The following is a 72,089-nucleotide window of genomic DNA, read 5'->3' as shown; positions in this document are numbered from 1 at the left end:
CTCTGCAAGCCAGAAGGGACTGGCAGGACATATTTCAAGTGATGAAGGAGAAAAACCTACAACCAAGATTACTCTACCCAGCAATGATCTCATTCCGATTTGATGGAGAAATTAAAACCTTTACAGACAAGCAAAAGCTGAGAGAGTTCAGCACCACCAAACCAGCTTTACAACAACTGCTAAAGGAACTTCTCTAGGCAAGAAACACAAAAGAAGGAAAAGATCTACAATAACAAACCCAAACAATTAAGAAAATGGGAATAGGAACATACATATCGATACTTACCTTAAATGTAAATGGATTACATGCTCCAACCAAAAGACATAGACTGGCTGAATGAATACAAAAACAAGACCCGTATATATGCTGTCTACAAGAGACCCACCTCAGACCTAGGGACACATAAACTTAAAGTGATGGAATAGAAAGAGATATTCCATGCAAATGGAAATCAAAAGAAAGTTGCAGTAGCAATTCTCATATCAGACAACATAGACTTTAAAATAAAGAAAATTACAAGAGACAAAGAAGGACACTACATAATGATCAAGGGATCGATCCAAGAAGAAGATATAACAATTGTAAATATCTATGCACACAACATAGGAGCACCTCAATACATAAGGCAAATATTAACAGCCATAAAAGGGGAAATCAACAGTAACACAATCATATTAGGAGACATTAACATCCACTTTCACCAATGGACAGATCATCCAAAATGAAAATAAATAAGGAAACACAAGCTTTAAATGATACATTAAACAAGATGGACTTAATTGATATTTATAGGACATTCCATCCAAAAACAACAGAATACACATTTTTCTCAAGTGCTCATGGAACAATCTCCAGGATAGATCATATCTTGGGTCACAAATCTAACCTTGGTAAATTTAAGAAAATTGAAATCGTATCAAGTATCTTTTCCGACCACAACACTATGAGACTAGATATCAATTACAGGAAAAAAATCTGTAAAAAATACAAAAAAGTGGAGGCTAAACAATACACCACTTAATTGCGAAGTGATCACTGAAGAAATCAAAGAGGAAATAAAAAAATACCTAGAAACAAATGACAATGGAGACACAACGACCCAAAACCTATGGGATGCAGCAAAAGCAGTTCTAAGAGGGAAGTTTATAGCAATACAATCCTACCTTAAGAAACAGGAAACATCTCAAATAAACAACCTAACCTTGCACCTAAAGCAATTAGAGAAAGAAGAACAAAAAAAACCCAAAGTTAGCAGAAGGAAAGAAATCATAAAGATTAGATCAGAAATAAATAAAAAAGTAATGAAGGAAACTATAGCAAAGATCAATAAAACTAAAAGCTGGTTCTTTGAGAAGATAAACAAAATAGATAAACCATTAGCCAGACTCATCAAGAAAAAAAGGGAGAAGACTCAAATCAATAGAATTAGAAATGAAAAAGGAGAGGTAACAACTGACACTGCAGAAATAAAAGAGATCATGAGAGATTACTACAAGCAACTCTATGCCAATAAAATGGACAACCTGGAAGAAATGGACAAATTCTTAGAAATGTACAACCTGCCAAGACTGAATCAGGAAGAAATAGAAAATATGAACAGAGCAATCACAAGCACTGAAATTGAAACTGTGATTAAAAATCTTCCAACAAAAAAAATAAATAAAAAAAAAAAAAAAAAAATCTTCCAACAAAGAAAAGCCCAGGACCAGATGGCTTCACAGGTGAATTCTATCAAACATTTAGAGAAGAGCTAACACCTTTCCTTCTCAAACTCTTCCAAAATATAGCAGAGGGAGGAACACTCCCAAACTCATTCTACGAGGCCACCATCACCTTGATACCAAAACCAGACAAGGATGTCACAAAGAAAGAAAACTACAGGCCAATATCACTGATGAACATAGATGCAAAAATCCTCAACAAAATACTAGCACACAGAATCCAACAGCACATTAAAAGGATCATACACCATGATCAAGTGGGGTTTATTCCAGGAATGCAAGGATTCTTCAATATATGCAAATCTATCAATGTGATAAACCATATTAACAAATTGAAGGAGAAAAACCATATGATCATCTCAATAGATGCAGAGAAAGCTTTTGACAAAATTCAACACCCATTTATGATAAAAACCCTGCAGAAAGTAGGCATAGAGGGAACTTTCCTCAACATAATAAAGGCCATATATGACAAGCCCACAGCAAACATCATCCTCAATGGTGAAAAACTGAAAGCATTTCCACTAAGATCAGGAACAAGACAAGGTTGCCCACTCTCACCACTCTTACTCAACATAGTTTTGGAAGTTTTAGCCACAGCAATCAGAGAAGAAAAGGAAATAAAAGGAATCCAAATCGGAAAAGAAGAAGTAAAGCTGTCACTGTTTGCAGATGACATGATCCTATACATAGAGAATCCTAAAGATGCTACCAGAAAACTACTAGAGCTAATCAATGAATTTGGCAAAGTGTCAGGATACAAAATTAATGCACAGAAATCTCTGGCATTCCTATATACTAATGATGAAAAATCTGAAAGTGAAATCAAGAAAACACTCCCATTTACCACTGCAACAAAAAGAATAAAATATCTAGGAATAAACCTACCTAAGGAGACAAAAGACCTGTATGCAGAAAATTATAAGACACTGATGAAAGAAATTAAAGATGATACAAATAGATGGAGAGATATACCATGTTCTTGGATTGGAAGAATCAACATTGTGAAAATGACTCTACTACCCAAAGCAATCTATAGATTCAATGCAATCCCTATCAAACTACCACTGACATTTTTCACAGAACTAGAACAAAAAATTTTGCAATTTGTATGGAAACACAAAAGACCCCGAATAGCCAAAGCAATCTTGAGAATGAAAAAAGGAACTGGAGGAATCAGGCTCCCTGACTTCAGACTATACTACAAAGCTACAGTTATCAAGACGGTATGGTACTGGCACAAAAACAGAAAGATAGATCAATGGAACAGGATAGAAAGCCCAGAGATAAACCCACGCACATATGGACACCTTATCTTTGATAAAGGTGGCAGGAATGTACAGTGGAGAAAGGACAGCCTCTTCAATAAGTGGTGCTGGGAAAACTGGACAGGTACATGTAAAAGTATGAGATTAGATCACTCCCTAACACCATACACAAAAATAAGTCAAAATGGATTAAAGACCTAAATGTAAGGCCAGAAACTATCAAACTCTTAGAGGAAAACATAGGCAGAACACTCTATGACATAAATCACAGCAAGATCCTTTCTGACCCACCTCCTAGAGTAATGGAAATAAAAACAAAAATAAACAAATGGGACCTAATGAAACTTCAAAGCTTTTGCACAGCAAAGGAAACCATAAACAAGACCAAAAGACAACCCTCAGAATAGGAGAAAATATTTGCAAATGAAGCAACCGACAAAGGATTAATCTCCAAAATTTACAAGCAGCTCATGCAGCTCAATAACAAAAAAACCAACCCAATCCAAAAATGGGCAGAAGACCTAAATAGACATTTCTCCAAAGAAGATATACAGACTGCCAACAAACACATGAAAGAATGCTCAACATCATTAATCATTAGAGAAATGCAAATCAAAACTACAATGAGATATCATCTTACACCAGTCAGAATGGCCATCATCAAAAAATCTAGAAACAATAAATGCTGGAGAGGGTGTGGAGAAAAGGGAACACTCTTGCACTGCTGGTGGGAATGTGAATTGGTTCAGCCACTATGGAGAACAGTATGGAGGTTCCTTAAAAATCTACAAATAGAACTACCATATGACCCAGCAATCCCACTACTGGGCATATACCCTGAGAAAACCAAAATTCAAAGAGAGTCATGTACCAAAATGTTCATTGCAGCTCTATTTACAATAGCCCAGAGATGGGCTAACAACCTAAGTGCCCATCATCGGATGAATGGATAAAGAAGATGTGGCACATATATACAATGAAATATTACTCAGCCATAAAAAGAAATGAAATTGAGCTATTTGTAATGAGGTGGATAGACCTAGAGTCTGTCATACAGAGTGAAGTAAGTCAGAAAGAAAAAGACAAATACCGTATGCTAACACATATATATGGAATTTAAGAAAAAAAAATGTCATGAAGAACCTAGGGGTAAGGCAGAAATAAAGACGCAGACCTCCTAGAGAACGGACTTGAGGTTATGGGGAGGGGGAAGGGTGAGCTGTGACAGGGCGAGAGAGTCATGGACATATACACACTAACAAACGTAGTAAGGTAGATAGCTAGTGGGAAGCAGCCGCATGGCACAGGGATATTGGCTCGGTGCTTTGTGACAGCCTGGAGGGGTGGGATAGGGAGGGTGGGAGGGAGGGAGACACAAGAGGGAAGACATATGGGAACATATGTTTATGTATGACTGATTCACTTTGTTATAAAGCAGAAACTAACACACCATTGTAAAGCAATTATATCCCAATAAAGATGTTAAAAATAAATAAATAAATAAATTTTAATTCCTTTAAGGCCAAATGCTGATGCTTGTTGTAACCTGTTAGGTTGATACAACATTTTTGGAGAGCAATATGAATTCCAATATGTATAAAAAGTGAAAGTTGTGTTGTATTCTATAAACCATTTAATTCCATTGCTGAAAATTTATCCTGAAGTAATTATCTAAAATATGAAAATAAATTTCTCTTGAATGTATGCATTAGAGCATTATTCATAATAGGAGAAAACTGGAAATAACCTGAATATGTAGCCATGGAGAATTAGGTATTGTAATATATCTACTTAGTGAAATATTCTGAGGCCGCTAATGCTACCAATGTTGATGTGATGCTCTAGGAAGGGCACAATATTACATAGAATTTCTGCCAAAAATGTACAAGTTTAAAAGTGTTGTATCAACATAACAAGTCCACAATAATCCTAACAGCATCGTAGGAAACAATCAGATAAACTAAATTAAGGGATATTCTTCAAAACAACTGTCCTTTACTTTTGAGTGTCAGTGTCTCAAAAGACAAGCTGAGGAACTGTTTCAGATTAAGCTGAAGAGACATGACAACTAATGCAATGCATGATCCTAGATTGGAAAAAAAAATTTATAAAACTAATTATTCGAACAATTGGCAAAATTTGAATATTGATTCGATGATTAAATTTTAGATAAAAGTGTTGAATATTACATTTCCTGATTTAATTGTGTTATGGCTCTGTAAGAAAATATTTTCATACTTAGGAGGAACATGTTGAAGTATTTAGAGCTCATTATGTCTGCAACTTGCTCTCAAATGGCTCAGAAATAATGAAAGATTGAGAGACAAGGCAACATGTTAACGATGGTTTAGTTTAGAAGGGTTTGTGGAAGTTACTATTGCAACTATTCTGTAAGTTTGATAATTTTTCAAAATAAAATGTTTAAAAAGTATTATCTAGTCTACAAACTGTCCAAAATATTCTCAATAAGAGATCACGTGAAAAATACAGTTCAAAACTGTATGTGACCTATAATTGTAAGAGCATAAAATGTTGGCATATTGATGTTTTAGGGTAGTAGGGAAGATTTTCCTTTTTTTAAAAAAAATTTCTTTAATGATGTTTGTTATATTGTGTTTAAAATGAAACCATTATATAAGATTAAATGCATTTAAAAAATCACCAAGGGGCTAAAAAACAAAAACAAAAGAAAAGAAAAAAATCACCAAGGGGAAGAACAGTCTAAAAACAATAAGAATAATAGAATAATTTTTAAAATTCCAGTTCTACTCCAGGGTTCCTTAAACATGTTTTGTTTGTTTGTTTGTTTGTTCTTTTTTTTTTTGGCCACGCGGTTTGCAGGATCTTAGTTCCCCAACCAGGGATCCAACCCAGGCCCCTGGCAGTGAAAGTGTAGAGTCCTAACCACTGGAACGCCAGGGAATTCCCTCCTTACATTTTGAAAAACGAAAGTTTAATTTATAGATCCAAACCAGTTTAAGCTGTTGTCCCATCCCCTAACATGAAAGGTTTTGCTAAAGTCCAGCTCCAAGTTAAAGAGCAAATAAATAACAAATTCCTCTCTTGGTATGGGTGTGATTTCTTTTTTTTTTCTTTTGATGGAGCTGAACACAAGGCTTTTAAGTAACATTATCTTCTATCAGATATCTGGTTTAATCTCCCAAAATAAGAACATAGTTCCAAGTTTCTTTATGAGTACTTTAAATACTTTTACCCCCTAGGCAGTTTCAGAAAATAGCATGAATTTCCTATATGTAACATTACCTTTTTTCGGCTCTTTGAAAAAAAAGTTTTATTGTGGTACAGTTGACATACAATGTAGCATTCCTTTTTTTTTTTTTGGCTGCGTTGGGTCTTTGTTGCTGCACGCGGGCTTTCTCTAGTTGCAGTGAGCGGGGGCTACTTCCTTGCGTTGCGCAGTCTTCTCATTGCGGTGGCTTCTCTAGTTGCAGAGCACGGGCTCTAGGCGCACAGGCTTCTGTAGTTGTGGCTCGCGGGCTCTAGAGCGCAGGCTCAGTAGTTGTGGCGCACGGGCTTACTTGCTCCTCAGCATGTGGGATCTTCCCGGACCAGGGCTCGAACCCGTGTCCCCTGCATTGGCAGGTGGATTCTCAACCCCTGCGCCACCAGGGAAGCCCAACATTCCTTTTTAAGACAAAAAAATAAACAAAAGTTAATAAGTTAAAATATTTAAATATTTTCACTTAAATATTTTCAGTCAAGTATCGCTCTGCTCTTCAAGTATTAATTACATTTAGCTAATCCTTTTTGTAACTAACAAAACAATAATTTCCCCTTAGTTTTAAAATTTCAACAATGACTGCTGACATTTTCCTATATATTGCCCAAATCTCTTTCAGAATGTAAAAATTAAGCTCTAATAAAGGGATAGGATCGTGTTTACTTATCTTGCCATCTTATTTTACTGTAAAATAAAATAGGTATTTAACTCTCATGTGAACCTATTCTCTTACCTTTCAGGGAGGAAAAGCATATAAGCCTATATGGAAAAACTTTTAAGCAAGGTCAGATTTTTTTTTTTAAGGTTCTGTTTCCATAAATTGCCTGGCAATTAAACTAACAGTTTGTTTCATAAATCTGCCCAGCATAGTAATTTTTTTTCATTTTCCAGAAGTCACTTTTTATAAGCTAAGTACATCCAGTCTGCTAATACGCATATCTAGATCAAACCCTTTTCCCCTTCTTAAAACCTGATAATCTCAGGCACTGATATGATAAAAGTATAGACCCGTTTCTTAACTTTCCATTTCAGAGCTGTGAATGCTGTTGGTCAGTTTGTACTAAATGCATCCACAGACCTGACAAAAGCTCTCCCCAAATAGTAAGTCTTTAATAGTGATTTGTCATTTTTTAAAAAGATATAAATGGCTCTCTTGCGAGTATTATTACCATTATTTTATTATTTATTTTTAACAAAACAATAATCACGGTTTTCCATTAGCTACTTGAAACACATAAGGTGATATCTGAGAATTTTTAGTACATCCCATGTTTCTGAGCAATGTCCTGAATGAGGATTGGTATCTCTCAAACTCTGAACTTAAAATAAGAGTTTAGAGGCAGGTGAATCAAAAATTTCTAATTCACAGGTCTCCAAAGATGCTGTTGGAGTAGAAAGGCACATGGCAAGTCCTGGGGAAGGTAGCCAACCAGACCATTCCTGTAGATTGGTGTTTCCTCCGAGAATCATCACAATCTGAGGACACAGAGAAAATCCAGTCCACAGGGGTAGTTTTCTTTTAGCCAAGCTCATAGAGCGTAAGTAAAACAAACTAAAAATTTAGTGCCAGTTAAGATGGACTCTGAGCAATATAACTAGTCTAGACATTCATGTATCCATATCAGCCCTACATATATACAAATCAATACCAGACGATATGTTCATCATATGGTCGCTTGGTAAACCTGGAACCAAACAAGGAGAATTAGTTCTGGTGTCCTCAAGAAACCATTCCCAATGAGGGCCAAATGGACCAGAGATCCATATTTTTGCACCAGGGCACTCTGTCCCCAGAACAAAACTAGGTGGTCAAATATTGTCATTCTGAATTCCTCTTTTATAGATGGTAAGCAGACCAGCTCCCACCCATTAACATATTTCTTTAGACAAGTTCAATATAAGCACTTACTCATGTATGTAACAATGAAAATCCAATCATGCTTCCCTGAAGTTCCACCCAAATCTCTGAATTTTGGGTGTTTACAATCTTGTGGGTTATTTCTAAAAGCTACTGATCTCATCCCACTACATTTAAATTTTTTTCTAATTTCAATTTTAAAAGGTAAATTACATTTATTTATAGTATCTTATTGTTGACCCAGCATACTCCTTATATGAATTTTTCACATACTCTTTGCAGATTATTTCTCAGTATTTCAGACAATTATCTTTCTTATTAGGCAGTGCAATTACAATCTAGTCAATATTATATAGTGTTAAGAGCCCTGAAGACAGAACTGTGTTCTTGGGAAAGTTATTTAACCTCAGTTTCCTTATCTATCTCAGAATGTTGTTTTGAAGATAAAATGAGGTATTATCAATGCACATAAACTGCTTAACATGATACCTGGTATATAGTAATTTTCCTATTACATTGTTAGTCTTAAGGCTAGAATTCTGTGAAGTTTTAAAAATTTTGGTTTTTCCCAAATATTTGTTGGCATTCTACCTACAAATCATCAAGGACCTAACATTTTGCTAGTGGAGGCAACCAATGATTAATTAAATAATATTTAATATAATACTGGGTTTAGAGCTAGAGTTATAAAGTGGCCTGAAGAAAAATAAAGCAGCGTAAGGAGATAAAGAGTAATGAGCATGGTAATTTAGATAGGGTGGTCAAGGAAGCCTTCCCTCAGGAGATGGCATTGGAACAGAGATCTGAATGAAACAAGGGAAGAAACGAAGTGACTGTCTCAATCGTCGGGTGAATGAGTGCTTGTTCTGGCTTGTTAGCTGCACCCTTTCTGTTCTTAGTCACACTTCTTTATATGGGTAGTGAACTATTTATATATCTATGACTTAGGATGCCAAACAGAACAATCCAGAAAGGAAGTGCCTGGGCTTCCCATGTCCTTTAAATATCCTTCAAATATTACACATTTCCCATTACTAACTTAGTACTTCTTGAATTGTCAGTTTTGTAAATGAACTTAGTATTAGAAGTCCTTCAAAGAGATACAGGCATTTTGGAAGACCCTATCAGAGGAAAGCAGCTCTGGTATGGAAGAAAGAATCTTGGAGTCAAGAGAACTGGGTTTGAATTCCAGCTCACCCATTGGCTGTGTGGACTTGCCTGTGTCCCCTAGTTTACTGAGTCTGTTTCTTTATCTATAAGATGGGGGTGATAATTTTTAATTCACATATTTGTTATAAAGGTCAAATGAATTAATTGATGTGAAAAATATGTGATATGTTATAAGAAATCAATAGTTGACTCTGAAAGCTTGGAATATCCTTAAAGATAATGGGCGGGGTTGGTTCTCTGCACAGAAGAATTCTTAAGCATATTACACTATACAAAAAGTAGAAATAATAAATTTATGTTAATATAATATTACATCATGGTAATTATAGTTACATTGAGTGCTTACTATATTCTAAGAACTATTCTAAATAAGTTACATGGATTAACTCATTTCTCACACTAACCATGCAAGATATGTACTGTTATTGTGCCTGTCTAACTGATGACAAAATGAAGCACAAAGAGACTAAATAATCTGCATGTGGTCACAGTAAAGGGGAGAATTGGGATTATGAACCAAGAAAATTTGACATTGGAGCTCATGCTCTCACATACTAAACTATATAATTGTAATTTAAAGGATTATTTATCCTGTTTGAAGCCATCATTTTAGGTCTTTCCTAAAGTAACATCACTGTAGAAAGTGACAATAACAATTTAAAAAATAGAGTATAAAGTATAACCAAGTTTAAAAAGAGAGTGAAAAAGGTTTTAAAAAAAGTGTTAACTAGAGGTTGGTTTAGATTATATCTAAAGTTAATACCCAAAATGAAAATATTAAGGATCATTTACTTTATTATGCGATTTCAGTCTCAAAACCTATTCATTTTAAGAAAAAACAGTTGCTTAGTACTAATCCAAGTCTAAGGAAGGCAACTAATTTAAACAGAATGTCTAAAATTCCAAGGCCTGTTTTTTTTTTTAAATCCTAGACAGTGTAGTAGTAATATTTTTATAGCAGATGTGATCAGTTTGAACCACAGTTGAACAATGCCCAGCAAAACAATGATTTTGATTATCTAGAAAACCTAAATAAAATTCCAATGACAAAATACATGATAAAAATGATGTGCTGTTTTTATTATGATGTGTTCTATTAAATTATTTAAAGTCTCTTTACCATGAGTTAGATCTATAAAGACTAGTGATATACCAGCTTCAGGATTATATTAGGTAGAGAAAAGATCATGACTATTTACAGATGCTAAATGATAACCAATCATTCCAGGCATTTATTTATTTATTTATTTTCCAGGATTTTAAATAATAGTTACCATGATACTATGCTGGGCCATTAATTATGTATTAACTAGATAACTCCAACAAGTAGAATAGTGTTTCAATACCATATCCCATTTCAAATATCTTTTTTATTACTCTTCCTTTAAGTACAAGCACAAATATGGTAGTAATGTAACAAATGTACTTTTTTGTGCATTAATAGATTAATAAAGAATAAAATATTTCGCCCATGAGCCATGGCCGCTGAGCCTGCGCGTCCAGAGCCTGTGCTCCACTACGGGAGAGGCTACAGCAGTCAGAGGCCTGCGTACCGCAAAAAAAAAAAAAAAAAAAAAAAGAATAAAATATTTCAGATTGGCAAAAGCAAAACAACCATATACACACATAGATAAAAACCTAATCACCAAGTCTTTGACATGGTAGAGTCTAATGGTAACATTAGGAAAAGACACATGAATGTGTCATAAAACACATGCAACAAAGCTCATAGAAAATGGAGAGAAATTAAGCTCCAAAGAGGAGTATATATATATATACTTCTACTATACATGTATAGTAGAAGTACTAGGATGATTGACAAAAGTGAGGTGTGTTTTGATCAAGAGAAAAGTTAAAATAATGGAAGCTATTATTAAAAGGAAGTTTTAAGAACATCACTGGTATTCAGTCCCACTGAAATCTCTTTAAATCTCTTTTGTTCTATTATCTAGCAGCATTGGGAAAATAATACATATATACTATCTCTTCAAAGAAGATAACAGGATACTACTTTTAAACAACAGAAAGTATCACTGAGGTCGACTATAATTACTTTGGATAGGTTAACTAAGAGTAGATAGTCTAAATAGAAACTCATTTATCCATTTATTTTATGTTTTCAGAATTCTTTCTACTTTAAACCTACTAGAGCTAAGTTGGTCAAAAGTTTTTATTAATCGTGTCTGACATCCAGGTAAACCAAAGCCTATGATCAGGCAATGGTTTTGAGTTATTACAGCCTCAATTATGTGTTAGCCAACTCAAGCGACCATTATGTAGTCAGTAATAGGTATGACACAGCTCTGGACATCAGCAACACTGTAAGCAGGCAGGCACAGGCAACCTGCTTATACTGATTTTTCTGGTGTTAACATTCTTAAGCAGCATGGAAAACAGTAATCGTATGTCTTCCTCATTAAAACCTTACAGTAGCACTCTACTAGATTTCTTTACCTCTGTTTTTTGTATTAATAACCATGCAGAATAACACTGTCTTGAGAAATGACAGCACAGCATCTTACAGGGAAAGGAAATATAGGATGCCACTGTAGGGATAAATTTCTAATTACCAGTGATTATTGTGAATATAACACTATTTTCCTGAACATTAAAGTCTCCATGGAGGGTAGGTACAGTTCAAAAAAAAAAATTGTCTTGAAACTTTAAAATTGCATTGGTGTACATGATAATGTAAGAAAGCACAAAAGAAAAAAATTAAACATTGTTTAAAAAAAAAAAACGGGAAGCCGCTGATCCTTAGGAAGGCACGAGGTTGACTATTCTGAAGCATTTAGGGAGTCCGATTCATTTTCAAAGCTGGTTACAATCATTAGCATAGCACACCCTTGTGAGGGAAGTGTATTATCATCTGTGGTTCATAAATGAAAAAGCTAGGGCACTGAATGATTAAGTCACTCGCCCAAGGAGAATGAGTCAACGTCGAGTCATAGTTGACCCGGCCTAACGACTCCTGACGGTCAATCCAGGGCTTAGTCAGCGGGGGCCGGAGTGGCTTCCCTGGCTGGCACCCGGACTTGGGCTAGTTCCGATCACGTTAAAGCAGAACAGTGGAAGCGAGAGGACCCAACTTGCAAATGATTTTTACTTCCACGCAAGCCTTAGCCTTGAGGTCTTAATCTCAGGAGTTGGAACAGGAAACGCTGTCGGGTGCACTCCCCCTCCCCCAACCTGTGGCAAGTGGGTACTGTGGGCAGCCCCGCCACCCCTTTTGGCAGTGATGGCCATGAGTGACCACCAGCGTTAGCGGAGCCGGGGGACCGGGGAGGGTTGCCTGCTTAAACGATTCTCCATCGCCGCCTCTTTTTGAAACTAAGAGAAAATGGTGTGCAGTCAAAAGAAAATTAAATGAACACACAGGCAACTTGTTCTAGGACCTCAACTAAGCAAACGAAGCCTTATTGTGCGTGCTGAACCTACGGTTCCCAACCTTTCGGGAAAGATGGGAGGACAGGGCGACAAAGGGTACAGCAGGCATGCCTGGCAGTAAGTGCGACAGCAGCTATCCAGGCGGAAGAGCAGAGGACTGAAAACCACCCTCCAGCACGCGTGTGTCCGCCGCGCCGAGAACCGCGCACGGTACCCATCGACCACGTGACCAGTCCTTTTTTTTTTTAAACTTCTTTGCCTAAAAGAAAAAAAAAAACGAAAACGAGAGAGAAAGACAGGAGAAAGACTCCACTTCCCAGAAGCCTCTCGTTAAACACGCCGCCGCAGTCTTGCGCAGGCGCCGCCAGGGCCAAACGGACACGTCCGTCACGTGAACAGAAGCCGGCCAATGCGGTTTGAATCTCATTTTTTTCCTCTCACCCCCCCCTTCAGGAGCGGTTGTGCGATCAGATCGATCTAAGATGGCGACTGTGGAACCGGTGAGTATTGCTTTTGGCCCCCACCCCCACAGGCCCGCACGCTCCATCTCCCTTCGGACTCGGGGACCCCGCGGGACCGCGTTCCCGGTGCGCACGCTACCCCTTGCCGCCCCCTCCCCCTCTTCGTGGGCCTGACCTCCCCGCGGACAACTGGGGGCGCCCCGGAGGTTGGCCGCGACGGCGTGTAGAGCCCACGTTCTGGTGGGGGCCCGAGAGCTCGCGGAGAGGTGTGGGGGAGGGGCGGCGCCTCAGGCGGAGCCGCGAGGGGGTTCGAGGGTGGAGGGCGACCTGGGCCCTGGGCTAGGTGTGTGGGAATTGTGTCTTCGGGATAGGAGGGCGCTGGGTCGTCTCCGAGCTGGCGCCCGGATCCGCAGGGAGGGTGGGCGGCGAACCGGCCTGGAATGAGATGGAGGGAGCCTTGGGGCAGCCTTTCCGTGTCTCCCTCCCTCGCTTTAGCCCAGGGGCTCGGGTGCGGAGCGCGCGCCGGAACTCCTTAGACTGGTGGGCCAGGGAGCCGGTGGGCGCGCGTTGCCCTAGGGTGAGTTGGGCGGGAGTGGTGCCGCGGGAGTGGTGCCGCGGCGTGCGCGGAGAAGCTTCGACCTCGCCTAGGGGAGCCGAGAGCGGCCAGCGCATGTTACGCCGGCGCGTCCAAGAGTCGCCGGGGTGGGCTGCAGGGGAGGCGAGAAGGGTTTGGAGTGGGAAGGAGAACCCCGTGTCACAGGGTAAAGCTCTGCGAGTAGGATGAAGGGTGGTGGTGGTGGTTAGCCGGGGGATCACATTGTCCTCGCCCCTCCATGCTGGAGGCTGGGCTGTCATGGAGGAGGGGGAAGGGGGAGGAGCGAGGCCTACGGATAGCTGCTGCTGGTCTGGTTGCCGGCCGGACCTGCTGCATTTCACACGCGCCCGTCTCCCATTCATTCATCGTTTCCGCGCAGTGCTCACGCCTCAGAGAATGCGAGTGGGTGTAGATCCGTCTGTTCTTCCGAGTCTGTCTTTTTCGTCTGGAAGGTTCCTCAGGCACAGATTATTGGAAATAGGAACTTAACTTTTAAAGTTACTTTTCCATTTGATTTTCTCTTTATCCGTTCTACTGGTTTCTCTCCCAGTTTGGGCACCATCTTAAACTTCTTTCAAGCAAGCTGATCCCAGAGCACCAAGTTGATTGATAACCGTCCAAAGGAGGGAGTATCTTTGTCATAGTTTGGGTTTGCCGGCAGTGGCTCACTGAAACTTCTAGGTCTGTGTTGCCGTTTCAGGAATGTTGCATCTAAGTGATATTTTAGAGGCATAATACATTAACCAGAAAACCTTTGATACCCTGGAACCAGTTCTGGACCTTGGTTGCCGGATATTTTCATATATCTTTAATGGTAGTTTGTGATTTTGATAATGGCTTCCCAATTTGCTTTGACTTTTTAAAGACTTTTATAACTATTAAAAAATTAGTTATGAAAAGGTCTATAGAATACAAAAATGCTTATTTTTCATTACATTGACTTAAACACTATCCTTACCTTGTTGCCAGAACTTAAGGCACATTTCCTGCTTGGTTACTTATTCTTTTATTGGTACCAGTGTTTATTTACATTCCTGGAAATTAGGTTGACTACAGAACTTTATTAAGTTGCTGATACAGTTAAATGATTTTTAGAACATTAATGTTAAATAGATAAAAGATAAATATGTAAAACTTGAACTTAAAACCCTTTTATGGGCTCTGATACTACTTCTGACTGGATCAACTCCTACCGACCGTACCAGCGTCAGTAAAAGCATTACAGCTGGTAATAAGGGCAAGGCTAAAACCTCTAAACAATAAAACAATGTAGTCTGTGAAGTTTCAGTAACATTTAGGGCCTTTGGGTTTTGCAGGCTATGCTGTTTTGTTTCGACAACATGGAACAAAACTAAAAAGTGTTGAAGGACTGTTTTGAGTCAGTAAATATTTATAGCTCCTGATACATTTAGGACCTTGTACCAAGTGTTCTTTAGGATACAGAGTTATACAAAATGTGATTCTATACCTTGTTCAGTGTAAATTTTAGGAACTTAATTTCCAGTGATCTGGTCAATGATGCAGTATAGCATTCCTTCTAGTGCTGACCCCAGGGAGATTTCAATGCTGCATTTAAATTTGGGGAGTAGGGAACGTAAAAACTTAGTGTGTGAAAGTCAAAAGCCAGATTGAAGCTATAATAGAGTGAGGATGCATGTAAAATAATCTTGTGTTTATTTTTAGTGAAAAATGCAAGTTTAAAGTACTTTTAATGCACCTTTGTCCACAGGTTAGTCATTTAGAATTCTTTTTGACAATTTTAAATAGTGGTATATATATATTTTTTAAGCAGCTGATTAGTATTTGCTGCAATTGAGGTATCCATGTAAAAGCCTACAAAAAGCATATTTGTTCATTGCTATTTCAGCTAGCTTGTGAGTTTCCTTATTTTTTGCTGAGCATAATCAGAAGCACCTAGAGTCATGGGTTTTTTCTGCTTGTCCCACCTTTGAAGGCATTCAGGGAATTTTTATTTATGGAAATTAAGTAAAATATCAGTCATTTTCAGTTTGATATTGTGCGCTTCTCAAGTGTGTGTGTATAAGATCATTTAGATTAAGAAATGGCTTACATGGAATCTAAAAAAATTATACAAGTGAACTTATTTACAAAACAGGAATAGATTCACAGACATAGAAAACAAATTTATGGTTACCAAAGGGGAAAGGGAGGAGGAAGGGATAAATTAGGAGTTTGGGATTAACAGATACACACTGTATAAAATAGATAAACAACAGGGACCTACTATAGAGCACAGGGAGCTATATTAAGTATCTTATAATAACCTATAATGGAAAAGAATCTGAAAAAATATATATGTACATATATACACACGTGTGTGTGTGTGTATATATATATATATATAACTGAATTACTTTGCTAATACACCTGAAACTAACACAACATTGTAAATCAACTATACTTCCAAAAAAAACAAAAAACCCCACAACAAAATACACACAGACACATAAAAGAAGTGGCTTACAAATATTAAACTTGTTGACGAGCTTGATAGGTATATTAAAGGCAGCATTTTACCTCTTAACAGGTAATATGGCAAAGTTTTGAACATTGGGATAAACAATACTCTCCTATTCTGTTGGCATTTAAATTGTGGTTAGGTCAAAATTAGACTTTGTGGGTAGATCAAAGTTAGACTTAATACCAGTTGGCGAAGGTGGCAGGCCATCTTACCTCCAGTGGGTCGTGGGTTTTGGCAGCTTTTATCTTCATTCTTCATTCTTCATTATTGGGGTTTTATTGACTTGTAGTTCTTTTAAAGGTAAGAGATTTTGGTTTATTTAGTTAAACTGAAGGTATATAATTTTACTTGTTTTTACATTGTATCTCTTGAATTTTTTAAACTGTACATTAGTTTCATAAATGGAATCAACTTGGACAATCAGCTGATCTAATGTTTCCTTTTTTTATCCTTTAGAAACACGTTTTGTATTGCAAAGAGTTTATTAAAAGTAAATAAGTCTTAAATACGTGTTGACAAATATGTTGTTATATAATGCCATGTATTTTTGCTAACCAAAGACTATTGATTAACAAGCAGACCTTGCAAATTAATATGCATATTTTTGCTTTAAGAAAGAACCCAGGGGCTTCCCCGGTGGTGCAGTGGTTGAGAGTCCGCCTGCCGATGCAGGGGACGCAGGTTCGTGCCCCGGTCTGGGAGGATCCCACATGCCACGGAGCGGCTGGGCCCGTGAGCCATGGCCGGTGGGCCTGAGCTTCCAGAGCCTGTGCTCCGCAGCGGGAGAGGCCACAAAAGTGAGAGGCCCACGTAGTGCAAAAAAAAAAGAAAGAACCCAGTATATCAAAGTTCATTCATAAACCAAACAAATTTAGTTCTGGTGTTTATATTTTAGATTTCACTTTGTTTTTTACTCTGAATTAAAATTATGCCTAATTATTTGACTTAGAGAAGTCCAGTTTAGAAATAGACATAGTTTTACACACCAAAGTTGCAGAGAATAAAATGTTTAATGAATTATGTAACCTTAATCCAATTTGGACAGAAAATTCTATGCAAAATTTTTTTTAAAGTATTCTATTTAATTTATATAAGGTTAAGAATATAGGAGAAGTACCAGCAGTCCTGGATGTAACAAGCAACCTGTGAAGTACTTGTTCTAGCAATGGTAATTTCTTCTATTACTTCTCTGCTACTATTAGAAACTTCCTTGCTCCTCTGGTACCTCTGAGTTGCTCCATTTTTGTCATAGAGAGTTTTTTGAGAAGTGGAAACGAGCCAGAATTATAGTCTAATTTTAATATCTGTGTGACCTTGAAGATGGAAATTTCTAAGTCTGGCTGAAAAATGGGAATAAGATATAGTGATTTTGATTTTCAAATGCACTATTCAGGGATGAAAATTTATCAGTTATGAAGAACTAGATAGAGGACTTCCCTGGTGGCGCAGTGGTTAAGAATCCGCCTGCCAATGCAGGGGACATGGGTTCGAGCCCTGGTCTGGAAAGATTCCACATGCCGCGGAGGAACTAAGCCTGTGCGCCACAACTGCTGAGCCTGCACTCTAGAGCCTGTGAGCCACAACTACTGAAGCCCACATGCCACGACTACTGAAGCCCGCGTGCCACGACTACTGAAGGCCGTGCACCTAGAGACCATGCTCTGCAACAAGAGAAGCCGCCTCAATGAGAAGCCAGTGCACCACAATGAAGAGTAGCCCCGCTCACAGCAGTGAAGACCCAACACAGCCAAAAATAAATAAATTTATTTTTAAAAAAAGAACTAGATAAAGTTAATATTCCATAGGTGTGCTGCATGTAGGTGTATCCATGCAAAGTTGTACTCACTTTTTCCTCTCTTTGCTAGGAGATTTACATAGCTGACTTTATCATTTCTTTGCCATTATTAAGAAATACAAGGCTTATGACCCATAACCCACAGATAGTCTTCCTGCTCCTTACTGTAAAAATCACTAGTGTTTCTTTAAAAGTTCCTGTACATGCCTGGAGAAAAAAGAAAGGATGGCTTTTGTCTCTTAAGTACTAAGTAGTCCCTTCTAGAACCTGAGAATGTGGTCAGAAAAATAAGATTGTTTTTCCCAGTTGGAACTTTTGATACATCTTCCATAGAAACAATAGGAAGCTGTAGTTTTGGCTTACTGTGTTCAGTAAGTTTCTACGGAATTATGACAAATTAGGACCCAGCATTGAATTTCCAGGGCTATAGATTTAGAGTTCTAAGCAACTGAATAAAAATGATATTTTAAACACAATCTGTAACAGTGATTTTTAATGTAGGTGATTTTTATATCTTAATAATAGCTAACACAAAGCACTTACTGTATGTCAGGCACCTTACTAAGTGCTTTACATATATTTATTCATTTAATTTTTAACAGCAAATCGATGAGGTAGGTATTATTCTTATTTCACAGTTGAGGAAACCAAGGCACGGAGAGATTAAGTAACTTTGTGTGACTAACTTGCCCAAGATCACAGAGCTAATAAGTGGTGGGGTGGAGTTCAAACTAAAGCAGCCATGTTCCAGAGTGTGTGTTCTTAACCATGACACTGTCTTTCCCATAGGCATTTAACGTGTGTTCCTTGTGTGACTTGGAAAGATTAATTTGATAAACTTAATAGATACTTTGCTACAGTTCTAAAAGTATGTGGACATTTATTTTTAGTTTCTGTTGTACTACAGTGTTGGCTAACTGATATCCAAAGTATAGAATCTTAAGAAAATATCACCAAGAAGAAAATATCACCTTGGTGTCTAAATGTGAGGACTAAACAAGTAGTTATACTGGCCATACTGGTCCAGAACTTTGTGCGTTGATTTCTAAAGAAAGTGAATGGTCACTCTTCTTCTCCCCCTTTACATTTGGTTTCTGGACCTGTCAATTCATACGTTTTGCCAGTTAAAATATTTTGCTAGTGAAAACAGTGTAGTGAAATTGAAAAAAAATTTGCAAACGTGGAATTTACTCTCATCTACCTTTGTACTTTTAGTAATTTTGGTGAAAGGTCTGGCAAAGAGTCAAGCAGTTTTGAAAAAGTTTCAGTTGTAGTATGTTGCTAGTCTTAAAAGCTAAATTATTTGGGGAATGTAGAAGTAATAAGACCATAAGATTTCTCTGAAACTCATGTCTTTGCAGTAATCTTTACTTTTATTTATTTTTATAAATTTATTTATTTTTGGCTGCATTGGGTCTTCGTTGCTGCGCGCAGTTTTTCTCTAGTTGCAGCGAGTGGGGCTACTCTTCCTTGTGGTGTGCAGACTTCTCATTGCGGTGGCTTCTCTTGCAGAGCACAGGCTCTAGGTGCGCAGGCTCAGTAGTCGTGGCTCGCGGGCTCTAGAACGCAGGTTCAGTAGTTGTGGCGCATAAGCTAAGTTGCTCTGCGTGTGGGATCTTCCAGGACCAGGGCTTGAACCTGTGTCCCCTGCATTGGCAGGCGGATTCTTAACCACTGCACCACCAGGGAAGCCCTGCAGTAATCTTTAAAGCTAAAATGTCTTCAGTTACATATTTTAAATGTGTTCATACAAAATGCTATACAGAAATTAGAAATTACAGAAATTTTTCTGTGCTCTGCTTATTACAGTGACAGTCAATAAGTTTTAGTATTTATGTGAACTGATATTAGTATTGCTATAAAAAATTCGGGGTTTTACATGGGTCATCTTAGGGCAACAGCTTATGTAACCACAGTCTAATAACATAAAGTATTAACTAAGGTCAATATTTTAATAGAAAGATAAAATATCGTAATTTTTTGTAAATCTTAATATTGTGGGATAAATACTTTTTATAGGTGAGAAATTCATATTTCAAGTGATTTTTTTTTGATTTAAAGCTTTTTAAAATTAAATTAAAAAGTTTCTACCAAGGTCACATAGTTTCTAAGTGAGAGAGGTAGAACTCCAACCCAGGTCCTATCTTCAAGCTTTATTACTATACTTAAAAAAAAAAACTAAAATTCAACCAAAACTAAAATGTCCAACTCTTTGCCTTCAGCAAAACTCTTACCTTATGGATAAAATTGATGCATAGGTCATCATTATACACAAATAAACATAAAATCATATCTGAAAGGATGTATCAGATGGTTTATGGGTGGTGGCATGATGAGATTAGGAGCGATACATTTTATTTTTTCTTTTAAACTGGTGTGACGTATTTTAAAATAATATTTAGTAAAATCTCTTTTGGGTTTTGGTTTATAGATAATGGTATTTTAGCTTTTTTTAATAGCTTTTTTCTTGAAGATGAGTAATAAATGCTCATGTTCCAAAATTCAGATGGATCCTTTTAGCTGTAAACAGCTGGAGCCTGTGACCTCATTTTCAGAATAATGTTTTTAAATTAAATAAAATACATAGGATTACAAAGGAAACTAATTATATTGAAGTTGAAGTACAGTAAGGATTAAGTGAGTTAACATGAAACATTAAGGGTGCTGCCTGGCACAGGCAAAGTCCTGTCTTACTGGTGTGAAAAACCTATCTCCTGTCTATTTTCTCCAGTCACCTAGTTCTCCTCTCCAGAGCATCCAGTATTAACCAGTTTTTTTGAGGATTCTTCTTAAAAAAGGCTGTCCAAGAGAACTTTCTGTGATGATAGAAGTGTTCTATATTTGTGCTGACCAATACGGTAGCCACTAGCGGCACTATTGAGCACTTGAAATAAGACTAATCCAACCCAGGAGATGAATTTTAAACTTGTATTAATTGTATTTTTTAATTAATTGAAATTTAATTCCATATGTAGCTAGGGGATACCAAATTGGACAATGTGGCTGTAGAATCTAGACATATCCTGCTGTATACAAACACATGTTGTATTATAACTTTGTAAGGTACAACTGAATATGACAAAGACCAGTTTGGTTGGGCAAGTTATTTTTTAATTTTATTCTAGAAAATGTTTCTCTGTATTTTAGTTTTTAATTTTTTTCTCTCTGTATTTTAAACTTCCAAAGATAATTATTTGCTTTTGTATGGACAATTAAAATTGTCCTAAAATTACAATTGTCCTATGACCTTGTTTTGCTGTTTAAGAAAATGTGTGGGTGAGTAGCCCATTGTATGCATTGTCCACAACTCAAATTTTGTACAAAAGAGTATACAGTGAAATCTTCTCAAGCTGATCCCATCCAGGTGGATCACTTCTAGGGGCAACCACCATGGTCAGTTCATATCTTTCTGTAGAGATTTGTGTTCATTTGGCCCCCCATCCATGGATTTCCGTCTGAGGATTCAACCAGCTGTGGATCAAATTTTGGAGAGCTGTCTGTACTATACCATGTTATATAAGGGACTTGAACATCTATAGATTTTGGTATCTGAGAGGATCCTAGAATCAGTCCCCCACAGATGTCGAGGGACAACTATATATACAAGCAAATATGATTTGCAGTTGACTCTTGAACAACTTGGGTTTGAACTGCATGGCTCCACTTATACATACACGGATATTTTTCACTTAATACGTACTAAAGTACTATGTGATCTGCGGTTGTTTGAATCTGCAAATGTGGGACCTTGGATGAGGAGGGCTGGCTGTAAAGTTATGTGTGGATTTAAGACTGTGTAGAGGGTCAGTGCTCCTAACCCCTACGTTGTTCATGGGTCAGCTGTATATTCTTTCAAAAAAATAAATGGTAGCCAACTCTGTACACTATTCTGGCACATTGTGTTTTTCAGTTAGTAATATATTTTTTAGAGCATTACATGTAAACACAAAGCTTTCACTTTTTTTCTGATGGTATGTATTACATGGTTTGGTCTTAAAACTTTTTTTTTTTTTAATTTTTTTTTTTTTTTTTTTTTTTTTTTTGGCGGTACGCGGGCCTCTCACTGTGGCCTCTCCCGTTGTGGAGCACAGGCTCCGGACGCGCAGGCTCAGCGGCCATGGCTTACGGGCCCAGCCGCTCCGCGGCATGTGGGATCTTCCCGGACCGGGGCACGAACCTGTGTCCCCTGCATCGGCAGGCAGACTCTCAACCACTGCGCCACCAGGGAAGCCCTTAAAACATTTTTATTTCTATACTGATGAACATTTGCTAGGGTTCAATTAAGGCATATAAGTATATTCGAGTTTATAATCCTGTATAGATTGTAAAAGGGAATGTGATCGTTAATTTGGGGATAAATTATAGTACCGTTTGTGTTTATTGGTGTGGCTATGTGATCCATACCAGGTGAGCCAAGGACTAGGTGATAAATTGAACAATTAGAAAGATTGGTAACTACTATTATTATTTGAGAAAGGCAATAGAAAATTTACAGGTATGGAAGATTGTTAGCTATGCCCCCTAAAGAATCATACTTCCCTGTATCCATAACTTTGAGTAGTCTACAGCCCCCCCATCCCCACTGGGCTTAGCCATGTAACTTGCTTTGGAACCATTTGCTATTCCAGTACTGTGATGAATAACCCTTTACCTGTGTCATTCTACACATGGGGTAGTATATCTGTAAGGTGAATGTTTTGGCAACAAATTGAAAATTAAAAAACTACTGGTCAAATAAAACACTTCTGTGACTCTTGTTGTCCATCATGCTACAATTGTTTTTTGTTGATGTTGTTAGAGATCCTCTCTTTTCTAATAGCAAGATGCTTTTATGTAGAAAAAATGTGAAATACATTTGTACGTAAGTTTTAGAGTAATAACCTGAAGACCCATGTACCCATCACATAAGACAACATCAGTACCTCAATTTTTTTTTCTTAATTTTTATTTATTTTTGGCTGTGTTGGGTCTTTGTTGCTGTGCACGGGCTTTCTCTAGTTGCGGGGAGCAGGGGCTACTCTTTGTTGCAGTGCATGGGCTTCTCATTGCGGTGGCTTCTCTTGTTGCGGAGCATGGGCTCTAGAGTGCAGGCTCAGTAGTTGTGGCTCACGGGCTTAGTTGCTCTGCGGCATGTGGGATCTTCCCGGACCAGGGCTCGATCCCGTATCCCCTGCGTTGGCAGGCAGATTCTTAACCACTGCGCCACCAGGGAAGCCCCAGGACCTCAATCTTACACTCTGATCACATTTTCATTTCTTTGCCTCCTTACCTACTCACTGTTCTGACTTTCATGTTAGTCATTCCCTTGAATTTTTTTTTTTTTACAGTATAATTATCTTTAGAGTTTAATCTCCAGTGTGTATATCTTTCAGCTAAGTATTTTAGTTTTGAAAAACTAAAAACTTAGATGATGTGTAGGGAAAGCACGGTATTGCTACTGTTACAGGTAGGTTCCTAAGATAAGCTAAACACCATTTCTGGGTTATAGTTTGGCTTCAGCTTCCTGGAATTTTTACTAGAGCCCATCTTGGGAAAACGAGTGGGCAAGATCATGAACATGTTCTGGGAAACAAAGGACTCTACAGTTATCTGCTGGGGCTGTGGTATGGGCCAGGCAGAGCCTTCAGTTAGGAGAGTGGTCTCTTCGAGTGAGCTGCTCTGTATCTTGTTTAAGAATAGGTTAATTCTGGTGTGAAATTCTGAGCTGTTCCAGGGAGCAGGGCACAGAAGAGGAAAAAGGAGCTTTGTTAACTATATATACATATATATATATATATATATATTTTATTTATTTATTTTTTTTGTTTTTTTTTTTTTGCGGTACATGGGCCTCTCACTGTTGTGGCTTCTCCCGTTGCGGAGCACAGGCTCCGGACGCGCAGGCTCAGTGGCCACGGCTCACGGGCCCAGCCGCTCCACGGCATGTGGGATCTTCCCGGACCGGGGCACGAACCCACGTCCCCTGCATCGGCAGGCGGACTCTCAACCACTGCGCCACCAGGGAAGTCCATGTTAACATATTTTTAAGCTGAGTTACGGGTACATAAATGTTCAGGCCAGGGACTTCCTTGGTAGTGCAGTAGTTAAGAATCCGCCTGCCAGTGCAGGGGACACAGGTTTGAGCCCTGGTCTGGGAAGATCCCATATGCTGCGGAGCAACTAAGCCTGTGCGCCACAACTACTGAACCTGTGCTCTAGAGCCCCGTGAGCCACAGCTACTGAGGCCCGTGTGCCTAGAGCCCATGCTCCGCAACAAGAGAAGCACCGCAATGAGGAGCCCGTGCACCACAACGAAGACTCAATGCAACCATAGGTAAATAAATTTTTAAAAATAATAAATTTACAATTTAAAAAATACCAAAAAAAAAAATGTCCAGGCCAGACACATGGCGGTCGTTTTTTAATAAAAGGTACAATAGTAAGCCTCTTGGTCATAACAGCACATGAATGTAGCCTGAATCACATTGCTGCAGTCCAGACCGTTGGCTCTCTATATCTGGTGCACACCTGTCTTTTTTGGATCTCTTTTGACTATGTTCCTTATTTGCTCTCATATGACTTCTGTGTTGCACTCCTCTGTTTGCTGTATCTCTTGTTTTCCTCTTATTTGGTTACTTGTTTCACTTTGGTGGATCACATCTTGCAGAACTTTTTTGAGAAAAGGTACATGAGGGTTATTAAAGATTTTTGAGACTATGCCTATTGAACAATATCATATCTGTAGTTTGGCTGGGTGTAGAATTCTTTTCTTCAGAATTTTGAAGTTCCATGGTCATCTTCTCTTGTAACTGTTGATAACTCAGGAATTATTCTGATGACTCTTTTTTTTTTTTTTTAATGTGACCAGTTCCTTCTACTCACCAGAAATTTAGAGTCTTTCCTTGTCCCCATTTCACAATGACATGCTCTAGTATGAGTGTTGTCATCTATTGTGCTGGGTACTTATTGGACTTTAATATAGCAACTCCTATCCATCACTTCTGAGAGATTTATTGGTGATTTTCCTCTCCCGTTTCTCTTTGAAACAGTTATTCAGATATTGAATCTACTGCAGTGGTTCGTTAGTGTCTTCGAGCTCTGATGCACTCTCTCATTTAAATTTTGCTCTCATTTTCCATCTCTTTTTGTTTGGTTTTCTGGGAAATTTATTTTCCAACCTTTTCTGCCTCATAATTTTAATTTCCAGATGTTCTCTCTCTCTGGTCTTCTGAATGTTCATTTTTATAGCTTCCTGTAATTGTGTGCATGCAAAATCTTAACATCCTTTTGAGGATATATATAGGTACATATTTTTAAAGGCATTTTCTATTCCCTGCCTGTCTGTTACCTCCAAATTGCTTCTTTTCTTTTTATTTTTGAACTCATGGCAGCAAGCCTAGGGACTTGGAGTAGGGGGAGGGGATGGAGGGATCTAGTTATTTCCCGAACAACTTTCCCTGGATTCTTTTTAATTTACTCCCTTCCTTCACTCCCAGTTCTGAAAGGTGCTGCCAGGAGACTTTAAGGTGTATATTGATTACTTAGCCCTTTCCATCTACATTCCAGTTCTTTTTTCTCTGCTCTTCCCATGGTTGTGGGCTTTTTTTTTTTTTTTTTTTTTTTTTTGGTAAATTACTATGGTTTTAGTGGGGTTTTGAGAGGGAACAGAATTAGAACCATTTATTTATTGAAACATTTGAGTGTCTATCATGTGCCATGCACTCTTGAGTGATTAACCCACCTCTCTCTTAACCTAAGAGTTACTGGATTACTGAATATAAAAGAAATAAAGAACTAACACTTATTACCACATTTTAAAAGTAACTTTTTGTTGCATTCTAGTGGTAGTTTTTTTAGTTTTTCTTTAGGCAAAAAACGCCAGGAATAATAAACCTAGCAAGTTCTTTGCAGCATTCATATACCCAAATGCCAGAGCCTTCAAGTGCCCAGGAATTATAAACCCTAACAGTTAGTTTGCAGGATTCATAAATAAAAGCGGTACAGCTCTGAGAACTACAGTGGAGGACTTCAATAAGTGAAGAATCACTTAATCACATAATTTGCTTTTGAAAGAGTTAATGTTGGAAAGATGTTAATTTTTCCTGAATTTTATGTGTAAATTCAGTATAAACTGAGTCAAAATGCCAAAATCTTTGCCAGTGGGGTGGGAAGCTACACTTTATTTTTATTCTTTTGAATTTTTAAATTTAATTTATTTTTTTATACAGCAGGTTCTTATTGGGAAGCTACACTTTATGCTGGGGTTCTCAAGCTGGCCTTAGGGCTGCTTTTGTGTGGCCTGCTAGCTAAGATTTTTTTTTTTAATTTATTTTGGTTGCACTGGGTCATGGGCTTCCTCTAGTTGCGCCAGGTGGGGGCTACTCTTCGTTGCGGTGCACACACTTCTCATTGTAGTGGCTTCTCTTGTTTCGGAGCACAGGCTCTAGGCGCGTGGGCTTCAGTCATTGTGGCACGCAGGTTCAGTAGTTGTGGTTCGCGGGCTCTAGAGCGCAGTCTTAGTAGTTGTGGTGCACAGGCTTAGTTGCACCACGGCATTTGGGATCTTCCCGGACCAGGGATCGAACCAGTGTCCCTGCATTGGCAGGTGGATTCTTAACCACTGTGCCACCAGGGATGTCCCAAGAATGGTTTTTATTTCAAAAAGTAAAACAAAACAATGAATAAGTGATAAAAGTTTACCAGCCTAAAATATTTACTCTCTGGCCCTTTAGAGAAAAAGTTTGCAAGTTTATTTGAAAGAATAAACAAATGAGAATTAGCAGTAAATTTTTGGAGGAGAAAAGGGGAATGGAGAATTTGCCCCACATGGAGAAAAAAACATTATTCAACAAAGGTAACTTATAAAAATGTGATATTGGTGCAAGTGGGGACTGACATCTTTGGAACAGACTGAACAGTCCAGGAGTAGAGTCTCTGTATCTTTGGGCTTCAGTATAATTTTGTTACAATAAATTTGGAACATTTAGCTCTGTATGAAGAAAAAATAATCTGCAATCCCAACAACATGTTCTCTGGTTAATATTTTGCTTTACTTGTTTGTGGATTCTTTTTTCTCACCATGTCTCTCTTTGTGTCTATTTCTTTTCCTTTGACTTTTTTAGAGCCATTTTAGGTTCACTACAAAATAGAAAGGAGGGTACATACCTCCTGCCCCAACATCCACAGTGTCCCCCACAATCAACATTCCACACCAGAGGGGTACATTTGTTACACTGGATGAACCTACATTGACATGTCATTATCACCCGAAGTCTGTACATTACATCACGACTCACTCTTGGTGTTGTATATTCTGTAGGTTTGGACACATGTGGAATAACACAGTTAGCATTATAGGTTTCATACAGAGTACTTTCACTGCCTAAAAATCTTCTGTCTGTTCATCCCTCTTCCTCCCTAACCCCCAGCAAGCACTAATCTTTTTGCTGTCCCTGTAGTTTTGTCTTTTCCAGAAATATAGTTCTTATCATACAGTTATCATACAGTCTATAGTTTTTTTTTAATATTTTATTTTTTATATATTTATTTTATTTTTCTATATATTTCTTTGGCTGTGTTGGGTCTTCGTTGCTGCCTGCGGGCTTTCTCTAGTTGTGGCGAGCGGGGGCTACTCTTCGTTGTGGTGCGCGGGCCTCTCATTGTGTTGGCTTCCCTTGTTGCAGAGCACGGGCTCTAGGCACGCGGGCTTCAGTAGTTGTGGCACGTGGACTCAGTAGTTGTGGTTCACAGGCTCTAGAGCGCAGGCTCAGTAGTTGTGGTGCACAGGCTTAGTTGCTCTGTGGCATGTGGGATCTTCCCGGAGCAGGGCTCAAACCTGTGTCCCCTGCGTTAGCAGGTGGATTCTTAACCGCTGCGCCACCAGGGAAACCCAGTAGATAGTCTCTTAAGCCTCCTTTCATTTAGTAATATGCATTTAAGATTCCTCCATGTCTTTTCACAGCTTGTTAGCTTATTTCTTAGTGCAGAATAATATTGCATTGTCTGGATGTACCACGTTTATTTGGGACTGGTTAAATTAAAAATAAAGTGCCCTCCCCCACAAAAGTAAAGTTCTCATTATTCAGTCCTGACATCTTTTTTCTACTTTTATGTTAACATTTTAAAATGATTTTCCAAACATCACTTCTAGTGCCTATATTATAAACACCATGATTTATCTGTTACCTTTTGGTCGTATTTTTTAATATATATATTGCCTCTAGTTTTCCTTCCTGATATAAAATATATAAAGCTTTTATTGTCCTGACAGTTCCTTTGAAGAAATCTCTTAAAAGTATAACTGGGTTAAAGAATATAGAAGTTTTTATATTTGGAAGTTTGGATGGTTCATTAACTTAAGTGAAAGGATATAGTCATACTCTATAAACCTGGGGACATTTGAAACAGTGTAGTACCTGGTTTTCTAATTTTTAAAGAAATATTGGTGGATTTCTTTTTTTTTTTTTTTTTTTTGCGGTACGTGGGCCTCTCACTGTTGTGGTCTCTCCCATGGCGGAGCACAGGCTCACGGACGCGCGGGCTTAGCGGCCATGGCTTACGGGCCCAGCCGCTCTGCGGCATGTGGGATCTTCCCGAACCGGGGCACGAACCCATGTCCCCAGCATCGGCAGGCGGACTCTCAACCACTGCGCCACCAGGGAAGCCCAGTTGATTTCTTTTGAAAAATGGTTTAAATACTTGGAGAATAAAAGAATAAATCTAATTTTCTTATTAAACCATAGTTTACATTGAAATTTTAACTTTTAACATTACAGAACTTTAAAAAAACTAACACATGGAATTTAAAAAGAATTAAACTGCTTATTTGTTTAGCTGACATGTTAAAATTGACTTTAAAAAATATTTATTTTTTTAATTGATTGCGCCGGGTCTTAGTTGTGGCAGGCGGGCTCCTTAGTTGTGGCATGCGAACTCTTAGTTGCAGCATGCATGTGGGATCTAGTTCCCTGACCAGGGATTGAACCTGGGCCCCCTGCATTGGGAGCGTGGAGTCTTAACCACTGTGCCACCAGGGAAGTCCCTAAAATTGATTTTTTTAAACAAATATTTAACCAGTATCATTAAATTTTAGTTATGCTTTTCAAAGTTTTAAAAGGAATAAACTTTAAAAGAAGCAGCAGTTAAATTCTTTAAAATGTTTGCCTTTCAAATTGTAATTATAAATCTTTAAAGAATGAATGAAATAGAAATCATCATGTTACGGGAACCAATATAATTTTGTGCAATGTAAATGTTTGTCCTAACATCATTTTAATTTATTTTGAAGCACTAATTTTTACTTTTGTATAATGTTCAACTTATATAAATTTCTCCTTAGTTATTTAAAAAATGTGAATCTTCTGGTAGCCTTTGGTTTAAGTAGTATTGACATTTAAATTTTATTGTTAATCTCATCATTCTTGATCATACATGTTTGTTATTTCTTATGTCTCTGTCACACTTCCTGAATTTGTAGTCTTGCCCTAAGCTACATTAAGATGTGCAGAGTAATTTGGTTGACAGATATTAGTGTTCCTTTAGGAATTAGTTTATTTTAAATGTAACAAGATGCCTACAAGTCTTTCTAGTTTTAAAATTATATTCTAGAAGATAAGAAATTCAAATGTGAGCTATAGGAATTTTTTTATTAGTAGAATGTGGTTAAGTGTAATTTGCTGACTATCCAGAAATACAAACTTTTAGCTGTAGCATAGCAAATTTAACTCTGTTCACTTAAAAGTCTAGGGCTAGTCATCAGTTTTAGTCAGATAATTACATTATTATTACTTAAATAATTAATTGAACAGCTATTAAATTTTGTCGTAATTTTTAGACACAACACAATTTGTGCAGATGGTCAAAGCTCTTCCCTCTGTACCTCAGCTTTCAATATTATTGTTTAGGTGTCATATTATATTAGTAAAAAGGAATGTTAAAAAGTACTGTCTTGAATCAGAATTGATATATGGGATCTCACAGTCCTTTACATGAAAAATAAATTCTCCATTTGAGCAGTATTCTAAACTTAAAAGGTTTGTATTTTGCTGAATCTACATATGTTGTTTATCTACTTCGACTTTTTAGTTTATGGCACAAAGGTCACCAATTTGATCCTTTATTACAGACAAGGAAGAAGACCTGCAAAATCCACAGCTGCACTTTTCCTGATGAGTGATGCCAGATTAGCTGGTATTCCTTTACTATAGGTATATTTGAAAACTGACACTGAAAACAGTTGGTTTAATTATTTGTGATAATTTTCACTGTTTACACCAGATTTTTTTTCATTCCTTACAAGGCAGGTGGTGAGGCTTTATTTGTTTTTGTGTACTAGTTAATTAATTATACTAATTTACATATGGGAGAGTGCTGGGGAAAATGTATCTTTACTAAAAAGAGACCTGGGAACTGAATGTTTGGATACTAAAAGGAAGAGTAAAGTATCCTGAAGTCTATTTACATATGTTGTATTAAAAAATAATCTTCTTAGAGTTAATTATTTGTATCCATAAAAGGTAGCTTTTATATATGCTTACCTGTATTTCTAAGATATTTTGATCACATAGGCATTTAGTACACTGTCTTGCATAATATAAAATCAGTATAATCAATCATTGGTGTTTACTTGCTTTTTCCCCTAGTAGTGGGATTGTGTGTGTGTGTGTGTGTGTGTGTGTGTTTGAAGAGTGAAGTGTACCATTCATGCCTTTCTTCTAATTTATTGGCAATGGCATGCACTTGGAAGATAGTGAAAGTGTTGAGCCTGAGGCTGTGGTACAAAGCATAGTACATACTGTAGGGTTATGCTGCCTGGAAAGAGTACCTTGGTAACAATATACAATTTATTATCCAATTTTGGGCACTTGTGAGAGTGAACCAGGTTTTAGTAATAATAATTATGCTGAAACGACAAACAGGTAAAATTTGGACACATAGTATCCCTAGCTATGAATCTTGACAGTCCTGCAATAAAATGTAGAATATAGATAAGACTTGTTAACTTCCCAGGGCTTAAATTTGAAGAGTGGAGAGAGTAGTAGTTTCACAGTATTGTGAAGATTGAATACACTGAATAACATATATAAAAATATGCAGCCCGTTGCTTGTTAGTAACTGCTTAGTAAATGTTACCTATCAAGTAAAAACTCATAGTTTGGTAGAAGTGTGAGGATTGGTGTTAACCACTTTAAAAATCATAAAACACTACCATCTTTTCCTGTTCTTACTTTGCTCACCCTTCTGTTCATTATTTCATATCTTCATTTAATGCCTTCAGTTTACTGAAATGTTGGGTTAGTAACTGGTAGAGATAATTGTAGCTGCCTTGGCCATAATAGCATTTACATTTTTATTAAAGCCACAAATGGTCTTTGCCATTCAGCTAAAAAATAGTGAAGCAAGGAAGGGGAAATATAAGGAAGTGCTACTGGAGATGGGTTACCAATAATATTGTTATCTGTTATTTGGTACTATGGTGTTTTGCCCCACCAAACCATATATCTGTGAATGGCAGAGTTGGGATTACAACCTGGGTAACATGGCTCCAGAGTGTGTAATCTAAACCAGTGTCTCTCATACTTTGGTAGAAAACTAGTTTGTTTTGTTTTTAAACAATTTCCAATCTAATGTTTTGTAAAATGATAACAATAGGATAAAGAGATGAAAAAAGGCATACAAAATGTAAGCCTGAATTTTATATTATTAGTTTGAACAGACATAAATATACTGTCAAATTACCATAAAATTTCTAAATGTTTACTTTCCATTTCTATACTTAACTTGGTTGTAGACTAGAACCTGCAGAAGGTCTGATTTTGAGTGCTTTAAACCATTTTTAGTGCCAGGGAACTATTGATATTTGTGTACTTTTTTGTTTTTGGCTGTGCCGTGCAGCTTGCCAGATCTCAGTTCCCCAACCAGGGATTGAACCCGGGTCAAGGCAGTGAAAGCCCAGAATCTTAACCACTAGGCCACCAGGGAGCTCCCAGTATTTGTGCATTTCAAATGAAGCCTTAGGTGATTGGTTGTCATGAGGGGAAGGCTCCTTATATTTCTACAAGAGATAGTTTGTGTGTTAGGGCCAAGGGTTGCTAAGAAATGTTGAATGTTCATAGCCATGGAAAAAGTGCACCTTGGTTTTGGAATTTAAGCAGTGTAGATTTGAACATGGCTAGAAGGAATCTAAATTTTGTAGTCAGATTAGAGAAAACCCCACAGAACTGATGCTACGTCCGGGAAATATCTAGCTTTATACTCTTAAGATTGTACCACATGGTTAATAATTGTGACTGACACATTTGCTGATTTTTGCAGAATGCAGTAAAACTGCTTGAAATTTTTTGCAGCTAATTGTTAGATTTGTCCCACCCTTGCTCGACTTTATTTCTTCCCCTTCAACTTTACTTTCTTCTATTGGTGTGACAGCTCCTTAGCCCTGGGACCACGAAATTATACTGTACATTAAAAATTTTTTTTAATTGAGATTCAGTTTATTTACAGCGTTGTGTTAGATTCTGGTGTACAGCACAGTGATTCAGTTTAATATATGTATGTATGTACTTCTCCATACTCTTCCATTATAGATTATTACAAGATATTAAATATAGTTCCCTGTGCTATACAGTAGGACCTTGTTGTTTATCTGTTTTATGTCTAGTAGTGTGTATTTGCTAATCGCAAGCTCTTAATTTATTGTCCCCCTCCATACAATTTTATTTGAATCTCATAAACTCAGCAAATCCAAAACCAGGTTTAATAACTTGTACTTAAACTGGTTGTCTCTTCTATTCCCTTACTTGTTATTTGTATTTAATCACTTTGACCTGTTAATTAGTGGCTTCCATTGCTTACATGTGGAAAGATACAGTTTTAGCCTGACCTTTGAGGCCTTTTACAGTCTTGCTCCAGCCTACCATTCTAGCTGTATCTTTGGTTTCATGAACCCTCACTTTCAGACTCCCTGGTTCATTACTGTCTTCTTGGTAAACACTGTACCATCTCATGGCTTTACTCGCCATTCTACCCCCTTGAAAAACAGTGGTTTTTCACTTGCAGATTGTTTCTTAGGTTAAAATTGTATTTGATTACTTTGAAAGTAGTCATAGTCTTTTTTTTTAATTAATATTTTTCTCAATTCACTTTTTCAAAAAATATATTTATTTGTTTATTTTTGGCTGCGTTGGGTCTTCATTGCTGTGCGCAGGCTTTCTCTAGTTGTGGCAAGCGGGGGCCTATTCTTTGTTGCGGTGTGCGGGCTTCTCCTTTTGGTGGCTTGAGAGTAGCCATAGTCTTTTAAAGTAGCATTTCCTGGTTTGGGTAATTTTCGAACCTAGAAGTATTGATAAAACATGGATATTTAAAAAGTAATTTCCAAAGAAAATTGCTTATGGGGGAGACCACCAAGCTGAGAGAGTAGGTAGAGGGATGTTGTGGGACTTTCCAGTAGAGAATTTTGTTTTTAAACTGGATGTAGGGAATTCCCTGGCGGTCCAGTGGTTAGGACTCTGCGATTTCACTGTGGAGGGCAGTGGTTCAATCCCTGGTCGGGGACTGAAATCCCGCAAGTCGCCTGGCGTGGCCAAAACAAAAAACAAAAAACTGAGTGTAAATTTAAAACTATTTTACTGTCTGCTCTGTAGGAAGCAACCATAAAAATGACAAGTTTGTAAAAAGTTCCCATGTAATGTGATAACCTTGTTTATTGCTTCTTTGATGATCTCATATAATTAAAAAATATCTAATTAAATCCATTTTAAACATATCCCGTGAAAACACCTGTTAAGGGTTTTTAGGGAGAATTTTGTGAAGTTGGTGCTACAAGTATCCCATAGTACTCCTCTTCCGACCTGTTTTTTGGTGATCCTAAGTCTTAGATACCTAACTAGTTAATAGCCTTACAAAGAATTTTAAGAGGAGATATAATTTCAAAATACTTTAATTTTATTTTTAAAGTCAATTTATATTAAAAGTACTTAGCAGGGCTTCCCTCGTGACACAGTGGTTAAGAATCCTCCTGTCAGTGCAGGGGACACTGGTTCGAGCCTGGTCTGGGAAGATCCCACGTGCTGCGGAGCAACTAAGCCCATGTGTCACAACTGCTGAGCCTGTGCTCTAGAGCCCACAAGCCACAACTACTGAGCCTGTTTGCTACAACTACTGAAGCCCGCACACCTAGAGCCCGTACTCCGCAACAAGAGAAGCCCACTTGCCGCAACAAAGAGTAGCCCCCGCTCGCCGCAACTAGAGAAAGCCTGCGTGCAGCAACGAAGACTCGATGCAGCCAAAAATAAATATTTAGCAAATTAAGACAAATAATGAATAATTTGAACATCTATTATAGTTAATTGATGTTTATGCTTAACTTGGGATTGACCTGAAAGTTTTGTTTTTTTGCCACACCGAGCGGTTTGCGGGACTTTAGCTCCCGGACCAGGGATTGAACCCAGGCCATAGCAATAAACGTGCCAAGTCCTAACCACTAGACTGTCAGAGAATTCTCCTTTCTAGGGTTCTTTTAAAAATGTATTTCATCATTCTTATTTGGCATATGTCCATAATTATAAGTCATTTTTGATCAAAGAATTTTATTTAATTGTTTGTTTGGCTAAACCAGGTCTTAGTTGTGGCACACAGGATCTTTGATGTGGCGTGAGGGATCTTTCGTTGTGGCATGCGAGATCTAGTTCCTTGACTAGGGATTGAACCCAGGCCCCCTGCGTTGGGAGCACGGAGTCTTATCCACTGGACCACCAGGGAAGTCCCTGATCGAATAATTTAATATAGCACGGCCATCATTCTGGATATTACTTCTCATTGTATATACTACCATGGATTCAAAAGGTATAGGGGGACTTCCCTGGTGGCGCAGTGGTTGAGAGTCCGCCTGCCGATGCAGGGGACGCGGGTTCATGACCCGGTCCGGGAAGATCCCACATGCCACGGAGCGGCTGGGCCCGTGAGCCATGACCGCTGAGCCTGCGCGTCTGGAGCCTGTGCTCCGCAACGGGAGAGGCCACAACAGCGAGAGGCCCACGTACCACAAAAAAAAAAAAAAAGGTATAGGGGATTGGAATTTCCCCATAGAATAGACCACCCCCATAGAATTAATCTGAAAGTTTAAAATAACATCCTACATGGCTATTACTTTTGTTTTGCTTTATCTAAGTTGAAAATAAGAAAAAAAGCATCCTGATTATTTCAAAGTTAAGAGATTTTAAACAAAAAAATAAAACAAGTTGAAAGAAATGACAGGAAATGATTTTATAATAAGGCATGTCTGAGTAGTCTCAAACAAAAATAATGTTTTCCTTTGCAGTAATTTGCAACATAATTGCAGACTCAAGAAGTTTACAGAGTGGCAGACTTCTCAGGTTGTGCAGTGGTTAAGAATCCAGTGGTTAAGAATCTGCCTGTCAATGCAGGGAACATGGGTTCGAGCCCTGGTTTGGGAAGATCCCACATGCCGCGGAGCAACTAGGTCCGTGCACCACAACTACTGAGCCTGTGCTCTAGAGCCCACAAGCCACAACTGCTGAGCCCATGTACCACAACTACTGAAGCCCATGTGCCTAGAGCTCATGCTCTGCAACAAGAGAAGCCACTGCAATGAGAAGCCTGCGCACCGCAATGAAGAGTAGCCCCCGCTCACGGCAACTAGAGAAAAGTCCATGCGCAGCAGCGAAGACCCAACACAGCCAAAAATAAAATATAAATAATTTTTTTAAAAAAGTTTACAGGGTGCGGACTTCTCTAGCAGTCCAGTGGTTAAGACTTCGCCTCCCAATGCAGGGGGTGCGGGTTCAATCCCTGGTTGGGGAGCTAAAATCCCACATGCCCCAGGGCAACTAAGCCCACATGCCACAGCTAGAGAGAAGCCCGCACAGTGCAACGAAAGATCCTGCGTGCTGCAACTAAGACTCAGTGCAGCCAAAAAATAAATATTAAAAAGTACATGCATTAAAAAAATTTCTGTTGATTATGAATGGATTGTTGTGATAAGTATATGACCATAGCAAAGTACGACCTGAGAAAATTTGTGTTGAGAAAATATGCCCTTTTAAATACATGATTTTTAATATTAATGTTTTCATAAGTAATTTCCATCATGAAAATGATTCTGAATCTTACTAGATTTGGTCTGTGCCATGTGAATGAGTATTTTTGTAGAGTATTTGAGTATTTTTTATTCTGTCATGGAAACAATTGGCTATTAATCACTTTTGCTTTATTAAGAGGAATTAAATTCAAATAAGTTTAAAAATTTAAACATCTATTAAACTGTAGATACTAATTTAAAAGGCCAAAAAAGATGGGAATTCCTGGCAGTCCAGTGGTTAGGACTCTGCGCATGCCACTGCAGGGGGCACAGGTTCAATTCCTGGTTAGGGAACTAAGATCCCGCATGCCTCACAGTGTGGCCAAGGGAAAAAAAAATCTAAAAAAGAAACATCAATACTACACTTATATTAAAAAAGGGTTTCAAATACTGAAAAGATTGTTTATGGTTAATAAACATTTTTTTCAGTGTTCTAGAGCATTTGTCTTAATCTAGTACGTTTATATAATATTAAAAGCAAAGACTGTAAGTTTTTAAACTAGTATACTTACTCATACATCTACACAATCATTTAAAGATGAGTAGCTATATTTATTTTAGTTACAGGAAAACCCCCAAATTATATATTATTAATATAAAGGCTAATATTTCAGCTAATGTAGAATGTAAAATTCAAAGGAACACTTTTTAAGGAAGTGAACATATTTTTTTCTGAGTTATTACCTGCTTTTAGTTCTTATATATCTAGAGACTTTTGATACTATCTAAGCTTTCCACCATTCTCCTAATGGTGAAAAGAGTAGAATAAGAGAAAAGAAAGGAAAGTACTAAAGGAGTTAGGAAGTGACATTTTGTACCCTATGAAACTTGTAATTACTCATACTGTGATTGTCTTTTACATGCTGCTGAGGTAAAAGGTGTAAATATGTGCTGTGAAAGTATGGTTTGTAATGAGGATTGTGAACTTATGAATATGTTTTACTTATCATTTGTCTTTTTTAAAGATGGTAGCCAGTTCTTTTAAATTTTATTTATTTACTCTTTGGCTGCGTTGGGTTTTTGTTGCTGCGCGCGGGCTTTTTCTGGTTGTGGTGAGCAGGGACTACTCTTCGTTGCAGTGCACGGGCTTCTCACTGCAGTGGCTTCTCTTGTTGCAGAGCATGGGCTCTAGGTGCGCAGGCTTCAGTAGTTGTGGCTCGCAGGCTCTAGAGCTCAGGCTCAGCAGTTGTGGCACACGGGCCTAGTTGCTTCGCGGCATGTGGGATCTTCCCGGACCAGGACTCGAACCTGTGTGGCCTGCATTGGCAGACAGATTCTTAACCACTGTGCCACCAGGGAAGCCCTGTCTTTTAATTTAGGTAAATAAGAGAATTTGCATTATTTCTTAAGTTTGGGAGGAAGAGTATCTTTTTTCTTTTTTGAGCACCTCACGAGGCATGTGGGATCCCAGTTCCCCGACCAGGGATCAAACCCGTGTCCTCTGCAGTGGAAGCTCAGAGTCCCAACCACTGAACCGCCAGGGATGTCCCAGGAAGAGTATCTTTTATTCACACATCCAACCTCACAAATCCATATATACCCAGTCCTTTGGTAGGACCGTCATTATTATGTTAAACTACACAAGGCATCATTATTATTATTCCTTTAAACTGTTAATAGTTTTTCATATGTTTACCCATACATTTACCTTTTCCAGTGCTTTTCATTCTTTTTTGCACTTCCATTCTCTTGTCTGGGAACTTTTCCCTCTAGCCTGAAACTTTCCTTTGGTGTTCCTCTTACTTTGGACCTTGGGTGTGAGAGTGTGTTTGTGTAGTGTCTGTGTGAGTCTGACTTGACTTCTCTATTTCTGAAGGATATTTTTCCTAGGCACTGAATTCTTTTTTAAAATATTTATTTATTTATTTGGCTGTGCCAGGTCTTAGTTGTGGCATGTGGGATCTTTGTTGTGGCGGGTGGGATCCTTAGTTGCAGCATTCGAACTCTTTTTTTTCTTTTTTTTTTAGAGAAAGTGAACAGTTTTATTTACGACACTATTTATAGTCACCTTTCAGCATCTCAATATTCTAAGATAGTATATAATGATTTACATAATTTCTCTCTATGACATCATAATTTGCTTCAAAAATCTTGCTTCCAGAAGAAAATTCTTATTACTTAACATGAATCCCTATAATATTTATTGTAAAAATGCCAATTCTACTATTAATAATAGAGTAATAAAGTCAGTAATATGTCTGTGTAATAATATGCAGTGAATAACAGTTTATCTTGTCATCAACTTAATAAAGTCCAAACATTCCCAAAGCAACAAGGATTTTGAGAATTACAGAGTCTGGACATCAATGCTTCCAATTACCCAGTTGTCTGCTAGAAAGCTGGTACAAACTGGCCCTAACATGTTTAAGTGACTTTTACATATTAAAAATTCCATTAAAAATATCAAAGAAAAAATATATGGTATTCCAAGCATTGTTCTTTATAATATTTCAACTTTTTGCATTGATTAAAATACAGTTTGAGACAGAGTAAAACTGTGTGCAACAATTTCCAGAAATACATATAGTATCCATACATATGAAAAGATCCACCTCAATAAAACAAAATAATATTTAATATTTTCAAACATTCAGAAGCATATGATTGCATTAGAAAAGGTCTTTAAAAGCTACATAATAAAACAGTAGTTAAATCAGGAGAGGGATCCTAGGTTTCAGTAAGGTCAAAGGTGAGTTTTTAATTTCTGTTGATTTTTATTTTTTTTTCAAAAATCAAATATATATTTTTAGACAGTAAACATGATCTATTTTTGCTTCTTTCCAATGATACACGTTTGATCACTTTTTTTTTAAAGAGCAGGTTCTTATTAGTCATCGATTTTATACACATCAGTGTATACATACATGTCAATCCCAATCCCCCAATTCATCACACACCCCCCACCCCACCCCCCCGCAGCTTTCCCCCCTTGCTGTCCATACATTTGTTCTCTACATCTGGTCTCAATTTCTGCCCTGAAAACTGGTTCATCTGTACGATTTTTCTAGGTTCCACATATATGTGTTAATATATGATATTTGTTTTTCTCTTTCTGACTTACTTTACTTTTTATGAAAGTCTCTAGATTCATCCACATCTCAACAAATGACCCAGTTTCGTTCCTTTTTACGGCTGAATAATATTCCATTGTATATATACCACATTTCCTTTATCCATTTGTCTGTCGATGGGCATTTAAGTTGCTTCCATGACCTGGCTATTGTAAATAGTGCTGCAGTGAACATTGGGGTTCATGTGTGTTTTTGAATTGTGGTTTTCTTTGAGTATATGCCCAGTAATGGGATTGCTGGATCTTATGGTAATTCTATTTTTAGTTTTTTAAGGAACCTCCATACTGTTGTCCATAGTGGCTGTATCAGTTTACATTCCCACCAACAGTGCAAGAGGGTTCCCTTTTCTCCACACCCTCTCTAGCGTTTGTTGTTTGTAGATTTTCTGATGATGCCCATTCTAACTGGTGTGAGGTGATACCTCATTGTAGTTTTGATTTTACATTTCTCTAATAATTAGTGATGTTGAGCAGCTTTTCATGTGCTTCTTGGCCCTCTGTATGTCTTCTTTGGAGAAATGTCTATTTAGGTCTTCTGCCCATTTTTGGATTGGGTTGTTTGTTTTTTTAATATTGAGCTGCGTGAGCTGTTTATATATTTTGGAGATTAATCCTTTGTCCGTTGATTCGTTTGCAAATATTTTCTCCCATTCTGAGGGTTGTCTTTTCATTTTGTTTATGGTTTCCTTTGCTGTGCAAAAGCTTTGAAGTTTCATTAGGTCCCATTTGTTTCTTTTTGTTTTTATTTCCATTACTCTAGGAGGTGGATCAAAAAAGATCTTGCTGTAATTTATGTCAAAGAGTGTTCTTCCTATGTTTTCCTCTAAGAGTTTTATAATGTCCAGTCTTCCATTTAAGTCTCGAATCCATTTTGAGTTTATTCTTGTGCATGGTGTTAGGGAGTGTTCTAATTTCATTCTTTTACACGTAGCTGTCCCGTTTTCCCAGCATCACTTATTGAAGAGACTGTTTCTTCTCCGTTGTATATCCTTGCCTCCTTTGTCATAGGTTAGTTGACCATAGGTGCGTGGGCTTACCTCTGGGCTTCTATCTTGTTCCACTGATCTGTGTTTCTGCTTTTGTGCCAGTACCATATTGTCTTGATTACTGTAGCTTTTTAGTATAGTCTGAAGTCAGGGAGTCTTGATTCCTCCAGCTCCGTTTTTTTCTCTCAAGACTGCTTTGGCTATTCAGGGTCTTTTGTGTCTCCATACAAATTTTAAGATTTTTTGTTCTAGTTCCGTAAAAAATGCCATTGGTAATTTGATAGGGATTGCGTTGAATCTGTAGGTTGCTTTGGGTAGTATAGTCATTTTCACAATATTGATTCTTGCAATCCAAGAACATGCTATATCTCCCTGTCTCTTCGTATCAACTTTAATTTCTTTCATCAGTGTCTTATAGTTCTATGCATACAGGTCTTTCGTCTCCCTAGGTAGGATTATTCCTAGGTATTTTATTCTTTTTGTTGCAATAGTAAATGGGAGTGTTTCCTTAATTTCTCTTTCAGATTTTTCATCATTAGTATATAGGAATGCAAGAGATTTCTGTGCATTAATTTTGTATCCTGCATCTTTACCAAATGCATTGATTAGCTCTAGTAGTTTTCTGGTGGCATCTTTAGGGTTCTCTATGTATAGTATCACGTCATCTGCAAACAGTGACAGTTTTACTTCTTCTTTTCCAATTTGTATTCCTTTTATTTCTTTTTCTTCTCTGTTTGCCGAGGCTAGGACTTCCAAAACTGTTGAATAATAGTGGTGAGAGTGGACATCCTTGTCTCGTTCCTGATCTTAGAGGAAATGCTTTCAGTTTTTCACCATAGAGAATGATGTTTGCTATGGGTTTGTTGTATATGGCCTTTATTATGTTGAGACAGGTTCCCTCTATGCCCACTTTCTGGAGAGATTTTATCATAAATGGGTGTTGAAAGAAAGGTTTTTCTGCATCTATTGAGATGATATGGGTTTCATTCTTCAGTTTGTTAATGGTGTATCACATTGTTGATTTGCATATATTGAAGAATCCTTGCATCCCTGGGATAAATCCCACTTGATCATGGTGTATGATCCTTTTAATGTGGTGTTGGATTCTCTTTGCTAGAATTTTGTTGAGGATTTTTACATCTGTATTCATCAGTGATATTGGTCTGTAATTTTCTTCTTTTATAGTGTCTTTGTCTGGTTTTGGTATCAGGGTGATGGTGGCCTCATAGAATGAGTTTGGGAGTGTTCCTTCCTCTGCAATATTTTGGAAGAGTTTGAGAAGGATGGGTGTTAGGTCTTCTCTAAATATTTGATAGAATTCACCTGTGAAGCCATCTGGTCCTGGACTTTTGTTTGTTGGAGTATTTTGAATCACAGTTTCAATTTCATTACTTGTGATTGGTCTGTTCATATTTTCTCTTTCTTCCTGGTTCAGTCTTGGAAGGTTATACCTTTCTAAGCATTTGTCCATTTCTTCCAGGTTGTCCATTTTATTGGCATAGAGTTGCTTGTACTAGTCTCTTAGGATGCTTTGTATTTCCGCGGTGTCTGTTGTCACTTCTCCTTTTTCATTTCTAATTTTATTGATTTGAGTCATCTCCCTCTTTTTCTTGATGAGTCTGGCTAATGGTTTATCAATTTTGTGTATCTTCTCAAAGAACCAGCTTTTAGTTTTATTGATCTTTGCTATTGTTTTCTTTGTTTCTATTTCATTTATTTCTTCTCTGATCTTCATGATGTCTTTCCTTCTGCTAACTTTGGGTTTTGATTGTTCTTCTTTTTCTAATTCCTTTAGGTGTAAGGTTAGATTATTTATTTGAGATTTTTCTTATTTCTTGAGGTAGGCTTGTATAGCTATAAACTTCCCACTTAGAACTGCTTTTGCTGCATCCCATAGGTTTTGGATGGTCGTGTTTTCGTTGCAATTTGTCTCTAGGTATTTTTTTATTTCCTCTTTGATTTTTTCAGTGATCTCTTGGTTATTTAGTAATGTATTGTTTAGTCTCCATGTGTTTATGTTTTTTATGGTTTTTTCCGTGTCATTCATTTCTAATCTCTTAGCTGTGTCATGTGGGATCTAGTTCCCTGACCCCAGATTGAACCTGGGACCCTTGCATTGGGAGTGCAGAGTCTTAGCCACTGGACCACCAGGGAAGTCCCCTCCTAGGCACTGAATTCAGTCAGTGTTGACAGTTTTTTCCCTTAAGCACAAGGATGTTATTCTGTTGTCTGATGGTTTCCATAATTTCTTTTGAGAAGTTAGCAGTTATTCTTATTGTTCTTTGAAAGTAATGTGTATGTGTCTTTTTAAAATTTTTCTTCCTAACTGCTTTTAATATTGCCTCCTTTAGTTTTCAGTAGTTTGAGTCTAATGTGCCCAGGTGTAGTTTTTGTTTTTGTTTTTTGTTTGTTTTGTTTTTTTTTTGCAGTGGACCATTTTTCAAGTCTTTATTGAATTTGTTACAATACTGCTTCTTTTTTTTTATGTTTTGGTTTCTTGGCTGTGAGGCATGTGGGATCTTAGCTCCCTGACCAGGGATTGAACCCGCACCCCCTACGTTGGAAGGCGAAGTCCTAACCACTGGACCGCCAGGGAAATCCCCCAGGTGTAGTTTTGTTTGTATTTATACTGCTTGGAGTTGCCTCAGTTTTTTAATCTGACTTGAGTCCCTCATGTAATTTGGTAAATTTTGGTATTCTTTCTTTCTGTATTCCTTCTGTCCCATTCTCTCTTATCTTGTCCTTGAACTTTTTAACCATCTTGACATTTCTTACTATCTGTTTTCCCCTCCTCTGTGATTATTTGAATATTTTCTACTGACCTGTCTTTGAAGTTCACCAGTCGTACATTCTGCTGAGTCGAGTTTCTTGTTATTCAATAAGCTCTCAATTTCAGACATTGTAGTTGGCAGTTCATTAGTGTCTATTTGATTCTTTTTAAAAATTGATTTCAATTCCCTTTTCAAATACTCCTGTTTCTTCTATCCTTTTTCCACATCTTCTATTTTATTTATTTATTTGTTTGTTTGTTCATTTGTTTATATTTTTGGCCATACCATGCGGCTTGTGGGATCTTAGTTCCCTGACCAGGGAATGGACCCAGCCCTGGCAGTGAAAGCACCAAGTCTTAACCACTGGACCATCAGGGAATTCCCTCCATCTTCTATTTTACCATAGTAGTCATAGTTATTAAGACTTTGTCTGCTAACTCAGTTATCTGGATCATGTATCTGTTATCTGGATGTCTTTCTATGGACAGTTTAATATCTTGATCATTAGTTGCTATAAAAAATTTTCTTTGCATGTCTAATAATGTTTGATGGTTTGCTAGGTATCGTAGATAATATTCATAGAGGCTCACACTTCTGTTATTTTCCTCCAGAGTATAGAGTCTGGTTCTTGGGGGCAGTTAATTTATTTATCAGTAGATTACCTTGATCCTGTCACGGATTAGTTTTAGGATTTGTTAGGCATATGTATTTCACTTGATACCTAGGACATGACCTTTCTAGGATTTCATCTGAAAGTTGAGGATTTTCAACCATCCACTCTGGCTGGGTCTGAATTAGTCTTCCTGATGCTGTTCAGGCTCTGAAGTCTTGGCTCAGCTGTTCCCTGCTAGACTACCTGGAGTTGGCATTCCGAACATCTCAGTTTAGGAGTCACAGCCAAGGACTTCAGGGATTTTTACATACATTTTTGAGGCTCACTCCTCTGCAGCTAACTTTTCTCTGGTACCCTGTTCCCCAAACCCCCTGTCTTATCAGTCCCTAACTGTTGGCTATTTTCTCTGTTCACTCAGACTACCTCTGTCTGGAGACCATCATTAATTTTAAGCTAGTAGAGTAAGGAATGGCATTTGGTAATGATCATCTATTTGAAGATGTAAATTGATTGTGATGAGGAAATGCTGGTAAAAATGATTGGTGCTCTGGTGCTATTAAGGCATTGGCTACTCTGTGTAAATTTTATGGCCTTAACTACTCTGTGTAAACATTTAAATTTATTCAGTTAAGTAATCAAGCCAGTAAGTTCTTATTGGTGTAGCGTTGTGATCATTGGCATTACAGTTGTGAGCAAAGTCAAGATAAAGCCCTTGCTATGAGTGACTTCATAGGCTAGTAAAAAGTACTTACTGGAGGTGTCTTGTTGATAAGAAAAATGTATTTTATTTTGTAAAATGTGTATCACCTGTCCCTGAAGTCTTTTTTTTAGATCATACATCTCTGATTTACAGAATGTTGTTAATGTGAACATATATCTGTATTGGTTTGCTAGTTGGATTTAAATCTGATATCCAAACCCTTGTTTCAGTGCCCTCCTTTTTTGTATCAGCTTTTGTTTCAGCGTCTGGTCCCTTTTCTTAGCTATCTGTTGATACCAATTTACAGTAGGGTGAAGAGTTACATGGATTAATGTGGAGAACACTTATTATTCCCAGCCTCCCTTTTTCCCTGACATTTTTAGATGACAATTATGTCTAGCCTAGAAGAATTTAAGTTCAAGCCAATGTCCAGCTTTTTTGCTTAGGGCCAATTGAAAATGACAAGTTGCTGAACTTTGTCACCATATATAATAACAGTGTAACATGAAAGCAAGGACCTGTGTAGTATTGCCTTGATCACTTTATAAAGATTTTTGTGTTTGTGTCATTGTGATATAGTTAATATACTCTCCAAACTTTAATTGTATCTCCCCCACTCCCACTATGCACCGTGTTTAGTATGTTAAGAAAGGTACTTGATTTTCCCAACTTTTTTCCATGGTCTCTAACAATCTTATATTAAAATGTGTAAGTGGAAGGTAACAATATACAAAATTATTATTATTATGTTTTTAAATTTGAGAAACCTTTTGCTCATAATGAAGAGATGCTAGAATGAAGAGTCTGGTGCTTAGAGTTTGATCTGTGGTCTATTTTATCCAGTGCTTCTGCTGTTAATTCATTCTCCTTAAAAAAAATATGGACAATATTGGTTCAGATTTATTTAGCGTATTGCTGTCGTAGGAATTAATTTTTCACAGCATTGTGAATTAACTATATTTCAATAAAAATTTTAAAATAAAGAAATTTCTTAATGTTATTTCTTCATGTTAAGAAGTTCATAATGTTTAATTATTCTCCACTAGGAAACCACCCCTACTCCTAATCCCCCACCTACAGAAGAAGAGAAAACAGAATCTAATCAGGAGGTTGCTAACCCAGAGCACTATATTAAACATCCTTTACAGAACAGGTAAGCTTTCTGACACATAAGTGTTCTGACTTAGGCCGCAAGGTAAATGGTGAATGGGACAGGTTTGGAGGGAAAAGTTAGATGAGACTAGTTTTAGATAGGTGAAGGATTCCATTTTCATTTGGATGACCCATGTCTAGCAGCAGTTTTATGTGTGAATCTTGAACTCAGATAGTAGAACTTTGAAAGAGTGGTTTGAAATTCATTGGTAATTGATGATAATTGAAAGCACAGTAGTAAATGAGTTCTCACAACAGAGGCTTGGAATATTAGCACATAGGTGATTTTTTTTTTTTTCTTTTTTTGCGTACGCGGGCCTCTCACTGCTGTGGCCTCTCCCGCTGCGGAGCACAGTCTCCGGACGCGCAGGCTCAGCGGCCATGGCTCACGGGCTCAGCTGCTCCGTGGCATGTGGGATCTTCCCAGACCGGGGTACGAACCCGCGTCCCCTGCATCGGCAGGCGGACTCTCAACCACTGCGCCAGCAGGGAAGCCCATAGGTGATAGTTTTGAGTAAGAGTGCCTATGAAGAGAACAGTCTTGTGGTTGCAAAGTGGGAGGGGTGTGGGGGAGGGATGGGCTGGGAGTTTGGGATTAGCAGATGCAAACTGGTGCATCTAGAATGGATAAACAGCAAGGTCCTACTGTATAGCACAGGGAACTACGTTCAGTATCCTGTGATAAACCATAATGGAAAAGAATATGAAAAAGAATATATGTATATGTATAACTGAGTCACTTTGCTGTATAGCTGACATTAACATAACATTGTAAATCAACTGTACTTCAGTAAAATTTTTAAAAAAAGAATGCCTTTGAAGGGTATAGACATATAAACTGTATAAACTAGGAAAGAGTGCTTGGTCATGGAAACCAAGCAGATGGTTTATTTTAGGACAAGATAAGCATATTTGCCACAGAAAGGCCAAATGTTCATTGGATTGAACAATAAGTCCTTGCTAACATTGGAGAAAGTTTAGTAGAGCAGGTGATGGAAGAAGATTGGCATAGTTTGAAGAGTGAATAGAAAGTATACAAATGTATAGAGCAGGAATAGGCAATTTGAAGTTGGTCTGTGAAGGAGAAAAGAGAGCTAGGGGTTGTGGAGGCTGGAGATTGGTTGGTTGTATTTAAGAGAAGTTAGGTGAGGAAAAGAGGAGAGTTTAGGATGAGTTAAGTTTTCATAGTTACTGTGTAGTAGTTTAATAGTTCAGTATATGGTTTTTCCTATCTCTACCCTACCACTTCCCAGTATGTTTTATGTTTTTTACTTGATTGTCTTTCTGGCTTACATGATGAAAATTAACACATTCCCTGAGAACTGATGGTGGGAAGAAAATGGCAACTCAGAAACATTGTAAGAATCTGGAGGAAAGTAAATTGGAGTTAACTTTTGAGGATCTTTAATTCCTTTCATTAAAGGAATTAACTTATGAGGATCTTCAGTTCCTTTCATTCCCCCCACTCCCAGGCCTTTTACTCTCTTTACCTTAAAGATCCCATGAGATTGTCTATAATTTAGTTTCATTTATCTGAAAAATGTGTTGTCCGTTTATGTCCCTTTATTTTTTATCATTTCTTCGTTATCATGGTAGACCTATTGAAATAATAGTCCAAACACATTCAGTAGTTTTTTCATAGGAGACCTGTGGTTCAGCAGTTCTCTAGACAATGTGAGTGAGATGTCAAAGGTCAAATAGTCCATAAAGGGTAAAAATTCTTCCTCAGGAAAGCGTTGTGCCAAAGGTAATAGTTGAATGTTGATAAGTGGCAATTTCATTTAGCTAACCTAGCAGCAGTACCCAAACTTTTAAAGTATGTTTTTTCATCTTTTCAGTCGTATATAAAAAGCTAGCTCTGTCTCCTTGACTGTGAACACAGTTCTTAGTGTTGCTGTTTTGTGGGGAGAAGTAATCAAGGCATGTATCCCTCATAGCTTAAGTGAAATCTGAGAAGAGATTCCTGTCCTATCAGTGAACAAACTGATTAAATCCTAAAATGAAGTTTGTGAGGATTTCAATTTCTCTTATCAATTCTATTTCTTGTGTAAAATAGTATCATATGGAAAACTAAGACATTTTTGGTTCCAATTTTGGTAGTTTCTTCATTATTTACTTCTTGTAAATATTGCAGAATTATGTTTTCTTTTAAAAAAAACTATATTATTATAAGAAAGATTAAATTATTGGGGTACAAAGTATATAAAGTAAAAGTTCTCCGCTTTTTTCTGATACCTTCTTCCCCATTTTGCTTTTCTCCATTCCCCAGAATAGTCAGTGTTAAAAATTTGGTTTGTATTTTTCCAAAACCTTTCAATATGCATATATATACTTTTTTTATATAGATGGTCATACTGTTGAGTTTTTTTGTTTGTATATGCAGGTTTTGACTCATTATTTTAAACCACTGCCTTGTATTAAATGAATATATAGTCACGTATTTTATCAGGCTTACATTAATGTGTATATAGAATTTTTTTCTATTTACAAACAGTGCTATAAAGTATACGTCCTTATATATTTTTTTGCAGTTGTGTGAATATATCTAGGGTAAAATTTCAGAGTTCTTAGGTTAAAGACTACCTTTTAACTACCTTTGTAGAGATTGCCAAATTATCCTCCTTTATCAGCTTATTAGACTCTTAACAGTTTAAGGGTTACTGGTTTCTACATCCTTGGCAACACCATCAATCTTGAATTTAATTGCCTGTCAGATTGGTTCTAGATTGATTTGTGAAAACAGTGTCTTATTGTTTTAAATTTGCATTTCTTTTATTGAAATTTCAAGACATTTTTGTTGAAAACAATCGCTTATTTGTTTTTTTTACCTGTGATCAGTCTGTTCAGTTCTTTTGTCTATTATTTTCTTTTGGGTTATCTTCCCAAGTTTATTTCCAAGCATTGTGTATTAGGGATGTTCACCCATTCAAGGGGGGGAATTAGGTTGAAAATGCATTTCCAAATCATTTGTCTTTCAACATTGTCTAAGGAGTTATGTTATTTTAGAGGTTTTTGATTTTCATGTAATCAAATACCAGCTTGCTTCCATGGTTTCTGGGTTTCATGTCAGTCTTAGGAGAATTTTACTCACACAATTATCCTATTTAATAGCTGCCTAGCAGTCTCTTGCATGTATTATATTATTTATATTTTATTTAAATCTTAACTTCTTTGGGCTCATGACCCCTTTACATTCTTAAAAATTATTGAGGATTCCACAGTGCTTTGGTTATGTAGATTTTTATCTATTTTCATTTGCTATATTAGAAAATAAATGTTTAAAAATGTAAAATTATATATGTACTTAACCCATTGCATGTTGATGTAAATAATTTTTATGAAAAAAATTTATTCAAAATAAAAAATACGTAGTGGAAGAATACATAAAAAATACATAGTGGGAAGTATTTCTGTAAATCTTTTTAAGTGCCTGACTTAATAGAAGTCAGCTGGATTTTCATAGTTGCTTCATAGTTGCATTGTCTTTGGAGATAAGTTGTTCCAGAGAAAGTATGAGAATAAAATACGGCCTCAGACAGGTACATGGTTGGAAAAGGGAGGAGAAATTTTAATAGCCTTTTAAAATAATTATGACTATCTCCTTCCTTTGATGTTAGGTTTCTTATATGTTAGTTGAATTGTAGAATCTGAAACCATATCCAAGAACTTTTTCTACTCTGTTACATTAAAATCCATTGGTCTATCTTGCATTTGGAATGTATCCTTCACCCATGCACACCTCTGGTCATTTGGATAATATTGGTTCAGTGAGTTTGCAGATCTTCCAAATATTGGCACTTTTCATTATATGATATCAAAACAATAACATTAATTATTATCACTACCTAAACTCATCAGAAATATCGTCAAGTGTCATTAAATTGTTAAGTGCACAGTGACACATGCTTTCCAAAATTCTGATTTTCTCCTGAAAGCTCAAATTTTAGCAGCTGGCTCAGTCTGTTCATTTTTCAAGAAATAATCATGGTTGATCAGCCAATCTTCTTCCAAGTAAAAGTGGTGTTCTTTGAAAAAAGTAACTAGTTCACCTCACAACTCAATTGCCTAAGCATCGTATTGATATTTGGTATGCAGAAATATTTTTTGTGCAGAAAAAGACATGTACACAGATTGAAATTTAATGAAACCAGTAGTTTTTACTGCTGGTTTCCATTCAGTGGCATTCTTAACTGAAACTGACATTATTACTGTGCGAGTTGGTGATAATAAAGGATACAGTGACTGCTAGTACAAATTGGTGCCACTGTATCATTCTTGCTGTGTACGGCACCAGTAGGTTTACCAACTGTTGCTTTTGCATCATCAGTGCAGATATCAACACAGTGAAAAATAAAATGTCTTAGCATTTTTATGAAATAGCTTTTACTCATCAGCACTCCTTGAAAGGGCCTTAGGATCCCGTAGGGGCCTGTAAACCACATTTTGAGAACTGTTGGTAGGCACTTAAGATGTTTCCAAAATTTTCCAAAATTAAGAACATTCCTGTACAAACATTTTTGCTTAGTTATCCAGTTATTTTCTTAGGATATATCTTTATATGTTTAATGGCTGAATGCAATTTTTTTTTAAAGATGGAATTAAATTTTATTATTTATTTTATTATTTTTAATTGAGATGTAACAGTTTCAGATGTACAACATGATTCAATATTTGTATGTATTGTGAAATGATTACAGTAAGTCAACATCTGTCACAATACATATTTATAAATTTTTTTTCTTGTGTTGAGAACTTTTAACATTTAGTCCCTTAGCAACTTTCAAATTTGCAATGCAGTATTATCACCATGTTGTACTTTACATCCCCATGACTTATTTATTTTACAACTGGAAGTGTGTATCATTTGACCCCCTTCATGCATTCCCCCACGCTTGTGCCTCTGGGAACCACCAATCTGTTCTCTGTATCAGTGAGCTTGGGGTGTTTTTTTGGGGGGTTTGTTTTTTTTAAGATTGCACATATCAGCGAGATCATACAGTATTTGTTTTTACTGTCTAGTGTCTGATTTATTTAAGTTAGCACAAAGTCCTCAGGGTCCATCCATGTTGCAAACAGCAAGATTTCCTTCATTTTTATGACGGAATAATCCATTGAAAATGTATATATATATAAACCATATTTTCCTTATTCATGCCTTGATGGACACTTAAGTTGCTTCCATGTCTTTGCTTATCATGGGAGGGGGGGCACATATCTTTTTCAAGTTAGTGTTTTCATTTTCATTTTCTTCTGATAAATGCCCAGAAGTGGAATTGCTGGATCCAGTGGTAGTTCTATTTTTAAATTTTTGAGGAAAGACTGAATTAATTTTAGAAATCCAGAGTATAATACTTGACACTGTGTGTGTATGTTTAATAGTTTTTCTGCCTTTGCTTTTTTAAAAAAATTTTTTTCCTTGAGAGTGGGTTGGCAAATATACATTATCAAGTAGGTGCTGAAATGCATCTCATTTTTATGTCTGAGATTATCAAGCATTAACCATAAAGTTATGAAATATATGTCCACTTGGAAACCTGTCTTCAGACAACATTTTTATCAATGAGTAAGTGAAATTTCCTTAGAGGTGGTATAGTAATTCAGAAAATACAGTTTTACTAAAGATGAATCATATTGGGATGATAATATTTAAGCATAACTTTTATGTGACATGAGTTTGTCTTCAAAGTATTAGAATAAAACTTTTTTAGACAAAGTATATACAGATATATAGAAACTACTATGCATTATTTCAGAATATATCTGTGGTAACATTATTCAATGAATCCCTGTATTATATTCCCGTTTGTATGAGTCCCCCCCCCCGCCCCCATTCCTAGTGCTCTCATTTCTCTCCTCTTGTTTCTCTGTAAATTCAGCTTCCCTATTCCCCACTTAACCTTTCCAGTTAAGTGCTCCTAGTCTGTTTTTCTTAAATAACTGTGCTTAATTATCTCTATCATAGCACTCAGGACATTGTAATTGTCTCTGTACAACATTTCTGTGAATTCCCTGTGGGATGAGCCTCAGTGGATCTCTAAGTATAGCAGAGAATCTGTTACATAGTAGGTACAAAACACATACTTTTCATTTTATTTATCTATTTATTTTTTAGCCACACCACATGGCTTGCAGGATCTCAGTTCCCCAAATCCTAACCACTAGGCCACCAGGGAACTCCCCAAATATATACTGTTTAAATGAAAGAAATAGAGAAAACTACTCATTTGCTATTATAAATAAAATTTTTATTTATTTTATTTATTTTTAATTGTGGTAAAACACATATATAAAATTTACTATCAACCATTTTAAAATGTACAGTTCAGTAGTGTTAAATACACCCCCATTGTTGTGCAACCAGTTCCCCCCCCCACCCCGAACTCTCTTTATCTTGCAGAAAAACTTAAACTCTCTACCCATTAAACAACAACTCTCCATTCCCCTTCCCTTTTAGCCCCTGGCAACCACCATTCTACTTTATTACTCTAGGTGCCTCATACAAGTGGATCATACAGTATTTGTCTTCTTTGATGGACTCCTTTCACTTTCCTTCCTTTTTAAGGCTGTTTAATATTCCACACTACATTTTGTTCATTCATCTGACAATAGACACTTCCCCCTTTTGGCTGTTGTGAATAATGCTGCTTTGAACATGGATGTAAAGCTACGTCTTTTTTTTTTTTTTTTTTTTTGACACTGACTTTCTGTTTTTAGATGGGCACTCTGGTTTTTTAAAAATGATAAAAGCAAAACTTGGCAAGCAAACCTTCGGCTGATCTCTAAGTTTGATACTGTTGAAGACTTTTGGGCGTAAGTAACCATTCATTTTAGGATGTTTGTTGTGTAATTTTTCATTTTAAGTTGCATTCACAAAATGAAGGGTAAGTTGTGAACAGTTAATATTCACCTTTTTGTATGTCCATCTTCTCACAACTGTTTGAATTGGTGATTATTCCTCATCAGTTTTAGAAAGCTTCCGTCTTGTCGTCTTTTAGCTCTGCCTATTCTCTATTCTTTGTCCTGAGATCTCTTTCGTTGAGAATCCTTTATTGTTGCTAGAATTTCCAACAACTTTTAGGAGCTTGTCCCCTTTCTTGGTTGCCTAGATACATTTGCCCTATTCTTAGGTATTCCAGAGCTTTCTTAGGCCGTTATTTCTGCAGATTCTTTCCAGTATAATATCTGGATTTCCTGTGATAGAGATTCCAAGATTTCAAAGGCTGAACTGCTCATAATTCAGGGTTTGTCAAAGAATGACAATATCTCTGATGATAGTTTATTAATCTCATTATACTTCGTGGTCAACATCAAGAAGAATAGTTGAAATATTTTTGAGATTTTGTTTCAATTTAGCAAATAGTTAAGATTTCGGGGTCTTAAATCTTTGCATCACTTCAAAATATGATTTAAAATGACAAAGTTCTTTTCAGGAAGTTTTGGAATATTGATTCTTTAAAAACAAAGTTGATTTAGTATGTCTATTTGCTTGAAAAATGTATGGGGAGAAACTACTTGAGAACATGAAAGATACAACTTGTTGAAAACATTTTTAAGAGCTGTAAATTACCTAGCAGTTATCTAAGTATTCTAATTTGTTCAGCTGGTGTATTTTGGATCATATCAGTGATGTGATTCTTATGTTTAATTTAACTCCCTGAGTGTAGCGTACAGACTAACAGATTGTGATTAGAAAATTTATGCATGTAATGTATACTTCCTCCAGGGCAGAAACAATTTTCTGTATATTTCTAGTGCTTTGCCCATATTAGGCATTTAGTATGCATTTGAATCACTGAAAACAAAGCATAGAATAATTAGAGAAAACTGTATATTGAGACCACTTTGAGTGGTCACTTTTAATTGAAAACATTTTTTTTTTTTCTTTCTTAGCGGTACACGGGCCTCTCACTGTTGTGGCCTCTCCCGTTGCGGAGCACAGGCTCCGGACGCACAGGCTCAGCAGCCATGGCTCACGGGCCCAGCCGCTCCGCGGCATGTGGGATCTTCCCGGACCGGGGCACAAACCCGCGTCCCCTGCATCGGCAGGCAGACTCTCAACCACTGCGCCACCAGGGAAGCCCTGAAAACATTTTTTAAGAAATTTTAAAATTTTTAATTTAGATATTTCACTAGCCTGAAGGTAGAAGCCTAGATCATTTGATCTCCTGAAGTCTATCACAGTAAAACTGTTATAAAACGGGCAACAGAGTAAGAATGTTTTGCCTGTCTCCAATATTTTATACAGAAGTGATGATCTTAGCTATATGACTAGTGACCATGGATGGTGTTATTATCCTTAGTTAGATATTACTATTTGGGAAGTAATTTAAAAGTACAGATTCTATGGTTCCATCCTATACTTAAGGAATTAAAATCTCAGGAAGTAGGGTAAGGAACTGTTTTTTTATTTTTATTTTTTTTGGTTGCTATTTTAATAAATTCATTTTTGGCTGCGTTGGGTCTTGCTGTGCGTGGGCTTTCTCTAATTGCGGTGAGCGGGGCCTACTCTTAGTTGCGGTACGTGGGCTTCTCATTGCAGAGGCTTCTCTTGTTGTGGAGCACGGGCTCTAGACAGGCGGGCTTCAGTAATTGTGGCACACGGGCTCAGTAGTTGTGGCGCACGGGCTTAATTGCTCCATGACATGTGGGATCTTGCCAGACCAGTGCTCGAACCTGTGTCCCCTGCATTGGCAGGTGGATTCTTAACCACTGCGCCACCAGGGAAGTCCTGTTTTGTTTTTAAAAGCTCCCCAAAAGATTATTATGCTGACTTAAACTAGTAATGGTGTGTGGTGTTTGGGAACCATTGATCTGTCCCACTCTTGGATACTTTCAAGGATAATAATGTTGACTTACTTTAGTCATGCAATCCTGATGGTCAGGGAGTTTGTCTTGCTTTCTCTTGATTTGTCTTTTTGTGTGTTTAAAACTGCTCATTAGCCTCACGGATTCTTTCATCTACTTAAAGCCACCTCATACCTCTCTTTTCAGTTTCTTGTATATACATATGTATGTATTAAGTTAACTAATACATCAAACTTGTCAGAATAAAATTATTAAAAATATTTTCTTGAAAATCATCAGATGTTGATTCTTGAAGCTGACTGTTACTGAGATCTGTTTGGTCCATTTCAGAAATTGACTTCATGGGGGCGGGAAGTAAACATGAGTTTTTATCTTATTTTTATCATATTCTCTGAATGTATATGTACGCACCTAAACTTTGCATTACATATGCTATGTTTGTAATTGTTCTTTTCTTTTATCTAGTCTGTACAACCATATCCAGTTGTCTAGTAATTTAATGCCTGGCTGTGACTACTCACTTTTTAAGGTATGTTTAATTGGTGACTTCATATATTTATTATAAGACTGGACCATTCAGATATTCATTAAAAAATCTTGCCATAAACTTAGGAATAGTTAATGTTGTGGTGCTTGGAGAATAATTAAATTAGCTTTACCAGGTTTTAGCATAAATATATTTTGCCCTATTTTAGTATAAACATTGGGTTGGCCAAAAAGTGCCTTTTTGGTAGAAATAAAAGACATTTTTTTAAGTAAAAATAAAATACACATTTAATTTAGTTAAACCATGTTTTAAAGTAATAGAACTACATTTGAAGCCCCATAATTCATAGGTCTAGTTGTCTAGTTAAATTAGCATTGTTCTGTTTTGCCCTTCCTCAAAACGTCTAGTGTTTTTCTTCTCTAATTGTTTTTGTTTTTCTTCTCTAATTGTATTTATTCAAGGCATATTTTTCATTTTCTCCAAGAACTTTATTGAACAACGTATTCAGCCTTTGGTGTGGTTGGTGGTGGTTCATTTAGCTTGCCCAGGATCTCTCCCGTTCTACATTATTGTACAGTATCCACTTTTCATCACCTGTCACAATTTGTTCTAAAAACGGAACGTTTTCATTATGTTTAAGTAGAGAATTGCATGCTTGAATATGTTCAAGAAGGTTTTTTTCACTTATGTGGAACCTAAACATCAAAGCGATTCACATAACCAAGCTGGTGCAAATGATTGTCAGCACTTAATTTTGAGTATGTTGGCTCTCTCCTGTGTGGTATTACGTTGATTGTTCTCAGCTAATGTCTCGATTTGATTGCTATCGACTTCAACTGGTCTGCCTGACCGTGGAGCATCGTCCAGCGAGAAATCTCCAGCACAAAACTTTGCAAACCACTTTAGACACATTCAGTCAGTCACAGCACCTTCTCCATACACTGCACAATTCTTTTTTTTGCATTTCAGTTGCATTTTTACCTTTCTTGAAATAATAAAGCCGAAAATGTTGCTTTTTTTCTTCCATCTTCAATATTAAAATGGCTACATGAAAATTCACCAATTCTGATAAGTCTTTTTTTAAATGCACGCTGATATGACAGCTGTCACATACAATCTAACGAAATTGTTTTGAATGAAGTTAAAGACAACTGAGCGCTACTAGATGCACCTTAGGGAAAAAACCAAACGAACCTTTTGGCGAACCCAGTTATTGAAATTAAGTGAGTCAGACTGTATGGGCACATACTGTGATTGATTTTGAGGAGAGCTTTGATAATCCAAATGGGTCATCCAATCCGTTTCTTCTTTATATATTTGAGTAGACTGAAGTCCAGAGTTCGTCAGGAATTCTTAACCTGTAGTGTGTGGGTCCTTGAGATATTTATGAGTTTTGTCAGCTGGTAGTGGGTGGGACAGTCATTAGCTCTCTGAAATTGTGTAAGTTTTTAATATATTTTCTAGGTATAGAAATGTATACAGCTTCTCAAAGGTATCTGTTACTCAGAATGTTTTAGAGCCTCCAAATTAAGTGAAACCCAAGGTTTGATAGTTAATAAGTGCCCAAGTCAGTACTCTAATTTTGCTTTAAGTCTTATGTGCTTTTTTCCCCACTACATCAATTAACAGTTTTTATGGATATAAAGTAAATAGTTAATAGGGTTGTTGCTTGCTGTTTCTAGTGGTGATCTCAAGTTAAAGTAACAATATTGTCTCATATTGTTGTCTCCCTAACCTTGTAGGATGGTATTGAGCCTATGTGGGAAGATGAGAAAAACAAACGAGGAGGACGATGGCTCATTACATTGAACAAACAGCAGAGACGAAGTGACCTCGATCGCTTTTGGCTAGAGACAGTAAGGTTTTAAAATTATAAAGCTGTTTTGGAATACTAAAACTTCACTTATGTTACATTTTATATTGGTTACTTAATTCAAGATGAGATAAGGATTCCCACAATAGCTAAGCCAGCACTTAATTTTGTTCTGTCCTGTGAATCTTGTATACTTCTTACATACTAATACAGTGAAACTCCCTACCACATATTACACATCCAGAAAGTGATCGGCAGTTGACTCACCTTCCAGAATAAGGTCATCCTGGTCATCTCATTAAGTTCAAAATTATGTAACCTCTCACATTTTGTATGATGTAAGTTTTTTTACAATCCTCTTAGAGTATTGCTCTGTATACTAAACTTTTTAGATCAGTGAAGGAAACAGTGAAATTGTAGCTTGATATCATTCACCTTATATGTTGTGATGTAACTTGGGACTTTTGGCTTCATATGACATTTGTTAAATATGAGATAATAGGCATTTTCTCTAGTGAAAGTTTTCAAACCCCAAGCTTTTAGAAGCAGGGATTATAGTCTCTTTTGTATTCCTATCACTTGACAGTGTCTGGTTTATAGTTAGCCCTTACTAAGTTGAGCAATAATAAATATTTCAGTGAATGGCTTTTTAAAGAAGAAACTTAATTTTGCGGGAATTCCCTGGCAGTGCAGTGGTTAAGACTCCCGGCTCCCAATGCAGGGGGCCCGGATTCGATACCTGGTCAGGGAACTAGTTCCCACATGCATGCCGCAACTAAGAGTTCGCATGTCGCAACTAAGGAGCTGGCAAGCTGCAAAGAGGGAGCCCAAGAACTGCAACTAAGGAGCCCACTGGCCGCAACTAAGACCTGGTGCAACCAAATAAATAAATAAGTTAAAAAAAAAAAAACTTAATTTTGCTTTTGGGAGAGATTATCAGTAATTACCATTTTAGAATTCTGCATTAAAAAGTCATTTCAGTTTTGCAGGATGACAAAAGTTCTGGAGATTGTTGGTGGTACAATGTGAATATACTTAATGCCACTGAACCGTACACTTAAAAATGGTTAATATGGTAAATTTTATGTCATGTATTTACTACAATTTTTTTAAAAGTTAGAAAATGTTCATGAAAAATAAGAACAAGAGGCAATTAAGCAGCTTTTTCAGTTACTCCATTAATGTTTGCTGGCAAGTATAAGCAGCAGCAGAGCAAAGTGAATATTAATAAAATAATTCACCTTTTATGTGCCCTGACATCAGTTGCCCAATTTGCTAAAAAAGTTAACAAAACTGATCATGTTCTTGGTATTAAAGAATCAAATTAACAAATTTTTTAAAGACCAGGACAAAAAACTATATATAAATATAATTTACGCATTCAGAAAGTCGACTCTTGATTTAAAAACTGTTTTTCAGTTTTGTATATATACAAATATTTGAGACATTTGCAGCTTAATAAGCTGTTTATCATCTATTGAATGTAACTTGAGATTTGGGTTTTTTCTTTTAAGCTGCTGTGCCTTATTGGAGAGTCTTTTGATGACTACAGTGATGATGTATGTGGAGCTGTGGTTAATGTTAGAGCTAAAGGTGATAAAATAGCAATATGGACTACTGAATGTGAAAACAGAGAAGCAGTTACACATATAGGGTAAGTTTTGCTTTTTGTGTGCTTCTTTTAAAATAGATAACTAAAAGCAGAAATACTTTTTAAATTAAAAGTATTTATGTAGATCATTATTTTCCTTTTTTTCATGAGCACTTTTATAATCTTGAACTGCTGTGTATTGGTATTCAGTGTCTTATTCGTATTTTTTTCACTTCTGTAAAATTTCTTTTTCCTAGCAGTGGGGTATATAATCACTATTTTAGCATGTAGCATTTTATTATTTAGCATATGAGAATATGTCTTTTTTGCCCTACTTTAAAACCATAATGCTAATGTATAATACTCAATAATTTGGTGAATATTGGCATTTGCCATTGAAGTTTAAGTGACAGTAGCTTGGTTTTGTCCATATTTAAAACCCACATGTATAAATTTTAAAACTTTGTTTTGGCAAATATTACTATTTGCAAAAGTTGCCTGTCGTCCCCACTCCCCCCCCCCCCCCAAATGTCAGTCAATGTTAACTAGGATTTTCTCTTTACTATGTTTAAATTAGTAAAATTGGACTTTAAATTTTGTGTTAAAATTAAGTACCAGTCATAAGTCACAATATGTTTAGTTTGCCTCTTTGCATGTTGATTTTTCAAACATTATGAATTCTCCTGTGAACATAATTCCTTTCTGGATTAAAAGATGTGGGGATTTTCCAGGTTTCATTCTCCACGGGGTTTCTTATAAGAGAAGGTTGATTGTTGATTCGTCACCATATTCCTGATCTTTCTGTCAGCCTTAAAACTTACTGACAGTGGGGGTCTCCTATTTCTTTGAAAATGTGTTAAAGAAACTAAGTATGAACTTCTTTCCTCGGAAAGTTTTTTATTTGTGTCAATATTAAACATTTTTGAAATCTCTGTAAAACTTTTGGCCTCACTTTTTCAAGGAAAAATTTTTTTTCACCCTTTTAAGTTGCATGGCTCAGTGCTCATTCTGGCATTTTTAGTGATTAAGTATAATTGAAGGTAATACATTATATCCTAATGTAAATCTGATAATAGTTATAATTTTAGTTATAAAATTATTTTTAAATACTGTATTCGAAGGAAGGTAGTAAAGTCTTCTGAAGGGTAGAGTATGAATAAAATTTCCTGGTATCATACTGCTAGAGTTTTTAGCTCCATGAAAATCTCTTTTTTGTTTATCTTTTTTTGTTTGTTTACCATGTATTTTTTGTTTACCGTATTTTTTTGTTTACCATGAGTAAAATTTCCTGGTATCATACTGCTAGAGTATTTAGCTCCATGAAAATCTCTTTTTTTGTTGTTTGCCATATATATCTCTTTATTTTTGTTTCATTTTGGTGCCTGTTTTTAAAATTTTGCTATTTTTTCTCAGATACCAGATTCCTAACTTGACCTATGATGTTCTCGTAAGATCATATGATGATCTGTCCCCAATTTTACCTTGTCAGCCTTATCTCTCATATTTACCTTTCTTGTGAGCTGTAGCCACACAGCCTTATTTTTGTTCCTTGGCCTTCAGATGTGCTTCATTCTCTTAGCATTATACTTTGACCTCATGAGTTTTTAAAAGGAGAGAGTTCTCTGATTTCAAAGAGGAGATTAGATCCTCCTTGCTAATATCACAACCCCTGTGCTTACCCTCATTGATACTCAGTCACATCTTATTTGAAAATTAGGTTGTAGAGTTAATATATAAGGCAGAAATCATGTTATGTTCTAAATTATCCTTAAAATATCATAAATCGCCTTCACAGTGTTTGATTTTTGTGTGTGAATTCTTGTCGGTAATAGGTAAGGTAAATGTAACTGCAGTAACATACAATATTTACTAAGGTTTATATGTAAAATATAATTGAAGCATTTTAGATCAGAAAATTAAAATGTGCATGTAATTGATTTTGAATACATTAATTATGTATGTGATACAGCTCCACCGTATGTATTTGTGATTATTTGTTTGCAAATAATCAAATACTCTAAACTATAAACACCATGAGCCTAGAGAGTGTCCTTGCTTTGCTTATTATTAATTTACTGATAATTATCACAGTACCTGATACATAGTAGACTCTCAAATATTGGTTAAGTGATTATGAAGAGTAAATTTTGCTAAAAGGAAAAAGGTGTGCAATTTCCTATTTCACTCTCTAGGTATTATTTTTTAATGTAAAGAGTAATAATACTGGATTTGGGGTGTATGTTTGAATAAAAATTAATGGCTACTTTTCTTCTTTTTCATCTTCTAGGAGGGTATACAAGGAAAGGTTAGGACTTCCTCCAAAGATAGTGATTGGTTATCAGTCCCATGCAGACACAGCTACTAAGAGCGGCTCCACCACTAAAAATAGGTTTGTTGTTTAAGAAGACACCTTCTGAGTATTCTCATAGGAGACTGCGTCAAGCAATCGAGATTTGGGAGCTGAACCAAAGCCTCTTCAAAAGCAGAGTGGACTGCATTTAAATTTGATTTCCATCTAAATGTTGCTAAGATATAAGAGAAGTCTCATTCGCCTTTGTCTTGTACTTCTGTGTTCATATATTTTTTTTTTCTTAATTTTGGCTAGAGTGTCCACTATCCCAATCAAAGAATTACAGTACACATCGTCCCCAGAATCCATAAATGTGTTCCTGGCCCACTCTGTAATAGCTTAAAAGAATTAACGATTACAAACACATTTGACCCATCTACAATATTAAAGAAAAGAATTTGCATTTCTATACCTTACAAGAGAACGATTCTGTTTATGTTCCATTGTATGCAGGAGCATATTTTGCTGGTTTGAAAGAGTAGGATGCATACAGTTTTCTAACAATTTTCTTTGTTTCTTTTTACAGCATTGTCTGTGCTGTACTCTTGCTGATGGCTGCTAGATTTTAATTTATTTGTTTCCCTACTTGATAACATTAGTGATTCTGATTTCAGTTTTTCATTTGTTTTGCTTTTGTTTTTTTCCTCATGTAACATTGGTGAAGGATCCAGGAATATGACACAAAGGTGGAATAAACATTAATTTTGTGCATTCTTTGGTAATTTTTTTGTTTTTTTGTAACTACAAAGCTTTGCTACAAATTTATGCATTTCATTCAAATCAGTGATCTATGTTTGTGTGATTTCCTAAACATAATTGTGGATTATAAAAAATGTAACATCATAATTACATTCCTAATTAGAATTAGTATGTCTGTTTTTGTATCTTTATGCTGTATTTTAACACTTTGTTATACTTAGGTTATTTTGCTTTGGTTAAAAAATGGCTCAAGTAGAAAAGCGGTCCCATTCATATTAAGACAGTGTACAAAACTGTAAATAAAATGTGTACAGTGAATTGTCTTTTAGACAACTAGATTTGTCCTTCCTTTTATTTCTCCATCTCTATAGAAGGAATTTGTACTTCTTATTGCAAGGCAGTCTCTATGGTGTCTTCTCTTGTAGTGTCTTCCACGTGAATAGCGTAAGTTTGGAGCATCAGTTTGATTATTACGTTTATTTTAATTTTTAATAAATTGAATAGGTAGCATCATATATGGAATTAAATTGACGTGGCTATCTTTTTTTTTTTTTTAATAAAGTAAGAGGCACAGTCCTTCAGTCTTAGGTAAACAATGTACTCTTAATATGTTAAAACTCATGAGAATTGCGACCTTGGTGCATCACCATTTGATTGGTAGGAATAGCAGTTGTAAAACTTGGTTGCTGAATTGAGACGTTATTTTTCAAGTGTCCAAATGACACCATAGCGAAAGAGTTACAGGTGGTGGGCGTATGCATTAAGAATTTTGTTAGTGTTGCTGTCTAAATAGAATAAACAGGTTATGAATGCTTGTATTTATAATGATGAATTGGTGGAGTATAGATTTATGTAAACTTGAAAACTTGATCTACTCTTTATAGGCATCATTTGAAAGCAAATTTGAAAACAGTTTGTTTATAATTACTGTATATTTCAGATCCCGTAAAATGAAATATGGTTATATTGTAGACAAAAGGGTAAGTTGAACTGTAGGTAGAATGAGAACCATTAATTGAGAGGAAATTTCATCTTTAGATGGTGATTATGAATGAATCATTTTAAAGCTGCTAAGTTTGACAAAAATCCTATATAAAATAAACATGAAATTAATAGTATTGATTTTATTGAGGAATTTAAAACAGTTTAAAGTGTACCACAAGCTACCATCTGAGTACTCGCAATACCACAAACACCCCTTGTTCAGTAGTCTGGAAATAACTGAGTCTTTTGTGTTTATAATCTGAATATACTGTACCTAGTAATATCTGTTGTTTAAGGTTGGGTGATTGTTTAAGGTGATTTATTGTCTTTGTTGATATACGTAGTTGTGAGCACTTCAAGAGCTTGCTTAAAAGTGACCGTGGAGGTGGTAGTGTGTGGGCAATGGGTGGCATTGGAGGAATATATCTATTAGAAATTAATGCTTAATTTCCTTAATTCTAGGATGCAGTCCATTTTAAGAAGTACCAGCTTTGGCGGGTAGAGGAGGAATAATGCATTAAATGTACAGAGTTCTAAATTTTTAAAAATCCTAATTTATAGCATTTGATTGTCCTCATTATTACCATCTGAGAATCACATGCGGTTTTAAGTCTTTTTCCCAGTATGGGTGGGGAGGAATGATTCTGAGTCACTTTTGGCAAATGCCACTTAAGTACCACAATGACTTGCAAATTTCCTAACTTTATTAGCATCTTTTCTAAATATAAGATTAGATTGTACATGATTTTCTAAGTTACTTTTCCCTCTCTAACAGGATATTATAAATAAATATATTTTCATAGTAGATTATTAAAATAATCTTTAATGGGTAAATAGTAGTTCATTGTAGGGATGTGCCATATTTCATTTAACCAATTTTGTTAATAATTCCAGTTCTGCAGAAGGATTTGAGGCATACTGTGTAAGAATCAAAAAGTCAAAATCCTTACTTAGTACTTATGTGCCAGGCAGTGTTCTAAGCACTTCACACGCACTTTAACCTGCACAATAATCCTTTGATGTAGGTGCTGTTATCCCCCTTTTACAGATGAAGAAACAAGCAGTGAGGATTTAAGTCGCTTAGTATGGATTTGAATCCTGGAAATTTGGTTTTGGAGATCCTGTAAAGCACATTATACAGTCTCAGTGATATAGAGCCTACCTGATGGGCTATAGTAAATTGCACCAGATTGTAGTAAGTTTATAGGTCAGGACATTTTAAATTTTACTTCCTTTGGTAATGAAATGTATAATAGATGGAGCGTCCCCCGAGGCCACTCTGTTCGCAGTCAGCTAAACTAATCATTTGGGGTTTTTTGAGAACATGGAGACAAAGGTACAGGAGTTTAGAGGTGCATAGATTAAGTGAATATTTTCGTATACAGTTTTAAGTGTCTATATCCTGTATCTTCTAAGCTAAATGGCAAAATAAAGCAGAGTTTTCAAGTTGAGCTGAGATTCTTAAATGCTGAAGTTTGCATTCAAAAGTATAATTTTAATTTACTAAGGCAGTGTGATAATGTGATGTTTTACATTTTAAAATTAAAACAAGTTAATGACAAGTCTCTGTGCTACTTTTTATCTCTTAATTGTTATGGATTGTCTTCATTAGTGAGTAGAGGAAAAAAAGAGCTGAATTTTCTCACTCAGAGTTAGACCTTCTGGGCAAATGCAAAATTTCAGGTCAGATTGACATTAAAAAACAAAACCCTAGGTCAGTGCTATCTGGTGTCTCTCTGGACCAGTATAGAAATTAAAGAATGTCTAGAAACTTCTATGGAAATTTGATATTGCTGTGACATTAAAGTGTGTGATCATTTCTCTACTAACGGATTTTTAAAAATATATTTGTGACAAGAGTGCAGTTTGGGATTTAAAAGTGGTCCTTCATCACATATAATTTGAGAGACACTACTCTTAGGTTTTCCTCTGTAGCCAAGACCAGCTCATTTGCCCATCAGTCTCTAAAAACATCCAGCTTACTATCTCTTCACTCCTCATCTCACAAGTAATGGACTTCGTGTCAGAGTTTCAGCCCTAGTCTGTAGTGTCTTTCAATAATACTTTCTGGTATCTTGCTTATTGTGAATTTCAAAGTAGAAATTCCTAATACCTTGGATAGTTTTAGACTTCAATAGTCTTGTGATTATTTCTTCCACTGCTAGAAACAAAAGAAAAATGAAATTGTGGGCATGAGATCACATGTGCTATGTCTTTCCCAATTCAGAGGAAACAGTTTCCACATTTTAATCTTGCCCCTTTTTCTTTTACTTCAGAACTTACAAATTCCTCATAGTTTTGCACAGAACTTACATACCTACGTTTCCTCCAAAAAATACATATTGAGTACCTCCGTTTACTGTGCTCTAGGTGCTGGAAAATACAGCAGAAAACAAAAGACTGGTCCCTGCTCTAAAATTTTAAAAGCAGACATCTATTCAGAATAAATAAATCTGTCCACAGGGTTCTGCAAATAGTTTATGTTATTGAAATAGAAACTCCTAGGGTTTCTGTTACTGGGTATTAGTAGTCTAGAGGTAAATATAAAATGAAGTTGTTTGCTCTGAACACCCTTCCAGCTATAACATTGAGTCTAAACAGATCACACTATATAGGAGGACTCGACCAAACCCTCACATGTAAATTACAGCTTTTGCAAGACTTAATTTCTACTTTATATTACTGAAACCTGTGTGATTGTCCACGTAAAATTTTGTGGGTGTGGCTCTTTTTTGGTTATGAGATTGTACTTAACATACTTTTGAATTTGTTGAAGCATTTTAAATGATTGTGTCTGTATTGGTGTGGTTTTATACATAGCAGTTCTCCCTTTATTCACCTTCTAAAATACTGATTTTTTTTCTTTAATGTTTGACATAAAACACAAACATAACACATGCCTATTTTGTTTTGACTGTAGAAGGGTAGAAGGTGACAATTTCCTGCCTCCTTCAATCCTACTCTTCTTTTTCAAGGTACCACTCAAATTTCTTGTATATGTCTGAATTTTCTGTGCATACACCAGATGTATGTGTGGGCACATGTGTGTAACTTTTTTCTTTGGACACAAATCATTTTATTGAGAATATCAATAGCATTGTTTTCTCATTTAATAATCTTGGACAGTTTTACACATCATAACGCATATAAGACATTTTTAATTGCCTAGTGATCCATTATATGAATGTATGCCTTATTGGAGGACTGCCTGTCTTCCTTCTTTCCTTGTAATTTTTGCCTTTACAGTCTCCCAATGTAAGTTATAGTCTTATCTCTGTATAGTGTAGTTTTTTGATACGTGTAAGTTTGCTTTTCTTTAGCAGTACTGTATGGCCCTATTCTCTACCCATTCCACACCCAGACCGTTCTAATCCACATGCAAGGATCATCATCAGTTTTGTAATTGTGTTCTACAGAATGCTGCTTTGCAAGTTTTGCAGTTTTGGTCCTCATGGTATTTTTCTGATTGACTTTTAATTGTTTTATTTTCTTCTAGTGAGCCAACATTGTTTTAAAATACAAATAAAATAGTTTATTTGCTAGATAGTACTTCTTCCAGAAAACAAGCATTAAGCTAGCAATTCTATTTTAGACCTGTAAATATTAAAAAAGCTTGAATCAGGTAACACTGATATAGGACCTAGTTTTGTTTTCAAGCCTTGTAATGAATTTAACTTCACAATTTTTGAACTGAGAGCATTTCCCAAACACATCTTTATATTGTCGTAACAAGTTTCTTTTGACATTTGTTTTTAAGGGTTTTTTGTTTGGGCCTTTTTTTGTTTAGTTTTGTCTTCAGCCTTTAACTCAATTTTGGGTAAGTGGTTTGTGCATGATGCTTGACACTTTGTTTCTGGTGTAAGATAATTTATAAGGTATGTGAGGCATAAGATTTTGTCCCAACTTGACCCTGCTTTGTGTTGTCTTGTTATGTCAAAGTGTTAATTAGGTGTATTCCATATACATTTGGGGCTTTTTCTGTGTTCTAGCAGTGCCTTCTAGATAATAACCATAGTTAATCATTGCAGTGTTCTGTGCTTCTCCAAGCATACGGGATTTGTATTGAGCCAGAATGATATTTAAGGGAATCATAAGTTCCTATTTCATGCAACGTTTCTCCTTTCATTAATTATTAATTATTTACCATCAATTATTTACCTCCTCTTCATGTTTTTTTAAGTGTTGCTATTTTATAAGGGTTCTATCTTTAGATGTTCATATCTTCCATCTCTACTATTCTTAGGTTATCCATACTGTCAGTGGCTTTCAAATCTCTGTCCTTGTCCATGACCTTCTTGTGCTTCAGATCATGCTTCTCCCTGCCTATTGGACTTCTCTGTCAGGGGTCAGCAAACTATAGCTCATAGGTCATATTTGGCCTGCATTCTGTTTTGTAAATAAAGTTTTATTAAAACATGGACTTACATGTTTGTTCACATGTCTAATTTTTGTGTGTGTGTGTCCTATAATGGCAGAGTTGACTAGTTGTGACTGAGACAGCCCTGTAAAGCGTAAGATACTTATTACTCTGGGCCTTTGTAGTACGAAGTTTGCTGATCCTTACTCTAAATGTTTTGTAGTGACAGTGTCAGCAAAGCCAAATGTCTTATCCTATTTTCTTTTCCTTTTCACTTCCAGCAAGCCCCTAACCCCATTCCTACCTGATGGCTTTACCATTAATCCAGTCAACAGAGTGTGGTTTACATCATCATTTTCTTCTCTCCCCTCTACTTAGACAATGTCCTTGAGTCCACTGCAGTTTCTCCTGATTGTCCCTGGTACTATCTGGGTTCTTAGGCTAAAAGACATCCCAGCTTACCTCCCTGCTTTTTTGCCCATGTCCTCAAATGCTCCTTGTTTGCATGTTAAGATTTCTTCTACTATTTAGAAAACAGCCAAGGTAATCAAGTTTTCTAACTGGGAAATACTGGAGCTTATGTACTTATTCTCAAAGTGATAGTTGGTGTTTTTAACTACAAAAATGATTGCATGGTGGTTTATAAATCATCAAGCAAAGCTTGTACTCTACAGGACAGTCTTAATACATTTTTTCTATTACCTAAAGCAGCATGTGGTATGCCTCTGTTTCTTGCTTTATTATAGAAAGTAAAAAAAAAAAGGGGGGGGGGGGATGTGAGAAAAGATTAAGCCAGAAGTGAAGTTAGCATGCAAAATCCATTCCATAAAGCCCATTCTAGTAACCAAATAAAATGGAGAAGCAAGTTATTCAAAGATGCTAATGTCATGCTTGGGCGACTGCCATTTGTGGGACACAATTTTTGTTTTAAGTATACAGCTGGCTATGTCAAAGGAAGATGGGATTCAGTACATACTCCACAGTAAAATTAAAGAATAAATAGCAACCTGCTCCAGAAAAGCACACATGCTTTGGTGTCAGAGAGCCTCAGTTCAAATTCTAGTTCTGCCATCTATTCAATGTATGAACCTAGTCAAGTTAGTTGAGCTCTCTAAGCCAGTTTTCTCATCTGTGAAACAATGAGTGATACCTATATCAGAGGGCAATGGTGAGACTTAAACGACATCGTTTGTATAAAGTATAGTGCAGTACCAGGTGCAGAGCAAATGTGTAATGAATTTTAGCCTTCTTCCATGGGTCTTCATTAAAAAAAACCTGTAGTGTATGTAATGCAGTGGCTGACATTCTATAGTAATTCTAGCTTTTATGGGATTGGGCTTTTTTTTTTTTTTAACATCTTTATTGGAGTATAATTGCTTTAAAATGGTGTTAGTTTCTGCTGTATAACAAAGTGAATCAGCTATACATATACATATATCCCCATATCTCCTCCCTCCTGCGTCTCTCTCCCACCCTCCCTATCCCACCCCTTTAGGTGGTCACAAAGCACCGAGCTGATCTCCCTGTGCTATGCAGCCGCTTCCCACTAGCTATCTGTTTTACATTTGGTAGTGTATATATGTCAATTCCACTCTCTCGCTTCTTCCCAGCTTACCCTTCCCCCTCCTCGTGTCCTCAAGTCCATTCTCTACGTATGTATCTTTATTCCTGCCCTGCCCCTAGGTTCTTCGTAACCTTTTTTTTTTTTTTAGATTCCATATATATGTGTTAGCATACAGTATTCATTTCTTTATGGCTGAGTAATATTCCATTGTATATATGTGCCACATCTTTATCCATTCATCTGTCGATGGACACTTCGGTTGTTTTCACGTCCTGGCTATTGTAAATAGAGCTGCAGTGGACATTGTGGTACATGACTCTTTGAATTATGGTTTTCTCAGGGTATATGCCCAGTAGTGAGATTGCTGGTTCATATGTAGTTCTATTTTTAGTTTTTCAAGGAACCTCCATACTGTTCTCCACAGTGTCTGTATCAATTTACATTCCCACCAACAGTGCAAGAGGGTTCCCTTTTCTCCACACCCTCTCCAGCATTTACTGTTTGTAGATTTTTTGATGATGGCCATTCTGACTGGTGTGAGGTGATACCTCATTGTAGTTTTGATTTGCATTTCTCTAATGATTAGTGATGTTGAGCATTCTTTCATGTGTTTGTTGGCAGTCTGTATATCTTCTTTGGAGAAATGTCTGTTTAGGTCTTCTGCCCATTTTTGGATTGGGTTGTTTGTTTTTTTGATATTGAGCTGCATGAGCTGCTTGTAAACTTTGGAGGTTAATCCTTTGTCAGGATTAATAGTCTAGTGTAGGCTGATGAAGTGACGAAATTGCAGTTCCATAAATGTAATTGGGTGTGGGGCTTGACCACATTTTGAGATCCAAGTTTATAATCCAGCCCAGCATATATAGTCTCAGGGTGTAATGTAATGGTACTTAAGCTAACAGTTTGGGATGGAACAAAGTTATATTGTTAACCCCCCAAGGTTGCTATACATAGGTATCAAATTGTATGTATTATTTAGGATTTCTGTTGTTCTGAAGCCACTCCGTGGATTCCTTAGGCTGAGTGTCCTTGTATTCCCAAATTAAGGGCCTCTGATCTAGGGGGATGGTAACGGCTGCATAAATCCTTAAACCAGTGATTCTTAAGGATCACTCTCAGACACAGCACCCCACATGTCAGACAAAGCACCCCATATGTATAAGCAAATGTATCACTGCATGCTCTTATTATCCTGAAGTGAAATTGCTTACCGCTTGTTAAAATATAAATTCCCTATCTAGACAATAATAGATAATAAGAGAATAATCAGAGGGGAAATTAGAGGGAGGTAGTTTTGAGTACAGCTATTTTAGCCCAAATGTAACTATATAATGAAAGTAGTCTAGTAATTGAACACATACCTAGTGTCAGTGTGAATGTGACAACTCTAAATGCAAGTTGTTAAGTTACTCTGAAGTGAACAATGCTTAGTACTAAGTTCTGGACAAACCTATACATTTTTTTAACTTAAGGTATTTCTGGAAAATTCAGAGTATATTAAAATTGTGCAAAAACTGCTTGGTGTTAGATGTTAGGTAATACAGTTAGATTCAAAATTTCAGTATTAAAAGTAGATTTTTAAAAAGTTTACATGGCAGGATAGTTGAATGTCATTTGGGATACCAGCTCTTAGGTGTGTACATCTGTGTATTGCTCATCCCTAATAATGCCAGATGCGCCTCACCTATAATTGTTATAATCAAAGTGTCACATAAATTTCTACTGGTTATGGTAATAGTCAGTGGTACTGTGTCCCTTGAGAACCAGTCCTTTTCAGATTTCATTGTGCCTGATCCTAAGTGATTCTTGTGATCTTGTGATGATTATTGTGACCCAGGGACCATACTTTAAGGCATAATGATCTAGATCGGCAGTGTCCAGAACAGTAGCTCAGATATCGGACATTCCGTCATTGCAGAAAGTTCTAGTAGACAGCTGTGCTGTATAAATAGTTTCTCAAATGAGCTTTTTAATGAGTTTCAAATAGCAGTGAGTTTTACTTTTGGACTGGTGTCGGAAGAACTAGTTATGTGTGCAGTCATATGCTTTAGAAGCAGTTTCACATTCTTTTTGTGAAAGTTGAGCTTGATAAAGACATGTGCCAGAATGGAATGTCACCATGTGACATGTATTTGTGTCTTTTACGTTTTTTTCCCTGTAATTCATTTCTAATCTCATAGTGAGTGGTCAGAAAAATGCTTGATATGATTTCAATTTTCTTAAATTTACTGAGGCTTGATTTGTGACCCAAGATGTGATCTATCCTGGAGAATGTTCTGTGCGCACTTGAGAAGAAAGTGTAACCTGCTGTTTTTGGATGGAATGTCCTATAAAGATCAATTAAATCTATCTGGTCTATTGTGTCATTTAAAGCTTGTCCTTCCTTATTCATTTTCTGTTTGGATGATCTGTCCATTGGTGTAAGTGAGGTGTTAAAGTCCCCCACTATTATTGTGTTGCTGTCGATTTCCTCTTTTATAGCTGTTAGCAGTTGCCTTATGTATTGAGGTGTTCCTATGTTGGGCGCATATATATTTATAATTGTTATATCTTGTTCTTGGATTGATCCCTTGATCATTATGTAGTGTCCTTCCTTGTCTCTTGTAATATTCTTTATTTTAGAGTCTATTTTATCTGATATGAGTATAGCTATTCCAGCTTTCTTTTGATTTCCATTTGCATGGAATATCTTTTTCCATCCCTCCACTTTCAGTCTGTACGTGTCCCTAGGTCTGAAGTGGGTCTCTTGTAGACAGCATATATATGGGTCTTGTTTTTATATCCATTCAGCAACCCGGTGTCTTTTGGTTGGAGTATTTAATCCATTCACATTTAAGGTAACTATTGATATGTATGTTCCTGTGACTATATTCTTAATTGTTTTGGGTTTGTTTTTGTAGGTCCTTTTCTTCTCTTGTGTTTCCCACTTAGAGAAGTTCCTTTAGCATTTCTTGTAGAGCTGGTTTGGTGGTGCTGAATTCTCTTAGCTTTTGCTTGTCTATAAAATTTTTGATTTCTCCATCGAATCTGAATGAGATCCTTGTAGGGTATAGTAATCTTGGTTGTCGGTTCTTCCCTTTCATCACTTTAAATATATCGTGCCACTCCCTTCTGGCTTGTAGAGTTTCTGCTGAGAAATCAGCTGTTAACCTTATGGGAGTTCCCTTGTATGTTATTTTTCTTTTTTCCCTTGCTACTTTCAATAATTTTTCTTTGTCTTAAATTTTTGCCAATTTGATTACTATGTGTCTCAGCGTGTTTCTCCTTGGGTTTATCCCGTATGGGACTCTCTGCGCTTCCTGGACTTGTGTGGCTGTTTCCTTTCTCACGTTAGGGAAGTGTTCGACTATAATCGCTTCACATATTTCCTCTGGTCCTTTCTCTCTCTCTCTTCTCCTTCTGGGACCCCTATAATGCGAATGTTGTTGCGTTTAATGTTGTCCCAGAGGTCTCTTAGGCTGTGTTCATTTCTTTTCATTCTTTTTTCTTTATGCTGTTCCTTAGCAGTGAATTCCAGCATTCTGTCTTCCAGGTCACTTATCCGTTCTTCTGCCTCAGTTATTCTCCTATTGATTCCTTCTAGTTTAGTTTTCATTTCAGTTATTGTATTGTTCATATCTGTTTGTTTGTTCTTTAATTCTTCTAGGTGTTTGTTAAACATTTCTTGCATCTTCTTGGTCTTTGCCTCCATTCTTTTTCCGAGGTCCTGGATCATCTTCTCTATCATTATTCTGAAATCTTTTTCTGGAAGGTTGCCTATCTCCACTTCATTTAGTTGTTTTTCTGGGGTTTTATCTTGTTCCTTCATCTGGTACATAGCCGTCTGCCTTTTCATCTTGTCTATCTTTCTGTGAATGTGGTTTTTGTTCCACAGGCTGCAGGATTGTAGTTCTTCTTGCTCCTGCTGTCTGCCCTCTGGTGGATGAGGCTATCTTAAGAGGCTTGATGCGAGGGACTGGTGGTGGGTAGAGCTGACTGTTGCTCTGGTGGGCAGAGCTGAGTAAAACTTTATTCCCCTTGACTGCTGATGGCAGCAGCTGGGTTCCCTCCCTGTTGGTTGTTTGTCCTGAGGCAACCCAACACTGGAGCCTACCT

The 72,089-nt window shown here is 36.7% G+C and overlaps 1 protein-coding gene across 2 annotated transcripts; it reads left to right on the top strand.

The window, feature by feature from the left end:
- The first annotated feature begins 13,047 nt into the window (after nt 1-13,047).
- Nucleotides 13,048-61,423, top strand: EIF4E (eukaryotic translation initiation factor 4E). 2 transcript variants are annotated; one of them, XM_027116962.1, is made up of 7 exons: nt 13,048-13,146; nt 45,239-45,345; nt 52,059-52,154; nt 54,615-54,678; nt 56,379-56,492; nt 57,964-58,103; nt 60,328-61,423. In XM_027116962.1, the coding sequence occupies exons 1-7, from the start codon at nt 13,129-13,131 to the stop codon at nt 60,440-60,442; spliced, it is 654 nt and encodes a 217-aa protein (XP_026972763.1). In that variant the 5' UTR covers nt 13,048-13,128; the 3' UTR covers nt 60,443-61,423. The 2 variants fall into 2 exon arrangements, with proteins under 2 accessions (XP_026972763.1, XP_026972764.1); XM_027116963.1 differs by lacking the exon at nt 13,048-13,146 and adding an exon at nt 17,335-17,352.
- Nucleotides 61,424-72,089: the final 10,666 nt, after the last annotated feature.

The sequence above is a fragment of the Aethalodelphis obliquidens genome, unplaced genomic scaffold (genome assembly GCF_003676395.1).
Source record: "Aethalodelphis obliquidens isolate GAN/ISIS:26980383/991018 unplaced genomic scaffold, ASM367639v1 scaffold17, whole genome shotgun sequence".
Lineage (NCBI taxonomy): Eukaryota > Metazoa > Chordata > Mammalia > Artiodactyla > Delphinidae > Aethalodelphis > Aethalodelphis obliquidens.
This window is presented reverse-complemented; position numbering and strand designations above follow the sequence as displayed.

Bases quoted from the DNA above. Each gene is read 5' to 3' on its own strand.
- EIF4E (XM_027116962.1), top strand. The intron at 56,493-57,963 runs GTAAGGTTTTAA...TTTTCTTTTAAG, and splicing joins ATCGCTTTTGGCTAGAGACA to CTGCTGTGCCTTATTGGAGA. The intron at 58,104-60,327 runs GTAAGTTTTGCT...TTCATCTTCTAG, and splicing joins GAAGCAGTTACACATATAGG to GAGGGTATACAAGGAAAGGT.